At 42.2% G+C, this 72,089-nt stretch overlaps 2 protein-coding genes across 2 annotated transcripts; one reads left to right on the top strand and one right to left on the bottom strand.

Moving 5' to 3' along the window:
* Nucleotides 1-40,135: 40,135 nt before the first annotated feature.
* Nucleotides 40,136-45,887, top strand: LOC119045246 (melanoma-associated antigen 10-like). Its single transcript, XM_037139898.2, has 6 exons — nt 40,136-40,182; nt 42,863-42,934; nt 43,326-43,447; nt 44,125-44,202; nt 44,280-44,562; nt 44,740-45,887. Exons 5-6 carry the CDS (start codon nt 44,347-44,349, stop codon nt 45,607-45,609), a joined length of 1,086 nt encoding a protein of 361 aa, XP_036995793.2. The 5' UTR covers nt 40,136-40,182; nt 42,863-42,934; nt 43,326-43,447; nt 44,125-44,202; nt 44,280-44,346; the 3' UTR covers nt 45,610-45,887.
* A 10,306-nt stretch (nt 45,888-56,193) lies between these two features.
* LOC128626927 (melanoma-associated antigen 9-like) lies at nt 56,194-58,448 on the bottom strand. The gene is given in 5 exon segments (XM_053662325.1): nt 56,194-56,361; nt 56,363-57,058; nt 57,179-57,533; nt 57,611-57,688; nt 58,365-58,448. Coding segments are annotated over 3 exon segments (1,152 nt in total). The 5' UTR covers nt 57,467-57,533; nt 57,611-57,688; nt 58,365-58,448.
* Between the last annotated feature and the right edge of the window lie 13,641 nt (nt 58,449-72,089).

Genomic DNA, 72,089 nt, shown 5'->3' with positions numbered 1-72,089 from the left:
ATCGCTGTATGAATGAGACATTTTATGTCAAGCTCCAGCCAGTAGCCGAAAACATTTTCAATGCAATGTTAACAATTTGAGAAATATTGGACTAATTTTATAAATTAATCCTGTAGCTTCAAAAAGCTCAACTCCATAATCATTCTCCTTCGGAAACACTACATTCCATCTTATTTTTGTAAGCACCTTATATGGAAATATGGTGTTCCTGTTAAGCAAACTGCTTTAGGAGGTGATAAGTGGAGTTATTAAATAATTAGCATGCAGATAGAGGAAAGCTATATGCCTTGCAGATCTAAAATTGTTATTGGGAGAAAAGTGATATTAATATTTTTAAACTATATCAGAAATTGCAGATGCTAAGCATATTCATGATAATGGTACAATTCAGTCATAGATTAGATATGGACATGGTGCTAGCATTTTAGTGTGAGAATAATTTTGGTAATATATATGTGATCAACCTATGAGAATTTAGAAAGGCCAGATAAGGCCTGAACTATACCCTGGCTACAGCAACATAACAAAGTCAATCTAGGAAGAGGATTTAGAATTATAGATTATTCATGACCTAAGAGAAGACATAGTGACATACAGAAGACTCTTACTAATAAAAATAGAGATGATGATACACCCACTCACTAAATGCCCAGAGTGTACCAAGTATGACATTGTACCTGAAAAAGTCAAGTGCTTCTGTCTATGCACTATGAAAGAAATATTAGAATGTCACTAAAGATAGATAAAGCATAAGCCAGTGACTCTTATTTTAATAAAAGGAATGGTAGGCAGAGACCATGGAAATTAATGACCAAATAAGTTGGTGACTAAATTTGCCCCTTTGCTATAACCACAGACAAACTCCATCTCTCTATCCAAAAAAGAGGAAACCTTGGATATTTGAGATAACAGCCAAATCATCCTTTGCTTACATTCTCCTCCAGAATAGCCAGGAAGGAGGAAACATGAAAATATGACAATACGCTGAAATTTTAGAGATGAAGACATTAATTACCCCAGTGTTCTATCAGTAGAAGAGAGCTACATGAAAGTGAGTTATGACTGTGATATGACTTTGTAACTTCCAATGTACTTTCGGAATCCTGCTCTGACTTGAGCCAAATGTTTTCACATGTCTACTCTTTCCTTTAATACTGAAAACGTTAATCATTCCCACGGGAAACAGACATTCCAAAAGAGCTAGTGGATGGATCTGGGGATCAAACTCAGGTGCTCAGGTTCCTAGTGTAGAAACACAGCTATCAGAATGGTCCATGGTTCTTCTGTCTCTTTTCTCACTGAGAAGTTCCCCATTTGCTGAAGGTGGAATCCACATCATGGTAATATTCTACCCAAAATGTAGATGCTGGCTTGAAGCACCATTTTTTCATGTTCCTAAAACCAGTCATTTTCACCATTTAATTACTCTTTTGCCCTCATTCCAAGTAGTCCAAATCCTTTTTAGCTTTTCCTTTCAAGAACAATCACCCAATAATCTTGATTAAAATGCCTGCTCGAAAGTCCGGCATCCAGTTAGCCAATGCAACAAATACAAACTAGTTGACTTATGAGGTGATATGTGGTTCCTAATGTTTCCTTCCTGAGCATATAGAGTTGCTCGAGGCAGAAACCAATGTGAATTAAAATGCCTCTGAGTAAAGGAGATCCTTGACTTTATCGACCATATGCCATATCAACTAAAACTGCAACTTTAGTGATAACAACTATTAATCATATCATTTTAGTAATTTGACTGCACCTAATTCTTCACCTTAAAATTTGCTACTGTGTGATTTTCCAGGTTCCATATTCTATGTTTGACTAACCATGAAATACTTGCTATATGCAAATAGGAAAAGGAGTGAATTATTATCTCAAGGCTTTTTGGTATGCCATTGAAGTTTGGAAATATGGTGATTAACATGAAAGATGATTTCTCAAGTCGTTGAAAGTATCAGGTATATAGAAATGTATCTCCTAGCCCTATTAAGAATGATAGACAGGAAAACATAAGGATTTCCCTTGGTTGGTTGACATTCAGAAATAGCCTGGGGATGAAAAAGTGACTGACAAGTAGGCTGAAAGGGGAATTCTTTTTTCTCCTCCACTGAGACAGAAAGCTGACTTGTTGAAAGTTTATGTTAGCAAATTAAACATTTATAACAACAAATCTGAGTCACTGGCCCCTCCTCCTCATCCTCCTTAGTATTCATACAAAACAACTCTATAGATGACAGCATGGAGAAAAGGGATGAAAACTTGGGCACAGCTTTATCAGATCTTCTGGGGGAAAGTAAGAAAACGAACAAAAGAGAAAATAAGTCTGAATGATGTCTTGTGGTTTAAGCTACAAAGCTATATGACAAACACTCCAAAATGTCTGTGTCATATTCTGAAGGGCCATTCAAATGGTCCTTGTACTCAAAGCAAAGGTTCTGGTTTTTGTCTCCACGGTGAGTCAATTAGGTTTCACTCCCCTCTGGCATTTCTAACTGTACCTCTGACCCCAGCTTGAGCCTCTTGCAAAGGTGTGCCTGTGGTGAAAGAGGCTGAGTAATACCGGAAAGGAAACATTCACCGGGAGAAGAGGAATCAGCAGCACGACTTACTGACCTTTGAACCAAATTACTGTTGCGGAGCAGAGTTTACAGAAATTTGGTAGACACAAGTAATATACTATTAATCTCACACATAAGCTGGAGGAGATAACATACATTTGTAACATAGAACCTCAAAAAGACTTTTGGCACAGAAGGACTTCAGAGAAGAAAATATAAGGGCATACCAGCCTTGTCCAGAAAGTCCACATTGAGAACGATGACACTGAATTGCATTTAACTGGGAAGAGGATAGCAGGATTAATGGGCTGAGGACTAATTCTGTGTCATGCACTGGGTTAGGTCCACTGTATACTTAATCTCACTGAATTCTTACATAGGAGAGGTTCTATCCCACCCCACCCCCACCATGTCACAAACCAGAAAACAGTCTCAGGAAGATTAAGTGACTTTCCCAACATTAGACTGCTAAGAACTGTCTTCAGGAGGATGTCATAGTCATGACTTACAGGGTTTTGCATAGTTGGCCCCTACTTGCCTCTGCAGCCTCATTTCAAACCACTCACCTGATAATTCAACACATTCCAACTGTAAATGAATCAATCTCTTTCAGAATGTTCACATTTTGGGGTTTCCTCTGTTTATATAAATCTGATTTTGTCACCTGCAAAATTTGATGCATCTTGCAGAATTTTTTAAAAGTGACTTCTTTAAAGAGGCATTCTCTGACCGCTGATATAAATCCATTTCCTGATTAGAATGACTTATAGACGTATTATTCATAGCATTTGTCTTCATTTATATCTAAATAATTACACATGTGTTGTATTAGTCAGAGTTCCCCAGACCGGCAGGCTGAAAGTACCAGTAAGAGTTCCCGTTGGAGTCTTGAGTCTGAATTATGCAGGGTGAATAAACAGAGAGGGGTGCTATGTTGCACTCTTCAGGATCGTTCCTTCTCAGGGAAACAGCAACCTCTCCTCTCTGAAGGCCTTCAACACATTGAATGAGTCCCACCCACACTATTGAGGGAAACCTGACTAACTTCAAGTGTATTGAGTTAAAATTTAATTATGTCCTTATAAAACTTTCATAACAACATCTAGATCAGTGAGCAAACAACGGCATGCCATAGCCTAGCCAAGTTTGCATGTACAATTAACAATCACACATGTCTACTGAAGAAATGTTTCCTAGACTATAAACAATGAGAATAGTCTTTTTTCAAAGCATTATCCACAATACATAGAACAGCATCTGCATATGATAGATGCTTAAAAATTATTTACTGCTGAATGAAAGAAATATCTACCAGGTCTTAATGACTGTTTGATGTAGCAATGGCAGAAAATGAAAAATAGAAAACAGCAACTGACTACAGGAAACCTTCTTTTATTCATGCCAATTTCAATGACAAGTATACTCACATAAATGTTATAGTGCAGGGATAGAGCTATCCAGATAAAAGAATGATCACAATCAGCAAATGGCTGTCTAGAAACCAGTAGAGACAGATCCAATCCTGCCCTAGGAAACCTGGAAGAGTTCAAAGAAAGTGCCTCTAACATAGCTAAAGGGAAAGTCCTTCCCAGTGGTAGAGAAGGAATGTGAGGCTCTGAGTAGGATGGAAAAATAAGTAGATAGGAGAATAATGAGTGTAGTTGCCATGGACCCATGAGGTGGTGGGGGGTGAGAAGCAACCGCCCTTCCTTGTAATCCCACAGCAACACTAGGTGCCCTTCCAGTGTACTTATAAACCACCATTGATAATTCTACTTGAACAGGGTTTAGCTCTAATTTCTAAAGGAATGGAGTCAGTGGCTGAAGGCTGAATGTTTACCTGATATCTCTTTGACTTACGGTGGGTCATATGTTCTCAGTAGAAGAGACATTCCAAGTGTTCAGAAGTTGCAGAGTACCCAGAGCTCAGTGGCACTAAATTAGACACCATCATTTCACCACACGCACGAGCATGAAGAGAATCTGTTTCACTATTTGTTGTTTTGAAGGTTTCAAATATTTCACCACAGAAAGAGTGTGTTCATCACATGTCTTCCTGCTCTGGATACATCATGATAAGATGCAGAACTTTTTACTTAACTGCAAGGCCTTTGACACTCACCAAACCTCCAACTCCTTGTCATTCATACACACGACAACCAAATCATTGTACTAATTATGGCATTTGGGTCTGCAACTTAAACATATTGCCCACCTACCCATTAGAACTTACATTGACTGGTTTCATAATGTTTCACACCCCCGTTTACCTCACTCACCTAGACTTTCCTCCCTACACTGCTCTCTATATTCCTTAGTTTGACTCAATCCTATACCTATCCCTTCATAAACTTTTTGGAACTTGTTTCCCATTCAATCTATTCTCCTATGTCTCCAACTCCTCTCCAGAACCACTCCCTCCACCTTCTCACCGTATCTGAGTCCTGCCTTAAACTTGAAGACATGCAGCTGACAAAGATGAATATTTTTCTCTCCTAATCCTTGATTCCTAGAGTCAGGGGCAGCCTTATTCCCCATCTCTGCTTCAAAATTATTTCTCCTCTTTTCTTCAAAATCCCAAGCTCCTTTAAAGCCCATGCCAACAAATAAAACCACATGCTACCCATCCTAGTTGCTGCCAACTATGGACCCTCAATGTCCTTCATCTATTAAAGGCCTTGGCTATGGTTCTCTAACATCATTTCCATTTCTTTTTTATTATTTTTTAAGATCATATGTATTTATTTTGAGAGATGGGGAGGGAGGGAGAAAGAGAAGGGAAGAAAAATCAATGTGTGGTTGCCTCTCATATACCTGCTACTGGGGACCGGGCCTACAATCCAGGCATGTGCCCTGACTGGGAATTGTACCAGCAGCCCTTTGATTTTCAGACCAGCACTCAATCCACTGAGCCACAGAGGCCAGGACTCATTTCCATTTCTTTTCCAGCCATATTTAGTGATATCAATAACCATATACATAGAATATTTAATACTCTAGAACCACAATTTCTTAACTTCCTCCAGTCCTCTCTCCCTCCACCTCACCTCACTCATTCCCACATTCAGGTATTCAAGTTTAGCATTACAAATAACTGTGCCACTTCTGAAATCTTGATTTCAAACTCTCATCCTTCCTCCTGTACCCCCACTCCAATAAATTTTCTATCAACTTTAAATCTCCAATCTACTGACCCCATCACATTACCAAGTCCCATCACTGTTTTCATGCCCCGACTCCTTTACCTAAATTAAATCCCATTATCCAGTATTATAATCACTTTCTTTTTTATACCCTAGCCCTTTATCCCTCTGAGAGAAGAATAAAATCCCAACCCTGGTTGAACCCAAATACATAATTTTTTCACAGGTAAATCATAGCAGCTGAATATTGCTTGGGAAATCTTCTTTAAATTCACTGTCATAAACCTTATATGGGCACTCAACAGTGCCTGGCTGTCCTAAATTTTCATAACAAATTTGATTTCACTATATTCATTTTGTATCTTTCCTTCTTTTTTCAAACCTGCCACAGTCTCATTCATATACTCTTAGCAGAAAGACTCACTTTATTATTCTTTGAGAAATTAGAAGGAATTGACTTGAATTCCCTAATCTTCTTCTTAAGATAACCAATGATCTCCATGTTTCCAAATACAATGAATGGACCTTTCTTAGTTCCTGTCTTAAACCCTATTTCTTGAAACACTGATCTCTCAGCACTCAGGACATTACACTCTTCTGATTTTCTTCACACCCACTGGCCATCCATTCTCAGCCTCCTTTGCTATATCATTCCCTTATTCTTAGCCTTTCATTGATGAAGGTTCCCAATTTTCAAGGGTACTCTTTGCTAAATATATTTGATCCCTAAAAAATATTACCTAGGCATTTGACTTTAACTATCATCTATATACCAAATTTATAGCCTCAGCTCTCACCTTTTCTATGAACTTCAGATTATTGTATTATCAATATTTATCTATTAGAATTCAAGCTTAATATGACCAAAGATCCTGGTTTTCCACTACATTACCGATGTTTGGTCAGTCCTCATTCTTTCATGTCCCAGTAAATGTCACTACACCCACCCAGTTGGTCAAACCAAAAATCAAGAAGTCATCCTTAATTCTTTACATTCTCTAATTATTCATATCCAATTCAATAAGATTTGTTAACCTACTTTCAAACTATATCCCCAAATTCATGAATGTCTCTATTCATCCTTACTGCTAACAGGATAATCCAAGTCGCTGTTATATCCCACCAGCTGGCTAATTGGTTTCTGCTTTTACTCTCGCCCCTCATACCTAAAAATTTAATATCCAGACAGCAATTAACTACCAAATATAAGTAAAATTATGTTATTCTCCTATTTTAAAATGCATCAATAGCTTCCTATCACACTCAGAATACAATTTCCAGCCCTTCTCATGAGTTACATAGCCTCTGAGGATCTGGCCCCTTCCAATTTTCCAATTGCATCTTCTAATTCTCTTCTTCTTACTTTAACTATATTGGCCATCTTCCTGTTCCTCAAAGAAGCAAAGTTTTCTCTCATTTCAGCATCTATGCTTTCTGATTCCTCTGCCTAGAGTGCTCTTTTCTCAGCTCTTCATGTGACTGGCCTCTTTCTCACCATTCAACCTCAGGACAAATGTCATGTCTTCAGAGAGGTCTTTCTTGAGAATTCTTTTCACAGTGGTCACCCCTCTCCCCAACACATCAACCTATCCATTTATGTTATATCTAACAATGTGTAATTATATTTTTGTTCTTTTATTGGGTTACTTTCTTATAATTCATCTAGAATACAAGGTCTCTTTCATGCTGTGGGTATATGGAGCACCCGTACTACAAGGTCTAGTGCATTGTAAGGAGTACACTCCAACAAGAGACAACTCGACTGGAGGAACAGACGATTCCAACTTTTCTCCTCTTTATTGGGTGGGTAGCTATAGCCTAGAGGTATGTGCCACCCAAATTTCATATTATCCTCTGCTTAACTATTAAAAAAACAAGTCTAATAATGAAAATAACTTGAAAGGATATTTTGTTGCTACTCATATCTAGAACCATAAACTTCAATTTCATTAACAAAATATTTGTTCAGTGCCCACTCTGGTTCTAAGCCATGACTTCAATCTATATGACAGGGCTCCTTTCCTCAAGAAGCACACAGCTTGGTGGGGGAGGATGTAGATAAGCTGTGCAACATAAGTATCTGTACTATAACTGTTTTATATAGCAAGGAGTAGTGCCATCCTAAAGGTGCAAAAGGAGGTCAAAACACAAAAGAGGTAGAATATGTGAAGGATTTTGCCAAAAAGAGACACACGTGGACTATTATTTGAAGCCAACATCACTGGAGCAAAGAAATCAACTATACAAAAGAGTATATCTGGATATTTCTTGCGTGAAAATAGAACACACTAACTGTGGCATTTTTTATTCTTGTTAGCAAGATCAAGTACAACCCTAGGGTCCCTGAACTCTGTGTTTATAAACCTCATGCATCAGAAGCACTTCTGTATCCTTCAACTTTTGATGCACTCAGAACCATAGGGTGGCAGGGTGGGTGAATATCTTATTGTAAATCATTTATCTGTTTAACTATCAAAGAATCGTCCACGCACAGTGCTGCATTGAAAGGGTCAAGGTGTCACAACATGCACAACTTCCTGATGTGCAATTGATTATATAAAATCAAGATGACATTTTGTCAGAAATTCCTATTCCAACTCTGTACACCAGTAGGACAATATATAAAACTACCACACAATGTAGACTGGGCCCAGCACTTACAGAAGAGGCCAGGACTTCCCCAACTCATAAATCACGAACTCTAAATAGATCAGTGACTCTTAGAGAATTGAATAAGGGCTTATAAGGCCATGTAAGCTTAGGCAAAACATTCTATTGTCTGAATTCCAGTTTTGCACACATGTAAAAGAAGTTAGTAATATCTACATCTGTGAGTTATCCTAAGCACCAAAATGAGATAATAGATGTCACGCAATATCACCTTATATATTTAGAAGTGCAATACCAATTCCATGTCACACTGCCTTCTCAAATATTTGCCAGTTTCTTCTCTTCCATTCAGTGCACAGACTTAACTATTGATTCTTGCTTTACTGAAGAATATGAATTGAATTTCCATCGGTTCCATCATCAACAATGGAATCTCCTCCAAGACAAGTTTCAGTCCCTCTGAATAATCAGCTTCTTATTACTCAATAAATAACTTCTAGAAACCCTACCAATGTATTCTTGAAAATTAATCCCAGAACCCTAAATAAAATATTAACTTTTTACTTAAAAGTAAAAGTAAGACCTAGTCAGTGCAATTAGGCAAGAAGAAGAAATAAAATATATACACATTAAAAAGAAATAATTAACACTACCTCTATTCATAGATTACATGATTGTCTACACAGAAAATCCCAATGAATCTTAAAAAATAATTCTTGACCCAAGAGAGTTTAGCAAAGTTGCAGGATATGAGGGGGCTGCAAGGACAATATAGAAAATTCATTTGCATTACTATATACCAGGAATCAAAACTGAAGATTAAAATTTGAAATTTAAAAATGTTATTTGCAGGAAGAGAAGGAAGATGGTGGCGAGGTAAGAGGTAGCAGATTTTACTTCCCCCTACACACAGGAGAAAAACCTGGGTGATCTATGGAGGAGCAGAGCAGACAGCCAACAGTACCCCAGCATATATGAAGATAGGAGACCAAAAACTGTAGTGGACACTGAAAAACAAGACAGTAAGGAGAATGCTTCAGGACAGTAAGGTCCCAGGGACCAGCGCAGGAACCAGGGTGGCTGCAGCCCCAGATCCGGAGCCCCCCCCCGGGGGTCTGCCACAGGGTTCTTGGGAGATACCCAGTCAATGGCTCCCTCCCGGGCCAAACAAGGTTTGATCAGCACCAGGAGAAACCTGGTTGCTTGAAGTCACAGAGAGGGGAATAAGGACTAAGTGATAAACACACAGGAGCTGTGAGCACCCACAGAGTCTGTAGCCGCTGGTTGGGGAGAGTTGACAGTTGGGCTGAAATGGGCCTTGAAATGAATACTCCCACGCTAGTTGGAGAATTGGGCTGTGTGAGAGGCCAGGCCTCTGTAGGATTGAGTAGGAGGAATTTCTCAAAAAGAAAAAGTGAAAAAAGAGACACTGTTGGGGGAATTCTCCCACAGCAGCTGCTCCAGCCTCCTCCCCACCCAGCTGGGCAGCGCTCCAGAGGTGGCACATAAGGCCCTGCACACCCCCATAGCACTGGGAAGAGAACACACCCAAACTTGAGGGACCAGAGGCAGCCTGGCCTAGCGCACACGCCCATAACCCGGGGAGAGTGCACTCTGTGGAAAGCCCCAAGCCCACATCCCTAACCACGGGAAACCTAGGCTCTGAGGAAGGCCTGGATTAAAGACCCAAAGCCCAGGAGAGAAGCACTCTGCTAGTCCTGGGGTGAGTGCACGCCTGAGGCTGACTGAGTGAGGATCAGGAAGGGAGAAAAACAAAACCAATTGCTCCTCAGCCTGCTGCAGCCAGCAAGACCAGCAAAACCGGTTTCTTTGAAACCACCAAGAGGCTTTTTTAAAAGTAATTTTTTATGTTTATTATTATTTTTATCTTTCAATTCCTTTTTCCTCGCTTTACTTCTTTCTTATTTCATTCCCTCTTTCTTTCCTTCCAATTTTATTTCTCCTTTCTTCCTTCTTCTTCTTTTTTTTTAATACCCACAAGTGAGACAAAAAAAACCCCTGAAACTGTGAAAAGACCAGACAGAGTTGGTCCCAAAGAGAGGTCACCCTGTCAGCTGAAACAGTGAGACAAATTTCACTTTGCTGTTACAGAGAAGCTGCAGATTATTGCATATTTGTACTATTATTTTTTCATTATTCTTACATCTTTTATTTTAATCGTATTTTTGTATTCCTCTCCTTTCTGTATAGTCTTCTTTGCTTGGCTGGTTATATTGTTATCATTTGACAGGTTTCCCCTGTTCTCTCTTTCATAATGTATGGCAAACTTACTGGCCTTCACTTCACTTGTGTTGCATTAGCACACTACTCAAGGTCCCATACTCACTATTCTTGCTATCCAGATCACATAGATTCTGCCACGTGATTATTGCTCCATTATTATTGGAAATAATACCTGTGCCACACAATTGTAAATACTACACAACACCCCTCCTGGATCTTAGCCCACTTCACAGTTTCCTGAACTCTATTACTGTAGTGGTTAACTCTATTCTCTCACACACTACACCTATTTACTATCCTTTACTCTCACCTTACCTCAGAATCTGACCTCCCACAACCTCACTGCTTTCTAGATCCAACTCACAAGCTTTCCCTCCCCAACAAGCATCTTATCTTCTTTCCACCCTTTCCAAAAAGTGGCTAGTTGGGTGGAATATCACGGTTAACACTATACATAGCCAAAGGGTCTGCTATCTATTCTCTACTGGCTGCTACTGTAAATATCATAGAATACACTCTTGCTGTCTTAAACCACTTTGCCTTCCCCCTCCAACTTATCATAAAAAAGAGTAAGTGGAAGGTGTGAACACCAGGATACCCATTGGAAGAGGAAACCCAATAACAAAGGAACCACCAACAGATAACAACAGAAGAAGGTGAAGGAGGGAGTGGAAGCCACACTAACCTCAATCCAGGACCTATCTGGAAATACATCTAAACAGTAGAGAAATTACCCAGGGCAGACAACTCAACAAGAGCAAGGGAGAATCTTCAAAACCTTGTACACATGGAAGAACCAGCTTCAACACAACCTGCCCACACCAGCACAACAAAATATAAGAGGTGGTGGATAGCGTGACCCTCAGTTAACCAGCTGGGGGGATGGACCCACAAAAGAAACACCCCACAACAATCAAAACCCAAACACAAACACAGAGCCAACTTAAACAACAGCCCAAGACCAGTGAGCTTGGGAGATCAAGGAGACAGCACCACTGAATCTCACAGGTACTATACCATGGAAGTTCACACCATAAACCCAGGGAGTCAGAACAGATGAATTTAAGAAGCTGAGGCTAACAAGAAAAGTCTCACAAACAATGGAAAGACAAAGAAACAATACCCAAATGAAAGGAGGAAGCCTTAGAAAGAATGATAAATGAAATAGAGGCAACTCAACTATCAAATATTGAGTTTGAAGCAATGGTTAATAGGAAGCTTACCAGAAACTACAAAGAAACTACAATGAACTCACTCCAAACTATATCAACATGAAAAAAGAAATAGAAACTATCAATAAGGGCCAAAAGGAAATGAAGAATACAATTTCTGAAACTGAAGAACACAGTGGAAAGAATCAAAAGCAGGATCAATGAAGCAGAAGACCAAATCAGCAAGCTGGAGGACAAAGCAGAAAAAAACATCCAGAAAGAGTAAGAAAAGGAAAAGAGGCTCAGAAAGAATAAAGAGGGATTAAGAGAAATGCAAGACAATATGAAATGTAATAATATCTATATAATAGGGATACCAGAAGGAGGAGGAAGAGAAGAAGAGCAAGGGATAGAAAGCTTATTTTAAAAACTTCCCTAATTTGATGGGAGAAAAAGTCATGCAAGTCCAGGAAACATAGAAAGGCCCAATCAAGAGGAACCCAAAGAGATCCATTTCAACAAACATCATAATTAAAATGGCAAAATTCCAAGACAAAGAGGGAATCTTAAAGGCAGCAAGGGAGAAAAAGGAAGTAACACAAAAGGGAGCCCCAATAAAGTTAGCAGCTGAATTCTCAACGGAAATGCTCCAAGCCAGAAGAGAATGGCAAGAAATATTCCAAGTAATGAGAACCAGAGGCCTGCAACCAAGGCTATTTTGCCCAGCAAGGCTCTCAATCAAGATAGAAGGCCAAATAAGGAGCTTCCCAGACAAAAGGAGTCTAAAAGAATACACCTCCTCCAAACCAGCTCTGCAAGAGATGCTAAATGAACTGCTTTAAGGAAAGGAAGGAAAAGAGAGAGAAAGAAAGAAAGAGAGAGAGAGAGAGGAACACAAGTATGAAAATGGCAATGAATAAGTACCTATCAATAATAACCTTAAAGATAAATGGATTAAATTCTCCAATCAAAAGACATAGAATAGCTGAATGGATAAGAAAGCATGACCCACACATATGCTGCCTACAAGATATGCAACTCAGGACAAAAGACCTACACAGATTGAAAGTGAAGGGCTGGAAACAAATTTTCCAAGCAAACGGACAAGAAAAAAAAGCTGGGATAGCAATATTCATATCAGACAAAATAGACTTCAAAAAAAGGGCCATAAAGAGAGACCCAGAAGGTCACTTTATAATGCTCAAGGGAAGAATCCACCAAGAAGATATACACACAGCAAATATATATGTACCCAATGTAGGAGCACCCAAATACATAAAGAAAATCTCAGAGGACTTCAAGAAAGATATCGACAGCAACACCACTATAGGAAAGGTTTTAACACCCCACTGTCAAAAATGGACACATCTTCCAAATAAAATATCAACAAAGATATTGTGGCATTGAACAATGCCCTAGATCAAATGAATTCAACTGATACATATACAGCCCTTCATTCCAAAGAAGCTAAATACACATTCTTTTCAAATGCACATGGAATATTTTCAAAGATAGACCACATGATAGGTCACAAAACAAGCCCTACCAATTTCAAGAAAATTAAAAGCATCCCAAGCATTTTATCTGATCACAAGGAACTGAAACTGGAAACCAACCCCAAAGGAAAAAATCCAAAACACTCAAAATCATGGAGATTGAATGGTATGCTATGAAACAACAAATGGGTCAAGAATGAAATTAGGGAAGAAATAAAAAAGTTTCTGGAAATGAGTGAAAATGAACTCATGACAACCCCAAACTTGTGGGACACGGCAAAGGGAGTCCTTAGAGAAAAGTTCATAGCAATACAGGCCTACTTAAAAAAAAAACCGTACTTGAAAAATAACTATATAAATTTTTTTAAAAAGATAGAAACATTTAAAACAAACAACCTAACCCTACACCTACAAGAACTCGAGGAACAACAACAAAAACAGCCCAGAGTTAGTAGAAGGAAATAACCAAGATCAGAGCAGAATTAAATGACATAGAGATGAAAAGCACAATTCTAAGGATCAGTGAATCCAGGAGCTCGTTCTTTGAAAACATAAACAAAATCAACAAGCCTTTAAGCAGGCTTATCAAGAAAAAAAGAGGACACAAATAAACACAATCAGAAATGAAAGAGGAGAGATTACAACTGACACCACAGAAATACAAAACATTGTAAGAAACTACTATGAAGAACTGTATGCCAAGAAATTTGAAAACCCAGGTGAAATGGACAAATTTCTAGAAAAATATAACCTTCCAAAACTCAATGAAGAAGAAGCAGAAAGCCTGAACAGACCAATAACAGCAGATGAAATTGAAGCAGTAATCAAAAATCTTCCATCACACAAAAGCCCTGGACCAGATGGTCTCACAGGAGAATCCTACAAAGCATTTAAGGAAGAGCTAACCCCTATCCTTCACAGACTATTCAAAAAAATCAAAAATGATGGAAGACTCCCAAACTCTCTTTATGAAGCCAGCATCATCCTAATCCCAAAACCAGATAAAGACACAACAAAGAAAAAAAACTTCAGGCCGACATTGCTGATGAACATAGACACTAAAATCCTCAAAAAAATATTGGTAAACTGCATCCAACAATACATTAAAAAGATCATACACCATGACCAAATGAAATTCATTCCAGGGATGCAAGGATGCTTCAATATTCGCAAATCAGTAAATATAATACATCATATAAACAAAAGCAAAGACAAAAATTACATAATCATATCAATAGATGCAGAAAAAGCATTCAATAAGGTACAGCACCCATTTATGATAAAAATACTCAGCAAAGTGGGAATAGAGGGAACATTCCTCAACATAATAAAGGCCATATAAGAGTGACCTACAGCCAACATCATACTCAATGAGCAAAAACTAAAAGCTTTCCCACTAAGATCAGGAACAAGTCAAGGATGTCCACTTTCACCACTTCTATTCAATATACTATTGGAAGATTTAGCCACAGCAATCAGACAAGAAAAGGAAATAAAAGGCATCCAAATAGGAAAGGAAGAAACAAAAGTGTTATTGTTTGGAGATGACATGATAGTGTACATGGAAAATCCTATAGACTCCACCCAAAAACTGCTTGACCTAATAAATGAGTTTGGCAAAACAGCAGATACAAAGTCAATATCCAGAAATCAAAGGCATTTTTGTATACAAACAATGAATCAGTAGAAGCAGAAATCAAGAAAAAATCCCACTCGATATAGCAAAAAGAAAAATAAAATATCTGGGAATAAACCTAACCAAGGAGGTAAAAGACCTGTGTGCAGAAAACTACACAGCACTGAAGAAAGAAATCATGGAAGACACAAACAAATGGCAACATATACCGTGTTCATGGATTGGAAGAATTAACATCATCAAAATGTCCATACTACCCAAAGCAATATACAGATTCAATGCAATACCTATTAAGGTATCAATGGCATATTTCACAGACATAGAACAAACACTTCAAAAATTTATATGGAATCATAAACGAGCCCGAATAGCAGCTGCTCTTTTGAGAAAGAAGAACAAAGTAGGAGGGATCACAATACCTGATATCAAACTATATTACAAAGCCACTGTAATCAAAACAGCCTGGTACTGGCATAAAAACAGGCACATAGACCAATGGAACAGAACAGAGAGCCCAGAAATCAACCCAACCCTCTACAGTCAATTAATATTTGACAAAGGGGGCAGTAACATAAAATGGAGTAAGGATAGCCTCTTCAACAAATGGTGTTGAGAGAACTGGACAGCTACGTGCAAAAAAATGAAACTTGAGCACCAACTTACACCATACACCAAAATAAATTCAAGGTGGATAAAAGACTTAAATATAAGCCGTGACAGCATTAAAGTCCTAGAGGAGAACATTGGCAAGAAAATCTCAGATATTCCATGCAGCAACATTTTTACGGATATGTCCCCTAGAGCAATGAATATAAAGGAAAGAATAAACAAATGGGATCTCATCAAAATAAAAAGCTTCTGCATGGCTAAAGAAAACAGTATTAAATTAAAAAGACAACCAACTGTATGGGAAAACATATTTGCCAATGATACCTCAGACAAAGGTTTAATCTCCAAAATATACAAAGAACTTGCATGACTCCACTCTAGGAAGACATTGAACCCAATTAAAAAATGGGAAAAGGACTTGAACAGACACTTCTCCAAAGAGGACATACAGAATATCCAGAGACACATGAAGAGATGCTCAATATCGTTAGCTATCAGAGAGATGCAAATTAAAACCACAATGAGATACCACTTTACACCAGTCAGGATGGCTATAATAGACAAAGCAACAAACAACAAATGTTGGAGAGGTTGTGGGGAAAAGGGGACCTTAGTTCACTGTTGGTGGGATTGCAGACTGGTACAACCATTATGGAAAACAGTATGGAATTTTCTCAGAAAAATAAAAATTGACCTGCCTTTTGACCCAGCAATTCCACTGCTAGGATTATACCCCAAGAATCCTAAAACATCAATATCAAAGAACCTATGCACCACAATGTTCATAGCAGCACAATTTACAATAGCCAAGAGTTGGAAGCAACCTAGGTGCCCATCAGTAAACAAATGGATCAAAAAATTGTGGTACATATACACCATGGAATTCTATGCAGCAGAGAGAAAGAAGGAGCTACTACCCTTTGCAACAACATGGATGGAACTGGAAAGCATTATGCTGAGTGAAATAGGCCAGGCATTGAAGGACAAATACCATATGATCTCACCTTTGACAGGAAGCTAAAGAATAAAACAAACAAGCAAACAGAATAAAAACAAAGACACTGAAATAGAGGACAAGTGGGCAGCGACCAGAGGGGAGAGGGAAGGGAACTTAAGCGGAAAAAGGGAGAGGGATTTTGAGGAACAAGTATGAAAGACACAGGGATGAGGACTGGGGAGGGAGGGAATGGGAGGAAGGAGGGAGAACGGGCGGGGGGGGTGGGGTGGGATGGGAGAAATAGACAAAAAAAATGTACTTGAACTACAGTAAATGTATAAAATATAAAAAATAAATTTAAAAAAAAAGAACTCACAGGACTCCACTCTAAGAAGACAAGCAACCCAATTTTAAAAAATGGGCTAAGGACTTAAACAGACACTTCTCCAAGGAGGACATACAGAGGACCCAGAGACACATGAAAAGATGCTCAGTGTTGCTAGCTATCAGAGAGATGCAAATTAAAACCACAATGAGATACCACTTCACACTGGTCAGAATGGCTATCATAAACAAAGTAACAACAACAAGTGCTGGTGAGGTTGTGGAGAAAAGGGAACCCTAGTGCACTGTTGGTGGGATTTCAAACTGGTACAACCACTATGGAAAACAGTATGGAATTTCCTCAGAAAACTAAAAATGGAACTGACCCAGCAATTCCACTGCTAGGATTATATCCTAAGGACCCTGAAACACCAGTCCAAAAGAACCTATGCACCCCAATGTTCATAGCAGCACAATTTACAATAGCCAAGTACTGGAAGCAACCTAAGTGCCCACCAGCAAACGAGTGGATCAAAAAACTATGGTATATTTACACAATGGAATACTTCGCAGTAGAAAGAAAGAAGGAGCTCCTACCCTTTGCAACAGCATGGATGGAACCAGAGAGCATTATACTAAGTGAAATAAGCCAGGCATTGAAAGACAAATATCATTGATCTCACCTACAAGTAGAACCTGATCAACAACAACAAAAAAAACAAGCAAGCAAAATATAACCAGAGACACTGAAATAAGGAACAAATTGACAGTAACCACAGTAGATGGGGGGAAATAGGTAAAAGGCCATCAAAGAACAGGTATAAAAGACACATGGACAAAGCTAAAGGGGGTAGGTTCGAGGGTGGGAGGTAGGGATGGGTGGGGTGTGGGGGAGTGGTGAGGGAAAGTTGGGACAACTGTACTTGAATGACAATAATAAATAAATATAGAAAGAAAGAAGAAAAAGCTCAAATACATAATCTAACTTTATACTTAAAGAAACTTGATAAAGAACAATGAACAAAGTCAAAAGTGAGTAAAAGAAAGGAAATAGTAAAGATCAGAGCAGTAATAAATGACATAGAGTCTAAAAAACAATACAAAAGATCAATGGATCCCAAAGTTGGTTCTTTGAAAAAACAAGATTGAAAAACCTTTAACCAGACTCATCAAGAAAAAAGAGAGCCTGTAGTATCGTTGGCAAATATATATTTCCCATACAGTTGGCTGTCTTGCTAATTTAATACTGTTTTCTTTAGCCAAGCAGAAGCTTTTTATTTTGATGAGATCCCATTTGTTTATTCTTTCCTTTATATTCCTTGCTCTAGGGGACATATCAGTAAATATGCTGCTGTGTGAAATATCTGAGATTTTCCTGCCTATGTTCTCCTCTAGGACTTTAATGTACCACAATGTTCATAGCAGCACAATTTACAATAGCCAAGAGTTGGAAGCAACCTAAGTGCCCATCAGTAAACGAATGGATCAAAAATTTGTGGTGCATATACACAATGGAATTCTATGCAGCAGAGAGAAAGAAAGAGCTCCTACCCTTTGCAACAACATGGATGGAAATGGAAAGCATTATGCTGAGTGAAATAGGCCAGGTGTTGAAAGACAAATACCATATGATCTCACCTTTAACAGGAAGCTAAACAACAAAACAAACAAGCAAGCAGAATAAAAACAAAAAACACTGAAATAGAGAATAGTGGGAAAGTGACCAGAGGGGAGAGGGGAGGGAATTTAAGGGGAAAAAAAGGGGAGGGATTTGGAGGAACAAGTATGAAGGACACAAGGACGAGAACTAAGTGGGATGGAAATGGGAGGGAGGTGGGGAGCACAGGGCGGGTTGGGCTGGGATGGGAGAAATAGAAAACTGTACTTGAAAAATAAGTAAATAAAATTTTTTTAAATAAAAATAAATAAAATAAATACAAATTTTAAAAAGACCAAACAGGAAAAAAAAAAAAAAGAAAAAAGAGAGCCCTAACCAATGTAGCTCAGTTAGTTGGTCATTGTCCTGCAAAGCAAAAGGTGGTCAGTTTGACTTCTGATCATAGCATATGCCTGCGTAGCAGGTTCAATCCCCGGTCAGGGCATGTACAAGAGGCAACCAATTGATATTTCTCTCTCGCATCAATATTCCTTTACCTGTCTTCCTTCCTCCCTTTCCCTCTCTCTAAAAATAAGTAAATTAAGTCTTACAAAAAAAACCAGAAAGGACCCAAAGAAATAAAATGAAATACCAAAGGATCATGATTCGATTCCAAGCCAGGGCACATGCCTGGGTTGCAGACTAGTTCCCAGTGGGAGACACATGAGAGGCAATCATACATTGATGTTTTCTCTCTCTCTCTCTCTCTCTCTCTCTCTCTCTCTCTCTCTCTTTCTCTCTCACCTTCCCTTCCGCTCTAGAAATAAATAAATAAAATCTTTAAAAAAAAGAAATAAATGAAATAAAGAAAGAAAATGAAAAAGAAGAAGTAACAATGGGCATCAAAGACATACAAAAGATTATAAAAATATATTATTAGAAACTATAAGCCAATGAACTGTACAACCTGAATGAAATGAATAAATTTCTAGAAACATACAATATTCCTAGAAACATACAATATTCCAACACTAAAAGGACAAAGAATCAGAGAATCTGAATAGACAGATTACAACTAGTAAAATTGAAGCAGTAATAAAAAAAAGAAACTCCCAACAAACAAAAGCCCTAGACCAGATAGCTTCACAGGTAAATTTTACCAAACATTTAGAGAAGATTGAACACCTCTCCTTCCCTAACCATTCCAAAAAAATCACCAGGAGGGAAGACTTCCAAGCTCTTTTTATGAGGCCATGTTTAACCTAGTTCCAAAACCAGATAAAGACACTACAAGGAAAGAAAAACATAAGCCAATATAACTGATGAACACAGACACTAAAATCCTCAACATAATATTACGAAATCAAATACAGCAACACACCAAAAAGATCATACACCATGAAGTGGGATTTATTCCAGGAATGCAAGGTTGGTACGATACCCACAAATCAATAAATGTGATACACCTCAAAAACAAAATGAAGGATAAAAACCACAAGATCATAATAATGATGTCAAAAAAGCATTTGACAAAATCCAGCACCCATTTATGATAAAAATGCTAAGCAAACTGGGAATAAAGGAACACCCATCAATGTAATAAAGGCCATCTATGAAAAACCCACAGTCAATAGCAGACTCAATGGACAAACTACAAGTATTCCACCTAAGATTGGGAATGAGACAGGGACATCCACTTTTACCACTCTTATTCAACACAGTACTGGAAGTCCTAGTCATAATAATCAGAAAAGAAGAAATGAAAGGCATCCAAATTGGAAAGGGAGACATAAAATGATCATTTGCTGATGATATGATACTGTGTATAGAGAACCCTAAAGATTCCACCAAAACCTTACTAGAATTGATAAATGAATTCAGTAAAGTAACAGGATACAAAATTAATATCCACAATTCAGTTTCATTTTACATGCTAATAATGAACTACCAGAAAGGGAAATTAAGAAAACAATTTCACTCACAATTGCTTCAAAAAGAATTAAATACTAAGGAATAAATTTAAGCAATAACGTAAAAGACTTGTGCTCAGAAAATTATAAGGCAATGAAGAAAGAAACTGAATAAGATACAAATAAGTGGAAGTATATACTGAGTTCATGGATAGTTATAATTAATACCATTAAAATGCCCATACTACCAAAAGCAACATACAGATTCAATGCAATTTATTCAATGAACTATATATTTCACAGAACTAGAATAAATATTCCAAAAATTTATATAAACCCACAAAAGCCATCTAATACCAACAACAACCTTGAGCAAGAACAACAAAGTTAGAGGAATCATCTTACCTCATACCAAACTATACTACAAGGCCATGGTTATCAAAACAGCATGGTACTGGCATATAAACAAAGAAATAGATCAATGGACCAGAACAGAGAGCCCAGAAATAAACCCACACCTTTATAGTCAATTAACATTTGACAAAAGTAGGAAAAACATACAATGGGCTAGAGATAGTTTACTTAATAAATGTTGCTGGGAAAATTAAACAATTACATGCAAAAGTAAAATTAGACCACCTTATTATGCCACACATAAAACTAAACTCAAAATAGATTAAAGATTTAAAGGATAGACTCAAAACCATACAAATCCTAGACAAAACAATGGGCAGTGAAATCTTGGACATTTCTCACAGAAACATTTTTTCTGCTATATCTACTCAGGCAAGGGAAATGAAAGAAAAAATAAACAAATGGGACTACAGCAAAGGAAACCATGAACAAAATGAAAAGACAGTTCACTGGATAAGAAAACATATTCACTGATACATCTAATAAGGGGTTAATATTCAAAATTTATGAACTTTTAAATTCAACACCAAAAAACAATCTAATTTTAAAAAATGGGCAAAGAACCCAGCAATTCCACTGCTAGGATTATATCCCAAGAATCCTAAAACATCAATATCAAAGAACCCTATGCACCACAATGTTCATAGCAGCACAATTTACAATAGCCAAGAGCTGGAAGCAACCTAGGTGTCCGTCAGTAAATGAATGGATCAAAAAATTGTGGTACATATGCACAATGGAATTCTATGCAGCAGAGAGAAAGAAGGAGCTACTACCCTTTGCAACAACATGGATGGAACTGGAAAGCATTATGCTGAGTGAAATAGGCCAGGCATTGAAAGACAAATACCGTATGATCTCACCTTTAACAGGAAGCTAAACAACTAAACGAACAAGCAAACAGAATAAAAACAAAGACACTGAAATAGAGAACAAGTGGGCAGTGACCAGAGGGGAGAGGGAAGGAAATTTAAGGGGGAAAAAGGGGAGGGATTTTGAGGAGCAAGTGTGAAAGACACAGGGATGAGGACTAGGGGGGAAGAAGTGGGAGGGAGGTGGGGAGACGGGGCGGGGGGTATGGGATGGGAGAAATAGACAAAAAACTGTACTTGAAAAATAACTAAATAAAATTTTTTTAAATGGGCAAAGAATCTGAATAGACACTTCTCCAAAGAGGACATACAGTTGGTCAACAGACATATGAAAAGATGTTCAACATCACTAATCATCAGGGAAATGCAAATTAAAATCACAATGAGATATCACCTCACACCTGTCAGAATGGCTATCATCAATAAATCAGCAAACAACAAGTGTTGACAAGGTTGTGGAGAAAAGGAAATCCTCATGTACTGTTGGTGGAAATTCAGACTGGTGCAGCCACTGTGGAAAACAGTATGGAGTTTCCTCAAAAAATTAAAAAGGGAACTGCCTTATGACTCATCCATTCCAGTTTTAGGAATTTATCCAAAGAAACACAAAATACTAATTCAAAAGAATATACACAGTGTTATTTACAATAGCCAAGATCTGGATATATCCCAAGTGTCCATTGGTAGATGAGTGAAGAAAACACCATATACTACACCATATAAAAATACAATTCAAAATGAAACACAGAATTAAATGTAAACCTTAAAACTATGACACTTCTAGCATAAAGCATGAAAAAAATCTTTGTGATTCTAGGTTAGACAACAATTTTTTAGATATGATACCAAAACACCAAATCCTTTAAAAAATAAATCGGTAGATTGGGCTTCAACAAGAAAAAAACTGATTTTCTCAAAAACATTGTTAACAGAATGAAAAGATAAGCCAAACCTGGGAGAAAATATGGAAAATCACATATTCAGTCAATGACTTCTAATATATATAGAGAACTCTCAAAACTCAGCAATAGGAAAACAAACATTCCAATAAAATTAGGTTAAAGAATGGAACAGACACATCAACAAATAAGATATGTGAATGTCCAATAAGCATATGAAAAGATGCTCAATATAGTAATTTAGAAAATGCAGATTATAGTCATAGTGATATACCATTACAGACATACTAAGTGGCTGAAATTTAAAAGGCTGACCAAAGTGAGGGTTGGCAAGTATACTTAAATCTTTCCACTCTTCTATTTCCATTGTCACTCTAGTTCAGACTCACGAACTCTTTCCTTTACTAATAAAATACTTTCTTGACAGGTCTCCCTATTTTTACTACTGCCATCCTCCAACTGTTCACACTACCAACAGCTTGCTATAGTCAGAATATTTGTGCCTCTACCCCAAATTCATATGTTGAAATCCTAATATCCAACGTGATAGTATTAGAAGGTGGGGCCTCTGGGAAATGATTAGGTCATGAGAACAGAGCCTCTACAAATAAGAGTAATGTCCTTATAAATGAGACCCATGAAAGCTCTCTTGCCCTTTTTGGCCCTATGAGGATGTGAGTAGATGTCTGTGACTCAGAAGAGGACCCTCACCTGACCATTCTAACACCATAACCTTGGACTTCCAGCCTCCAGAACTGTGAGACATAAATTTCTGTTGTTTATAGGCCACCCAGTTTGTGGTATTTTGTTCTGGCAGCCTGACTGGACTACGAAAATTGGTACTATAAATGGGCTTGCTGCTGTAACAAATATATAAAAACAAGAGCTGGCTTTGGAGCTGGGTAATGAGCACAGGCAAGAGTTTGGAGGTGAATGCTTTAAAAAAGTCTACATTACAATGATTATACTGCTAAAGGGGATTTTCATGAAGTCTCAGGAGAAGAAGAGTGCTATAGAAAAAGCCTTCATCTTAACTTGTGCCTTTCTTCCTCTATGCTCCACCCACAAACTTCTCTCTTCTTGCTTTTCAAAAACTGTATTTCAAACTTCCTTCCCCTTATATATTTTATGCATCCCATCACACAAAACCATGCTATCTTTCCAAAGTACATTATTTTATTCAGACCTCTGTACCCTTTACAGATCTATTATTCTGTCTCTTTGTCTCTTCCCCAGGCCAACTTGAACTATTTCTCATGATTCGGCAATAGCGTCATTTCTTCTATGACTCAGTCCTGCGAGCATCATGTTTTCTGTGCTCCAATAACACGTCACATTTTGTCAGTCTGTAACAACTCTCTTGGTGTATTTTTTAAAGATTTTATTTATTTATTTTCAGAGAGGGGGCACGAGAAGGAAAAAGAGAGAGAGAGAAACATCATTATATGGTTTCCCACACACCCCCAACCAGGGATCTGGCCCACAACCCAGTGCCCTGACAGGGAATGGAACTGGTGACCCTCCAGTTCGCAGGCCAGCACTCAATCAACTAAGCCCCACCAGCCAGGGCCTCTTGGTGTATTAAAAGAACTAATTTATATATCCGTCTCTTCTGCTATACTGTGAGTTCTTTAATGCTATGAATTATGCCTTTTTACATTTAGTACCCCCCATAGCACTTAATTCATGGTAGGTAAATGTTGGGCAAAGATGAAATATTTTTAAACATAATTTAATGTACATCTATTCTAAAGCATTCTTTCCTTTTATTATGCCCAGGCTATCCTTAGTGTGGAAATGATATGCCATCTAAAGAGATACTTGCCTGAAGTACAAGCTTTATTATTAGTAGTAGTAGCATCATCATCACCACCATCTGTAAATAGGAAGAAAGGATCCTAAGTGTCCTCTGGGGACATTCCCCGTGTGTTGGTATCAAGCGAGATGGTCCTTTTTAAAAATTGCAAATATAATTAAAATAAATGGGCTCTCAGATCTGAAGAAGAGAATCCTGACTTTGGACTCTATTTCCACAGGAGGTGAAGGGCAAAATTGTGATAGTTTCAAGGTGAAGTCTTTGGATTTGGGGTTTTCCTCTATGTTCTTTTAGTCTAAATCACTTTTATTTTTGGTGCTCACTAGCATCATCACAGGCAAATTCACACAGGTGAAAATGAGGGATTTAAACCATCCTTTTCCTTATTTAGGGGTGTTTGTGGAGTCCTGGCCTTCAGTTTCTCTTGCTGTTTCAAATGCCTCAGCCATTTCAAAAATGTCTGAACATTTATGTGGAGTAAGTTACATAAGAAGGGAGGCTAGGTGCCAGAAATCCAAGAAATTTCTTTCACAGCATGATGTTGTGAAATATTTGTAATTTCACTGTAGCCCTGTAGTGATTCTTGTTTTCTCAGGGATGCTTCTGGTTTTGTTTTGTTTTGTTTTTTGTCATAGTCATATGTTACCTTCAAACAACTACCTTAATAGTCCTCCAAGGATATTCACCTTCCTCTCCCTAACATGTTTGTAGAGTTGTTTGCAGCTCTGTGATTTGTGTTGTTAACATAAATCTGGCCTCTGGAGCATCGTGTTTTAGATTTTCTTGCTGTGATGGATGGTTCTCCCAGAAGTTTATATTATTAACTTAATTGTTCCAGATGCTCCTCTCAGACCCACAGGGAGCTTCCTTTTTACTGGGCATGGTTACAAGTATAGTCCGACTTTATCAATTAGGCAATAATTCTGTGATTCATGTCCAAATTTACCATTCCTCACTTGCCATTTGAAGCACACATGAGAATTATACTTCAGATATGGTAAAAAACTGGGACTAGGGTCAGAGTTAAGAATGAAATAAACTCTGGTTCAATGTCAGAATATTCATCCTAATAGTCAAACTAGACTAAGATCTAGCTTGCTTTCTCAAAAATAATGACGGCTTGATCATTTTCATGTGGGATAGATCTAGAGCTGGCACTGCAGTCACAAGTGGATCCTAAGGGACTGGATTGGGAGCTACATTTACATAGCAATTTATAAAAGATGTTGAAAACATCATTTGTCCATATCCATTAATTGAGTGAAAGTGATGGATATTGGGGATGGGGGAAGTTAAAGTGGGGGAGCTAAAGGCTGCCAAGCCACTGCTGCTGCTGCTGCTGCTGCTGCTGCTGCTGCTCAGGGGATAGTGCATTCTCCATAATGGAAAATGTTTAACTTCTTGGTGAAATTACTAAGAGAATTCTTGCTTAGAGTAGACTGTATTCTTCTGTGTTTCCATGAATTGACATTTTTTAAAGCAACTTGATCTCTGTCACTTCATGATATAAATTGTAGATGTGATTCTTAAGTAATTTTCTATTTCAAGGAGAGATACATGTGGAGTTTTACATTCTGCCAATTGTGAATACATACACACACAAAACCCAGATTAGTTAGAAAGGGTGGGTAGTGCTGATCCTATTTTATATAAGGAAAAATGGAAGGTCAGGTGGCCTAACATTACACATTTCAATATTTAGCACAGGTAATATTTTATAGAAAGGTGAAGCAGAGTTTATGTGGCCTAAGTTTTCACATGTAACATGCTAGTAAACCCAAATAAGATACTGACCCCCCTTTTCCCCATTTTTCTTCCACCAGACAACTTTATTACCTGTATAAAGCTGACTTTATAGGTTCATAGGTAGAGTTCAAGCACTTTAATTCTTTAAACCAAGGGTGGCCAACCTGCAGCCCAATGGCCACATGTGGCCCAAGATGGCTATGAATGTGGCCCAACACAAAATCATAAATTTACTTAAAATATTGAGATTCTTTTTGTTTTCCTTAGTGTTTGTGTATTTAACATGTGGCCCAAGACAAGTCTTCTTCTTCCAGTGTGACCCAGAGATGCCATAAGTTTGGACACCCCTGATCTAAACAATGCCTAAAGTTAAAAGCAATTTCTATTTTTACTTTTGTTATTTTATCTGTTACTGGTTTATTCATCAGTTTCATACACATACATGTGCCCATAAACACACATAACACACTCACCCCCAACCTTCTTGTATCAAAAGTTCACAGTTACCATAAGTTGGAAAAGAAACTAAAGAATGACCAGCAAAGCAAAAGGCAGGCTCAATCTTACGTAAGTATACCAGGTCTGCTTTTTAAAGAAGTGTGAAGACTGGGTCTAAGGTTCCACCCTCTCAGAGAATACAGCCAACCACCGAGGCCATTCCACCTCTCTGCCAACTTCCGCAAGTTAAACATTCAGCATATAAAATATCTTGTGGATTTTTCAGATTCTTGCAGAAATGTCAAATATATATTAAAGTAGGGAGAATAGTGTAATGAAAAGCATGTGCTCATCACCCAGCTTCAACCATTATTACTTCAGGTTTTTTATTAATTCATCCATACTCTCCTATATTAGGTTTCTATTGCTGCATAACAAATTATCAACACTTTTAGAGGCATCAAGGAACCTTCATTTATTACCTCACAGAAAGTAAGGCATCTGGACATAGTATAAATGAATTATCTGCTCATGGTCTCCTCAAGCTGCAAAGTATTTCCTGGAGCTACAGTTTTATGTGGGCTTTGTGACTGCTGGCACAATTCAATTCCTTGTGGTTGTAGTACTGAAGTCACCATTTTCTTGTTGGCAACCAGGAACCATTCTCACATCCTATGGACCATTCTCAAGTCTGTAGCAGGTGGCCCTCTCCATAGGTAGTTAACAACATGGTTGTTTGCTTCTTCAAGGGCAGCAGGAAGGAATCTACTGTTTCTTATCTCTTTTCACCGCTACCCTTATTACATCAGGCCTAAGTAGGAAAGTGTCTCATGCTATTAACTCAAAGTCAGCTAACTAGGTATCTTCATTACATCTGAAAAAAGTCGTATGTCATAAAGCATAATATGATCATGGGAGCAGTACCTTATCATATTCTTAGTTCTCACTTGTATTCAAGAGGATGTAGTTTAATTAGATATTGCATGTCACGAGGGGGTGGGAAGCATGGGGTCCATGACAGAATTTTGTTCACCTTACTCATCCATATTATTTTGAAACAAATCCCTGACAAAATATCATTTAATAAACATTTGTGTACATCTCTAGAAATAAAGATATTTTAACATAATCACTATGCCATCATCACACTAACAATAGGATAAAAATAAATTATTGATATAATCTGATATCTAGTCCATGTTCATATTTTTTCTATTATTGTATATTTTTAAAGTTCATTTGCCCTGGCTGGTGTAGCTCAGTGGATTGAGCGCGGGACTGCGAACCAGACAATTGCAGTTCGATTCCCAGTCAGGGCACATGCCAGGGTTGCAGGCAGGTTCCCTGCAGGCCAGTTCCCAGCGGGGGACGCACAAAAGGCAACCATACATTGATGTTTCTCTCCCTCTCTCCTTCCCTTCCCCTCTAAAGATAAATAAATAAAATCTTTAAAAAAAATGAATAAAGTTCATTTGTTCATATCAGGATCCTAATGAGATTCAAGTATTAAAGTGGTGTGATATGTCTCTTAAATCACTTTAACTATACAGGCTCCTCCATCTTTTTTCCTTTGCACCTCATTTGGTAAAGCAACAAGGTCATTTGTCATAAAGTTCTAGACTGTATTTTTGTTTTTACTACTAAAGTTCTTATTTTGAGATAATTCTAGATTCACATGTAGTTATAAGAAATAATACAGAGAGATTACATTTACATTTTCAGTTTCTCCAACAGTATCACCTTGAAAAACTGTATTATAATATATAGTCAAGATACAAAATATTCACATCATCACAAAAATGAGCACATTGCCCTTTTATAGCTACATCAATTTTCCTCCTACCCCATTCCTCCTTAATCCCTATCAACCATTAACCCTCCTCAATCCCTATCAACCATTAATCAACCATTTCAATTTATTCAAATCTGTCATTTCAAGAATGATATGCAAATGGAACCATACAGTATGTAACTATTAGGTTTTTAAGTTTTTACTGAGTTTATTGGAGTGACATTGGTTAATAAAATTATATACATTTCAAATGTGCAATTCCATAATAGTATATACCTATTTGAAATGGGCTGTTTCGTTCAGCAACATTCTTTAAAGACCCATCCAAGTTGTTGTATTTATCAATAGTTCATTCTTTTTCATTTTTCAGTAGTCTCATAGGCTAGATATACCACAGTCTGTTGAACCAATCTATGAATTCTAGATTGTTTCCTGTTTTGGGCTTTTATTAATAAAGCTGGCATAAACATTTACCCACTCTTTTATATGAAAGTTTTCATTTCTCTGGGATAACTGCCCAGAAGTGCAATAGCTTGTTCATGTGTTAAGTGCAAGTTTGCCCAATTTCTAATTGGATATTTGTTTTTGCTGTTAAGTTTTGAGTTATTTATATATTTTAGATATGAGTTCTTTATCAGAGTGTAGTTATTGGAGTATATGGTAATATTATATTTAACTTTCTGAGGAAGTACTAAACAGTTTTCCAAAGTGATACATCATTTTCCCACAAAGCAATGTATGAAAGTTCCAATTTTTCTGCATTCTTATGAACAGTATTATCTGTCATTTATTTTGGTTATAGCCATCCTAGTGGGTATGAAGTGATACTTCATTGTGGTTTTGATTTGGATACTGATAGCTCATGATGTTGGGCATGTTTTCATTTGCTTATTGGCCATTTGTATATCTTCTTTAGAGAAATGACATGTTAAATTCTTTCCCCATTCTTCATTTGGTTTTCTTGACTTTTGAAGTTTAAGCTTTAAGTGTTCCTTACATATTCAGGATACAAGTCCCTTATCACATATGTGACTTGGAAGTACTTTCTCCCATTGTGTGGGTTGTTTTTATTGCCTGATTGATGGTATCTTTTTTAGTGTATACTTTAAAATTTTTGATAAAGTATAATTTATCAATTTTTTTGCTTATGTTTTTGGTGTCATATTCAAGAAACCATTGCCTGATCCAAGGTCACAAAGATTTACCTCTGTGTTTTCTTATGAGCTTTATAGTTTCAGTTTTTACATTAAGATTTAATCCACTTTGGGATAATATTTGTACACAGTATAAAGTAGGGGTAAAATTTCATTCTTTTTAAAATCATTTTTATTGATATTCAAGTATAGTTGCCTTCATTCTCCCTCTATCACTTTTCTCCATGCCACCTCCCCCACTTTCCACCCTCAATCTCACCCCCCTTTGGCTTTGTCCATATGGGCCCTTTATACTTGTTCTTTTGAGTGCAAATATCCAGTTATCCAAGCACCACTTTTTGAAAAGACTATTCTTTCCTCATCTTGTTTCTTATCTTAAGGGGAAAGTATTCAGTCTTTCACTATTAATTATGACATTAGCTATAGTATTTCATATGTGACATTTATAATGTGGAATACCTTCGTCAGATCAGGCCACCATAACAACATATCATAGACTAATAGCTTCAACAAGATAAACTTATTTTCCCACAGCTCTGGAGGTTGGATGTCTGAGATCAGGGTGCTAGTATGGTTGATCTCTGGTGATATCACTCTTCTTGGCTTATGGATGGTGGCCATCTCATTATATGTTCACAAGGCCTTTGCTTGGTGCATGTGCATGAACAGAAAAAGAGAGAGAGACAGACAGAGAGAGAGCCCTTTTCAGGACATTAACCCTATCATATTAGGGCCATACACTAATGACTTCATTTAACCTCAATAGCCTCCTTATGCACCCTATCTCCAAATACAAATTGGGGCTTAGGGCTTCAACATATAAACTTGAGGGTGGAGAACACAACAAACCTTTTTGTAGTTTGTTGAGGGATTTTTATCATGAACATGTGATGGATTTTATCAACTGCTTTTCCTGAATATACTAAGATTATGTGTTTTCCATATTTTATTTAATAATTGTTAGTGTATAAAGTTCATTGAATTTCATATATTAAAATAACTTTGTATTCCTATACGTGGTAATAAAACTTTTAAATACTACTGAATTTGCTTTGCTGGTATTTTGTTAGAGGTTTGGTATTCTGGTACCTTTAAGGAAAATCAATTGTCCATAAATGTGAGGGTTTATTTCTGGACCTAGTGTTCTATTCCACTGATCTATACACCTATCCTTATGCCAGTCCTACACTGTATTGATTACCATAGCATTGGTATGAATTTTGCAATTAGTATGAGTTCTCCAACTTTGTTCTTTTTCAATATTGCCTGGCTATCTTGGTTCCCTTGCATTTACACATAAATTTTAGGGCCATTTTGTCGATTTCTACAAAAAGTCCAACAGGAATGTTGATAAGGATTGTATGAAATTTTTAAACCAATTTCTGGAGTATTGTCATACTAACAATATCAAGTTTTCCAAGTCATAAACATGAAACATCTTTTTATTTATTTAGATCTTATTTAATACATTTCCAGCTATGTGCTGTAGTTTTCCATGTTCAAGATTAGACTTCTTCTGTTAAATTTCTATTTAACACAATATTTTAGTCCCTAAATATTTTATTCTTGTCGATGCTGTTATGAATCAAATTGTTTTCTTGACTTCAGTTTTGAACTGCTTATTTTTTAAGATTTTATTTATTTATTTTTAGAGAGAGGAGAAGGGAGGGAGAAAGAGAGAGAAACATTAATGTATGGTTGCCACTCATGCAGCCCTGACTGGGGACCTGGCCCACAACCCAGGCATATGCCCTGACTGGGAATCAAACCAGCAACCCCTTAGTTTGCAGGCTGGCACGCAATCAACTGATCCACACCAGCCAGGGCTGAATGGTTTATTAATAATTCATAGATATACAATTAGTTTTTATATGTTAAACTAGTATCCTACAAACTTGTTGATCTTGTTTATTAGTTCTAGTATAGTTTTAGAAGATTTCTTACTGATTTTTCTATATCTATAATGATGTCATCTGTGAATAAAAAGTTTTACTTCTTTGCAAATTAGATATCTTCAATTAATAATTATTAGTCCTTTAAATAAATAGTATTAAGATAATTAGACAATAATATGCAAAAAAAGACCCCACAGTTTACATAAAAATTAACTTAAAATGGATCACAGATCCAATGTTAAAAAGGAAATTAAACTTTTAACAGAAAACAGAACAATTTCATGACCTGAAATTAGGCAAAGAAATCTTAAACATAACATCAAAATCAAGACTCATAATGGAAAAAAAATAATTTGGCTTCTTCAAAATTAAAATTTTTGCTCTGAGGAAGTCACTTTTTAAGAAAATAAAAATCAAGCTACTGTCTGGAATAAAATATTTTCAAATCTTATATCCAACAAAGGACTTGTACCAAGAATATATGAAGAGGTCTCAAAACTCAAAAATGGAAAATTAACAATGCAATTATAAAAATGGGCAAAAGACATCAATTGACATTTCACCAAAGTGAACACATAGATGGCAAATAAGCAAATAAAAATTTGTTCTACATTATTAGCCATTAGAAAAATGCAAATTAAAAGTACAATGTCATATCACAATGTATATTTGAGAATAACGAAATTTTAAATATATATGTGCATCATTAACTGGTGATAATGCCTGTAGTTCACAGGGAGGCCAAGGGAAGACTCAACCCAGTGGCAGTGTCCAGGTTCTTGTTTCTGTGCAAGAAACAATTCGAGATTAAGAGAGAAAGATTCAGTGAAGTACAGAGGTTTTATTAAAGCAAAAATACACACTCAGATAAGAGAGTGCAGGTAGACTCGAGAAGTGAGTCATGCTGAAGGGTTTTCAGGGCTTTGCTTATATTTTGAGCTAGTGGTGAGGAATTCCTTAAGGAGTGGATCTGGGTGGAGTGGAGGCAGAGCAGGTGAGGCAGTGCCTTCATGAAGAGAGGGGGATTTTTTGTCTTTATTTGGTCCTCTCAAGGAACTGTCATGGTATTGGTTCATGATGGGTGTTGTTTTATCTGCAATGATAATGATATTATAATGGTATTATAATTGGCTATTGTTCACATGCAGTCTTCCATATAAATATTGGATCCAATCATGTCACAGAGAATATGGTTAATATATAAACATAATTTACCTTTATAAAATATAAGTTAACACTATTTCTGGAGGTAAGGCTTAAAAAACAGGATAGATTGTTACTTGTGTATTATTGTACTTGAAGGTGTGAGGGAAATTGGATGACTACACATCATCTACAAATTGGATTTCAAATGGGTTTTCTTTCTAGTTACAAAAGAGGTAAATAAGCACACCAGAGGCTACAGAATCTAGCAAAAGTATGATCAACATTGAAAGCAAGCCAGGTAGAGAATGTGTGCTTAATTTTGGTAGTCCAAATCACATTTTAAAATATTTATGTTACATAATTATGTAGGTATTTTTCATGTGTTCAGAAGTGTTGGAAAATATTGAAACCATTGATAAGAAAATAAAGATACCACTTAGAAATCCACTAGCAAGAGGAAAACATTCTTGCTATTTTCTGTACATTCTCCCAGTTGTTTGTAAGTGCTGTCTGTCTATATGAACATATGTATGTGTCAGGCAGTCTTTCAACATTGGTTTTAATTTGAATAAGTTTTAATTGTCAGGATATTTATCACATTAGATGTTTTAGGTTTTAAATTTATATTGGGTTGGCCAAAATGTCCCTGTGTTTTTTTCCGTAAGACATTTTTCATTTTCACCAATAGCTTTACTGATTTGGATATTTTCATTATGCCAGCTATCTCCCATATGATAGAACATTGATTGTTCTCAATTAATGTCTCAATTCAATCGCTATCAACTTGAACTGGCCTACCCGACCACGGAGCATTGTCCAGCGAGAAATCTCGAGCATGAAACTTCACAAACCACTTTTGACATATTTGATTAGTCACAGCATGTTCTCCATACACAACACAAATCTTTTTTCGTGTTTCAGTTGCATTTTTGCCTTTCTTGAAATAATGAAGCATAATATGCTGAAAATGTTGCATATTTTCTTCCATCTTTGCTATTAAAATGGCTATACAAAAATTCATTAATTATGGTAAGTTTTTTAAATGTATGCTGATGTGACAAGCTGTTAGAACACAATCTAAGAAAATTGCTTCAAATGAAGTTAGACAACTAAACACTACTACAGCCAAAAAAACAAATGAATGTTTTGGCCAAGCCAATATTATACAATTTCGGTTCTTACCCAAGATGGAATAACAGAAACCAAATTTTTACTCCTATCTGAAAGACCTAAAAGATGACAAAATAGATGAAACAATGATTTTCCACTTATTGGATATTTGGAAACAAAGGACAATGATCTCTGAGATGTAAACAAATGAATCAGACAACTGTTGCAACTAACTGACTGGAGAGAGACCGCATGACACAGTGTATAGAGCAGGTGCCTGGCAGTCACCATCAGTTGATTAGATGAAGCTAGGAGTCCATGGATGCCAGAGTTTGTAGGACACAAAACCAGAAAGGAAAAAGAGGTACAAAGAGAAAACTCCAGAGCTTACACAGGGCTAGAAATAGTTCCTGTTTCCATCAGAGGGGAAAACTAATGATTCATTTTTTAGAATACTCAAAGGATTCTGCCTTAGGTATGAGAAAATATTAGCCCTAGAATAAACACTGCTCTGATCTTTCCTAACAAAGTTTAAAAACAAGACCTGTGTTGTAGGTTGAATTTTGTCAACCAAAAAGATACATTCAAATACTAACCTCCATTATCTGTGAATGTGACCTCATTTGGAAATAGAGGTGTTGCAGATGTAACTAATCAAGTTAAGATGAGGTCATACTGACTGATGTCCTTCTAAGAAAAGAAGACAAGAGACACAAAGGGAGAATACCATGTGAATATGGAGGCAGAAATTGTAGTGATGCATCTATAAGCCAAACAAATACCAAGGAGTGCTGGTCATCAACAAAGCTAGGAGAAAGGCATGGAACAGATTTTCCCTCAGAGCCCTCATAGGAAACCCACCCTGCTGACACCTTGATTTTAGCCTTTTAGCCTTCAAAACTTTAAGACAACAAATCCGTTGTTTTAAGCCACCCAGTTTGCAGTAGTTTGTTATGGCAGCCCTAAGAAAGTACTACAACCCAAAGGACCATGCTATTTCCAAGTAACTTAACTGTATCCCAGAACAAAGCTCAAGGATAATTGTTTACAGAAATATAAAAATACTCAGCACTCAATAAGGTCAAACTCACATTGTCTAGTATACAGTTGAAATTCCAGGCATGCAAAGAAGCAGAAAAGTAAGGTCCATAATGAGGATAAAACACTATTCACCAAAACTACCTAGAAATGACATAATTTATATTACTAATAGGTAAGGATATTAAAATAATTATTATAGCTTAATTCCATATTTTCAAGAAATAAGAATGTTTAGGCTTGTTAAATACATGGAAGATATTAAGAACACCCTCAAATGAACATTGAGAGCTGAAAACTAAAATGTCTGAGGTGAAAAAATACACTGGTTTGGATAAAGGCAGACAAAATGATTAGTGAACTTGAACAGTAATAGAAACTTTTTGATGACAAATACAAGAGAAAAAAAACTAATGAATAAAGCACTATTAAGCTCTGAGACAACTGCAAGAGGCCTAATATACATACATTTGGATATACCAAAAGAGAAAAGTAGGGGGATAGAAAAAAATACTTGAAGAAGTGAATGAAAAAATATCAAATTTGATGAAAACCATAATGTCACAGATCCAAGAAACTAAAGAAATGCCAAAAACAGGAAAAACATAGGGTGAAATCCTTTCACAATGTATACATATATCGGGTCATCATGATACATTAAATATCTTACAATTTTATCTCTCAATTATACCTTACTGAAGATGAAAAATTATGCCAATGTACATAATAATAAAATTACTTAAAACCATTGCTAGAGAAAAATCATAAAAATAGCTAGAGTAGAAAAAGAAAACACTTTTTACCTACATAGGAACAAAGATAAGCATGACAGTAGTTTTTTGTGAAAATAAAGATAACCCAAACACAAAATATCAAACATGACATGATTTCATTCATATGAACTATCCAGAATAAGAAAATTCATGGAAACAGCACATTAGTGGTTTCCATGAGCTGAGGAATGAGAGAATGGGATGTGACTGCTTAATGACTATGAGGTTTTTGTTTGGGATCATGAAGAAGTTGTCAGACTAGATAGTGATGATGATTTCACATTAAAAGACACTGCATTGTAAACTTTCAAATTGTTAAAATGATCAATTCTATGCTATGTGAGTTTTATAAGAATAACAAAAAAAAGAAAGCCAGAAAAAGTGAAATAATATCTTTAAAGTACTTAAGAAAAAACTGCCTGTCTAGATGTCTATACATGGTCAAAATATATTTCAAAAGCAAAGGTGAACTAAAGACATTTTTTTGAATTAGAAAACCTGAAATAATTTATCACCAACACATAGACACTATGACAAATGTTAAAGGAAGTCCTCCAAGAAAAAGAAAAAAAAAAAGAAGAGAAACCAAATAGAAATATGGACCTACAGAAACAGTAAAGGACATCTACATGAAAATTTTAGCTACTTGATATAATATAATTGCAAATGCCCAGGAAAATATAAAATATGTTTTCCCTATTCTATAAATGTATTTCACAGATAATTGAGAGTTTAAGGAAAAAGGAATAGCAATGTATGGAGTGGTTTATCACATAGGTAAAATGAAAATGGATGACAACTACAAACTAATGGCTAAGAAGGAAAAATTAGATCTCAGAATAGTCAAACATTCAAAAAAAACAAAAGCACAAATTTCTGCTCCTATTTCCTTGCAGATATCTGAGGTTGCACCCTCAAACTACAGGTGCTACCAGCCCTACAGTAATGTCAGGAGAGTGGAAAAGATGATGTTTATTCAGACAGCATGTCTTTGGGCTCCTGATAATCACCTGAAACACACAAGTTGGTAAGAACTAATTTGTAAAATAATATTACTTTAGCGGAACTGAAAACTAGACTGAAAATTGAATACTATCACAATGATTCACCCATACGAAGTGAAGAAAGTCTTTCATTAAATAGATAGCTAGCTACATAGATAATAGGCAAATATATGTTTATATGAATATATTCATACATTTTCCATATACACTTAGTAGAGATACGCAATGTGCAAAGTATTTCTCACTATGATTGGGGCTTATAAAAAAGAAAATCATTGAATTGGACAATGCAATTTTAGATAACTTCAAAAGAGGCAGGACATCCCAAAATCAAGCTGTTCAGCCACTTCTGCAAAGAAAGTAATAATTTTTAAAGATTTTATTTATTTATTTTTAGAGAGGGGGAAGGGAAAGAGAAAGAGAGGGAGAGAAGCCTCAATGTGAGGTTGCCTCTCACGTGGCCCCCCCTCGGGATCTGGCCCACAACCCAGGCATGTGCCCTGACCGGGAACCAAACCAGCGACCATTTGATTCACAGCCCACACTCAATCCACTGAGCTACACCAACCAGTGCTTAGAAAGTAATCATTTTAAGAATGAAACATTTCAATTGCCTAAGTCAGGCTGAGGAAGAGACCCTCTGTAAACTTCAGTTTCTTCTCTGTCATAAGTGCTAAGGTTCCCCAAACCAATACCTAGTCTGGAACCCAAAACCATTCTCTGTAATAGTTACACATCAGCTAATGGTATGAACTGGAAGGGAGGAATGAATTCCCATACAGTATTTAAATGAGATACCAGGATACAAGTTGAGGAGTCTCACAAGGAGAAGACTGAAGAATCCATACACTCCAGAAGTGGGTACCCCACAGGATATTGCTTCATTTTTGATGTCCATCCTAGAAGACTCCAACAGGGGTCTCAGACTGAAAAATTCCCTTCTTCCCACCTTCAGGGTTTCAGGAAGGTAGAGACCTTGATCTTAGAACATCAGACATAGCTTATCAGAAAGAGGAGTCTATACAAACCCAATGGAAACATGAGGGCCTGAAGAGAATTTGAAAACATGAAGAAATAAACCCAAGACCTGAACGTATTATACTCAGTCACATGCTGAACGATAAGGGTTTAGGATTTCAGAATATAAATATTGCGGTACATAATTCGGTCCAATACACAAAGTAGAGTATTGCATTACATCAAAGGGTACAGGAAAAAGAGTAAAAATAAAGTCAATACAAGTTCATGAGTATTCCTGTATGAAACTGATAAGATTGCAAGGGTAATCTGATTTCCTAAAATCTATAGCAAATAAAAGTTTCCATGAAAGTCAGGGGAAAGACAGAGATGTGTGTCATCACCTCTACTGTTCAAATTACTGGAACACAAAGACAGCGCTGCGATGTCAAAAAAAAAAAAAAGGAGAAGAGCTAAGAATATTGAAAAGAAAGAGATATTGATTGGGGATAAAATGATCACTGTGTAGAAGATACTAAGGAACAAGCACGTGGAATAGTCAAATAAATAAGAAACCTAAAATGATAGTCCAACTCCATTATAGCACAAGCAACAGCCTTGCCGCCATAAAAGCAATCACTAATTAGTGCATGTTTTGGAGAGTGTCCCATTCACAGCAACATCGAAATCCAAAATTTTCCTGAACAGAATCTCCAAACAAATGGATGAGATCTTCATAGAGGCAACTAGAAAATTTACTGATAGATTCAGGTAAAAGATGTCCCAAGTAAACAGGTGAATCATACTCATCGATAGAATACACATCACCATAAAGACGTGAATTCTCATTTACACACTCAGGTGCCTCACCGGTAGCTGCCAAGATGACAACTGAGCTGCGGCTGCTGTCATCTGCTCCCAAAACCAAGCCTGGGAAACCATGGAAGAAAGAATAAAAAAAAAAAACAAAACAAAATAAAAATCTAAACAACATGTGAGAAACCCCAGGGGGAGAATGAGGACTGTGTTGAACTGTTACTTCAGACTGGAGTGAGGGAGTTCTGGGCCTAGGAGAAGCTGGGGAGAGTTTGTCACTTGTAATAGAAGGCAGAGGGCACAATAGGAAGAGGCAAGGGTTTGGAACTTCTGCTTCTGCTCCACTACAGAAATCCAAGGCGATGCCTAACATCACAAATGCCGGTGGCCCTGGGTAATGGCAGGACAATGGGAAAGATGGGAGTGATGGTGGCAGTATGACTGGGCCCTGCTAAAAATCACCTAAAACCACTCTACGGCTGGTCTTCTTTAAAAAAATACATTATTATGGCAGAGTTAAGGAAGGAACTACACATAGATTAATATTGCCGTGAATCACACCCATTTTGCATATACACTTGGTAGACATGTACAATGTCCACAATCTATCTCACAATGTATTCCCTTCTGCAAGGAAGCGGGGTTATAGAAAAGAAAATCACTGTCCTGGACAATGCACTGATTAGATAAGCTCCAAAGAGGCAGGAGACCCCCAAATCAAAGCCGTCCAGCCTCGTCCATGTGGAAGATACATTTTGTAGAATGAAATGTATGCAATAGAAAAATCCTTCCTTCCTAGACAGAGGGGAGCCCACAGAAAGCTGCCCATGGTGTCAGCGGGAGGGGGGCGGGGCAGAACAGTCAGGCAGAAGCGATCCCTCCCCTGTGTCCTCAGTCCAGAGGGGGAGTCTCCGTGAACCAGAGCCATGGACTGAGGGGTGCACCATCAGGTCTGCCAAAGGGAGGACATGGCAGCCCCGTCAGGAGTAAACGTAATAAATACCTTGGACTGGTCTGGAAGTACGCCTACATTCTCAGACAGAATGGGGTTAGAGGGGGCGAGGGCAGGAGTACATTGACCTGCCCTGTGCCAACCCTGGGTCGCGCTGGCACATACTGGCGCCCTGATGCTCACTCACCGGTTCCTGCACCTTGATGTCCTCGGGGTGGGGAGGAGCTGGATACCGGGCTCAGGAACACAGGTATGCAGAGGGAAGCTGCCCAGGGGGAGACTGACTGGAGCCAAGGTGAAGACTCTGAGCTAGGACCGAGTAGTTTTTCCATGCACACACAGTGGGGGGTGATGGTCCCGCCGTGTCCGCGCAGTGGCCCAAGAAGACCCCAGGCAGTATTCCTGTGGGTGGCGTCCAGGGACTTTCCTCTCAGAAGCAGGAGAGACGTGAGGTTTACTATGTCTAAGGGGTGCCGAGTGAGGCTTGTATACAAGAGAGAAGAAAAGTCCTGGGCTCTGGCAGGTGTCAAGGTGAGGACCTGAGCAAGACAGGGAGACCTGCCACCACTGAGGGTGGGGACCAAGCTCGGTCTTGCCTGCGGCCTCAGGCCCGGGATGACCCCCACACAGGTGTTCAGACACGGCATTTCCTGCCTTAGGTCTTTGAGAGCCAGAGGGACAAGTGGCTTCTCCTGAAGGGGTCCGACTCAGGTCAGCCCTTTCAGAAGGACCTCAAGGGACGTGTGAGCGGGGCTCCCAAAGGTAGAGGAGTCTTGCACTTGCCTCCCGCCCCTCTCGTGAACCCCGAGAAAGCCAGGCCAGGTGCCCGGATGTTCTGTTTCTGGAATTCCTTCACGGAGTCTGAGGGGTGGCGCTTTTGATGGACAGACGGGGCGGGTCCTGGGCCTGGCCAATCATCAAGGCGAGGACCCTGAGGAATGCACGGGAGCACCGCCCACTGCACATATAAGAGCTCGGGCTGCTGAACACCCCTGCAGACGTCCGGGAGGTGCCCCAGGCAGGTTCCTGGCATTTGGCGTGTCTGGTCTTTCCAGCTCAGAAGACCGAGGGACGTGGCGTTTTCTCGGAAGGGTGCGGAGTGAGGAAACCAGAGAGAAAAGTCCTGGGCTCCGGCAGGTGCCAAGGTGAGAACCTGAGGGAAGACGGGGAGACCTGCCACTATAGAGGGTTGGGGGACAAGCTCGGTCCCACCTGCGGCACCAGTCGCGGGAAAACCCACACGCGGGTGTTGGGCTATGGCATTGCCCGGCTTACGTTTTTGAGAGTCAGAGGGACAAGAGGCTTCTTCTGAAGGGGTCCCGCTCAGGTCAGGACCTTAAGGAGGACACCAAGGGAGGTGTGGGGGGGTGGGACCCCATACATAGAAGAATCTCTCGCACCGCCCCTCCCCCCGCTACCCTTACTGTGAACCCCGGGAAAGAAAGCTAGACAGTCCCTGAATATTCCTTCATGGAGTCTGAGGGTTGGTGCTTCACGGGGGCAGATGGAGGTGCCTTGGGCCTGGCCAGTCATCAAGGCCAGGGCCCCCCCCCCAAAACATGGAGGCACCACCCGCTGCACATATAGGGACTCCAGCTCCTCGCGGTTCCCGCAGGGGTTCCTGGGGCGCCCCCACAGGGCGGAGGAGTTTGGAGTATCTGGCCCTCTCGCCTCATAGGCCTGAGGGATGCGAGGTTTTCTTTGAGGTGTGGACTTGGGGTCAAAAGAGGGAGAAATTAGGGCTAGGCTCTGCCTAGAGTAAAGGTGAGGGCCGTGAGGAAGAAGAGGGACACCTCTGAAGGCAGAGGGTAGGGGGGCCAAGCTCCATCCCGCCGGGACCCTCAGTCCTGGGCGGCCTCAAACCTAGGTGGTCAGATAAGGTGGTTCGGGCTCTGTTGTCTCAGGACCCTGAGGCAGATGAGGTTTCGTCTGCCTGCCAGGTGTCCAGTCACCAGTGGGAGGAGTCCCAGGCTGTTCCTAGTATCGCCTAAGGGAGGAAAACCTTCCACCCAGCCTACGGGTCTGTAGGGTGGGGGGTGGAGGAGAAAGCCCTGAGGTGCACTTGCTATTACTTCTGAGAGACCACAGGCAGGGTTCCTGACTAGGGTGGGTCCCATCCCTCCTTCCATGCTGGGAATCTCAGGGACCCTCGACTTTCGGTTGTAGGACTCGGGTCAGAAGACGGGTACCCTGCCTCTGCTACTTCCCTCTGTGAAAGGACTGACGGGGGGAACTCGGCACAGACCGGGTGCCCCAACCTCTGCCTCCTGGCACCTTCATACCCTGCCACTGCCCTCCCTTTGTGGTTAGCTCTGATAGCCAAAGACTTACAATTTGGGGGTCTGGGGGAACATGACACTTTTTCTGAGGAGCGTAGTCTCAGGTCAGTAGGGGGAAGAGGCCTAGGCTCTGCCAGGCTCCAAGGTGAGAAAGAACCTTGAGCGAGGAGTGACAGGACCTGCCAATCCAGCTTGCCGTGGCCCCACAGAAGAGTGCCCCTCCCATGAGCACTGAAAAGACCTGGAAGGGACCTGAGGAAAGAGGCCCCTTTTGATCCCAGACTGACGTCCTTTTTCTGACATCTCAGGGAAATGGAGGCCCTCGGCTGAGGGACCCACCTCAGTCAGCAGAAGGGAGGAGATGCAGGCCCTGTCAGAAATCAATACCGATATGAATAATTTCAGCGTGGATGATGAGAGCCTTCGGGCTCTGTAAAAACCCCACTCTGCTCCCTGTCAGCCATGGGAGGACTCAGGCAGTGGGGGTGCCATGTGGTGCTTTCTCACTTCCTCTAGGAAGTAGTGGGGCTTGCCTCTGGGAAGCGAGGCCTTCATCTGAGGAGGCATGGAATGCACTGTGGCAGGACAGAAGACGGCCCCCACTGCCCCACTGCCCCACTGCCCTATGGGATTGAGCCCTAGGACACGCTGAGCAGAAGTGGCGGGATGTGGCCTCTCTTTACTGCTCTCTGCTGGGTGTGAAGGAGCACGGGCAGCTTGGCACGGGGAGGGGTCCAAGGCCATAGTGGGGTGGGGAGTCAGTTGAGGCACCGAGAGGTCTCCCTGCAGTGAGTGTCCAGCTATCCTCTGCCCTTCCTCTCCACGTGGGAAGACAAGGGACATGGTCACTCAGTATGGGCCTGTGTCACTATTTTACCCTGTTGTTGGGGTTGGTGGTGGTGGCGGGGTCTCGGGAAGGTGAAAATCTTGTTCTCACGAGTGTGGCCTGAGTTCGGCAGAGGGAGGCGCATCACACCCTGCGAGGTGTCAAAATGAGGACTCTGATGCCCGAGGATGTGCCGGACCGGCCACCCCACAGAGAGGGGGCCTCACAGCAACTCAACCCTGCCATCAGCTCTGAGAGACCACACAGCAAGGTTGTCAAATATGTTGCTTTCTGACTCCCGCTTTGGGAGTCAGAGAGAGCCGAGGCCTTTTCTGAGATGTGTGACCTCAGGTTAACAGAGGGCGCGGCCTCAGGCTCTGCCCGGCATCAAGGTAGGGACCCTTGGTGAGGCCTGAAGGCTGCTGTCCCCCAAAAGAAGGACCTCTCAGCCCTGGGAGGATCAGAGCAGGCATGGCCGGAAGTGAGGAACTCTCACATCTGCTCTAAGCTCTACCAGGAAGTCAAGGGGATAAAGTCCTTCCAGGAAGTGAGGCCTTGGTCAGAGGGGGGAGCTTCGGGTCAGTGGAGGGCAGGGCAGACCTGGCCGGGAACAGGCATGAGGACACATTTTGAGGGAGGATTGAGTGTATGCCCCATGCCAGAACAGACGCCAGGCAGCGGTGTCTGCTTTTATTGTCTTTTTACTTTGGAGTGTCCCAGGAAGGGGAAGGCCTTGGTGTGAGCTGGTGACAGCAGCGGAGGGAAGAGTCCCAGCATCTGTGAGGAGTCAAGGTAAGGTAAGGACCTTGAAGGAGGACTGAGGGTGCCTGGCCCCCAACTCAGACAGAAGGGGCCTCACAGAATCCCACCCTGTCCCCAGTAGGCACCCTGGGAGGATCCGGGCAGGAGTGCAGAGATGGGGCGCGCCCTCACTTTCTGCATGGTGTGGGTGGAGGTGTTTCTGGGAGGGGAAGCCTGGGTCTGAGAGGCTGATTTCAAGTCAGCAGAGGAGAGGGGCCGAGGCCCTGCCAGGAGCCAAGAGGAAACAGCTCGAGTGAGGAAAGAGGGAGCCCCCATCCCAGCACAGGTGGGGTTCAGCTCCTGCCGTCAGCCCTGGGAGACCACACGCAGGAGCGGAGCGGCTGGATGTGATGTGTCTTTCCTTTTGTCTTCCTGGATTCAGGGAGGACAGGGCCTTTGTCTGAGTACAAAGGCAGGTCAGCTGCGCCGGCCACATCAGGTCTGAAGAGGGGGAGTCACACCTCTAGCGGGAGTCCAGGAAAGGACCCTTGGTGAGGAACAAAGGTACTTCCCACCCTAGAAAGAAGAGACCGTGCAGAGCCCGGCTGTCCTCTGTTCTCAGCTCTAGGAAGACCTAGGCAGGGGCGGGGGGCGAGGAGACGCTCTGACTCTCTCCATGGGTGAGGGAGGTATGTCAGAAAAGCGAGGGTACGTCCTCAACTCACGAGTGAGGGGGCCTGTCAGGACCTCTCAGGAGGAAAGACAAATACTGGGGTTTGGGGAGGAGTGGGGATAGCCCCACCACAGAACTGCTGGGGTCCAGCCCTTGCCGTCAGCACTGGAAGGACCTGGCAGGGGTGGAAACCTACGGTACCTCGTCACTTTTGCCCAAGGTGCTCAGGGAGGTAAGGACTTGTCCTGAAGGGCCTGGACTCAGTACACAAGAGAGGGGCCCCAGGCCCCAGTGGGCATCTGAGGTAAGGGGTAAGGCAAGCCCTCCGATTGGGGAGAGGGGTCCAGGAGCCATGAGGAGGCGGCCTTGGTGTGAGGCAGGGGTGCCCAGGTCGGCAGAGCAGAGGAGGCCCAAGCAGAGCTAGGAGTCAGTGTGAGGTGCATGGCTTGAGTGTCTGCCAAGGACCCCACCCACAGTTCCAGACCCTGCCTGCTCACGGTCAGCCCGGGAAGCCTTGGGCCAGCCTGGCCAGCTGCCCCTTCGAGAGCTTTCTGGTATCTTCCCACAGGTTCCTAGGAGACAAACCGTCCGGGAAGACAGGAGCCCTCCCTGTGAGGCCTTAGAGCACCCCTTAACAAGGAGACCTGTAAGTGAGCCTTCCTCAGAGCTGCCAAGGGCACACTTCTCTGCTGAGGCCGCTGACCCTCTCCCTCTCTCCCCCAGGCTCGTGGGATCTCACCTCCCAAACTCCTGCTCACACTTGCGCCTGCGGCTCCCAACAAGACTCAACATGTCTCGCTTTTCAAAGCATCCACGCCTCACAGCTGAGCCCAGCTCTGTGGCCCAAAGTGAGATGCAGCTTTCCGTACCTAGGGAGGAGGAGGAGGAGGAATCCTCTTGCTCTTTCAGCTTCTCCTACCTCTCCAGCTCCTCCTCTACTCCTTCCTCTCCTGTAATGCCAGGTACTGGAGAGGAGGAGGAGGAGGAGAAGGAGGAGGAGGAAAAGGTGGCAGAGAGAGAGATGGAGATAGAGAGGGAGGAGGAGGAGGAAGAGGAGGAGGAGGAGGAAGAGGAGGAGGAAGAAGAGGAAAAGGTGGCAGAGAGAGAGATGGAGATAGAGAGGGGGGAGGAGGAGGACGAGGAGGAGGAAGAGGACGAGGAGGAGGAAGAGGACGAGGAGGAGGACGAGGAGGAGGAAGAGGAGGAGGAAGAAGAGCAGGAGCAGCCTGCTGCCCAGACACCAGGTCCTCCCCTGAGTCCTCAGAGATATGCGGCGCAGAGCATGTCCGATGGAGCCTCCGGTGGCCCAGAGAGTGAGGAGACAAGCTCCCCGCAGGCCTCTGCAGACCCCGATTCTATGGACATAGATCCACTAGAAGAGAAGGTGGCCAATTTGGTGCATTTCATGGTCTTTAAGTATCGACTGAGGAGGTCTGTTACAAGGGAAGAATTGCTGAAAGTTGTTAAGAGAAGGGACAGGGCTCAATTCCCTGTGATCTTTCAGAAGGCTTGTAAGTGCTTGGAGGTGATCTCTGGTGTTGATGTGAAGGAAGTGGACCCTGCCACCCACTCCTATGTCCTTGTCAACTCACTGGATCTCACCTATGACGAGATGCTCGGTGACCTCCAGAGCATGCCTAAAAACGGCCTCCTGATAATCATCCTGGGTCTGATCTTTTTAGACGGCAACTGCGCCCTTGAGCAAAACATCTGGGAGTTCCTGAGTATGCTGGGAGTGTATCCTGGGAGGAAGCACTTCATTTATGGAGAGCCTAGGAAGCTCATCACCGAAGTTTGGGTGCGGGAAAATTACCTGCTGTACCAGCAGGTGCCTGACAGTGACCCTCCACGCTACACGTTCATGTGGGGTCCCAGGGCCCATGCTGAGACCAGCAAGCTGCAAGTTCTAGAATTTTTGGCCAAGATCAAAGGGACTGACCCCACTTCCTTCTCATGCTGGTATGAGGAGGCTTTAAGAGATGACAGAGAGAAAGCCGAGGCCAGAGCTGCCCCCAGGGGTCGTGCGGCTGCCCCCTGCAAGGCACGGAAGTAGTCTGTAGCCTCTCCTTCCCCAGCTGAAGAACGAGCCCGAATCCTCACTGTGTGTCTGGAAAGGGCGCTCACAGTTCCAAGGAGAGGAGGGCCAGAGTGAGGGCCAGGCTGGGGAGAAGACAGTGCACAGCAGCTCTGTCTTCCTATGCTGCATAGGGGACCTGGAGGCTTACCTTGTTTTTCCCCCCTTTTGGTGTGTTTCAAGTGCTGTTGCTTGTAGTGAGGAGTTCACGAGCTTTGGGATCTAAGTTGATGAAGCAAATTCGCGTCGCATGCATCGCTGTTTATCGGGTGGGGGAATGTGTTTTGATGTTTTGAAATATCAAAATATTGGGGGGACCTTTCATCTTATTTTATGCTCTGGAAGAAAAAATAAGGTGACACTGGTGTAGGAATTTCCCTGGAAACGTGAAAGAATCCCTCAGCAAAACAGAGAAAAAACATGTAACGGGTGTTTAGCTTTTTGCATTTCTTAACCATTTTCGTTTCTTGTGTAAAATTAAAAGAGCTGTACCTGGGTTTGCTTGGCTTATTCAAGGAAGTAGAACTAATCTTAGCAGATGTTAATAAATAAATTTTAGAAAAGTCCACTGACTCATTTATTTGCCAAAGAGTAATGGTGTATGTTCTCTGTGGAGAGCACTGTGCTGACAGTGAAGGTACCAGGACGTGCAAGGCACACCAGCGCCAAAACAATGGTAGGGAATGGTTCCAGTGCAAGCTGGGGAACAAGGGCAAACAGGGAGTGAGGAGGTGAGACTCCCGATGCGAGCAGTCAAGTGAAAATGCACTGAGCCCAGGCAGGCTGGGGCTTTGGGAAAGTGCAATTCCTTCTGCAGGAGTTAATTACAAGTTAAGCTTGTGGGTGGTGGCAGGGGCCAAGCTCTCAGAGGGGTGCTTTTTGAAGTAAGAGGAAAGCCTGGAAGAGAAAACTGCTTAGTTACTTTTGGATGGCGGATAAGCCAGACAGAAATTGCCACCTGGGGTGGGTACGGGAGGGGTCCTGGCCTCTCGTCCCAGTGCAGCTAACACAGCGCATGCATGAGCCAGGTGCTCCAACACAGCCACTGCAATGACTTCTCGAGGCTAGTGTGATAGACCCCTGAGGTGGTCCCCAGAAGCCACTACTAGGCTGGCACTCTTCCCTGGCCTGGGAGAGCCAGAGCTTGCTCCATTAAAGTGACAGTAAAGGTAGGTTATCTTGACTGTCATTAGGCCAGTCAGTAAAGCCATGTCTAGATTTAGGTGGCAGTGAACTGAATGAAAATAGCATTTTGCATGGATGAGTACTTGGGAGGGAAGGAAGGAGCCAGCCTTGGACTTAAATACTGGGAACTCTGAGTGATAGCAGCTGGGGGAGGAGTAACCCATACCCAAGTTAATATATCCTCTAAGAGGAAAAAAATAGCCAGCTTTATTTGTGAAGCTGCATCTTGGCCTGATTTGACATTCTGCCTCCCGTTGTGTTGCATGTTATCTGAGAACATCCCGGATGAAAACAAAGTCCCACAAAAGGGGGTAGTAGGGTCTGGGGACAAAGTCACATTAGATATCCCTGCCCGTCATGAAAGAATCGATGTCAGGTGCTGTGCCAGATGCTTTCCTCCCTTTGCATGCATTCCAGCAGTCCTTCTTGCAAGACGGGGCCTAGCAAACCCATTCGACAGGTGATGAACCTAAGGCTCCTGGCGCTCAGTAATTTCCCCAAGATTTTACTGCTAGTGAGTGACAGGACTGAGACAGGAACCCTGGTCTGAATTCACCTAGGGCCTGCATTGTTCCCACTCCTAGCCTGAGGCAGGTCTTCTGTCCCCCTACTCCTTGTCTCTCCTCAGTACTGCATAAAGTCTCTCAGGGGGAGAAAAGAAGGACCACATGGCAAGGTACCAGTGGCGGGCCTAAAGAGGGAAGGGGAAATGAGAGTGAAACAGAATCTGGGGATTGTCTGAGCTGTATTCTGGCTCCTCCAGCTCTGAGCCCTGGTGTAGCTGACTCTGCCCAGGTGCTGGCATCTGCCTCCAGTGCCAGCGGTGGTTGCAGGAGTCGCAGCAGCCTCTCCCCGACCTTGCCCAGCATGGCCTTGTTTTGTACTGATCTCAGCCTGCCAATAACCAATGTTGTGGCCGGCCCAGCCTTTGTGGTTCTTATTGTGACTGCAAGACGTCCCTAGGCAATAATCAGCAGGAAGCTTTGAGAAGAGTCAAGTTTATTCCTTCCAAGACCTGGACGTTACATGGCCCAACTGGGGCAACACAGGGAGTTAGGGTGGGGGTGAGAGAGAACAGAGGGGAGAGGGCAGGCAGGGAGAGCTCCTGGGGTTCTGCTTTTTGGGGGGTTGAGTGTGGGTGCCTAGGGTTGCATGGGTTCACTCTTTATCAGAGCAAGGATCTAAAGCACAGGAATGAGAGGGGGAAAACCAAGTACCTGAAATGGTCAGTTACTGAAATCAACCAAGATTTGTGAAACAATGTAGCCTCGGTTGGGGTGAAGGGTGCAGCGGCCTGGCTCTTTATGTCTAGTGCAGGGCCTGGCAGTGTGTTTATTAGAGATGGTTGAGATGGTCATGTTCGAAGTGGTTGCTTTTTGGCAACGGGTGCCTGGATGATGAAATCTTAATGCAGGTACTTGTAGTGTAGACAAAGTTAATAAATTATATGTTCAGATGTACACTACAGTCCTCCTGCCCATCTCTGGAATGTGGCCTATTGAGTAGGTTTTCATTATGTCTTTCTTCTGAATGCTGTGTCCAGCTCCTAAGTGGACAACTCAGAACCACCTGCATTCCCCCTGTACAGAACATTCCTACTGACTGCAAAATCTCCCAGGCTGTTACATCAGTCATTCTGGAGCCCTGGTGGAAACAGGCCCTCATGTTAAAAGTTTGATTTGGACAGTGTTTTTTGGATTGATCTATAGTGACTTGAATCCTGATTCCCAAAAATATGTCCAAGTTCTAATTTCCAGTATCTGCATATGTATTCTGAGTTGGAAATAGTCTTTGCAGATGTAAGTACATTAGGAATCTCTAAATGAGGTTATCTTACATTTAGAATGGGCCATGCACACAGAAAGGAAATGGAGATTTAACACACAGAGACATAAGTAGGGAATGTGAAGAATGAAGGCAGTTTGGAGTTCTCCATTTACAAGTCCAGGAATTCCAAGGATCACTGGTAATCACCAGTAGCCAGGAGAGAGTCATGTGATGAAATTATCCCTCATGGAGGATTCCAGAAGGAATTCCATAGGGAACCAACCTATTGACAACTTTATTTTCAGATTGTTAGCCTCTAGAACTATGAGAGAATTTATTTCTATTGTTTTTAGTGAGCCAGGTTGTGGTAATTTGTTATGGCATTCCCAGGAAGCGACTACATGGTCGTTCTCCAGGTATATTTAACAAAGTTTCTAAGTGTTTTTTCATTATTTTTTTCAGATTTTCATTATTTACTTTTAGAGAGAGGGATAAGGAGGGAGAAGAGGGAGAGAATATCAATGTGTGGTTGCCTCTCGCACACACCTCACTGGGAACCTGAAACACAACCCAGGCATGTGCCCTGACTGGGAATGAAACTGGTGACCCTTTGGTTCACAGCCTGGCACTCAATCCACTGAGCCACACCAGCCAGGGCTGTGTCTTTTGAATGGGCTTGTGAGTAGAGTGACTCGGGACATAATCTATTGGTTATTGGGGTATAACTCTTAAGTTAGATTATTTCTGAAACCACTCTGACATTTATACTAGGATTTTAACAGGATGGCTATTTGAAATTGGCCACTAAACACATACACAAATGAATGACTTTACTGACACATTTAAAAACAGAAGCTTCCCTCATAAAGGGTAGATTCAGAAAGACCGTGGAAATCTCTGTGTGATCAAACATCTACAAAGGCTGAATGCTTACAATCTTTGGAGTCCTTCCAGAGGGTGAAGCACTTAGCAGGCATACTAGTTCTGATTTAAGAAGAAAACTCAAATCATTATTACAGAGTTCCTGTTTGTGCCCCCTCAGAAATTCCTGTGTTAAAACCATAACATCCAATGGGGTAGTATCAGAAGGTGGGGCCTTTGGGAAGTTATTAGGTGTTTATGAGTTTATGAAGTTATTAGGTTTTGATGAGGTTATGATGACATTAATGTCCTTGGCTATGTGATGATTAAATGAGAAGATGGCTGTCTGCAAACCAGAAGAAAGGCCTCACCAGACACTGAGTATGCTAGAACCCTGATCTTAGATTTTGCAACCCCCAGAACTATGAGAAATAAATTTTGTGTTGTTTAAACCACAAGATATCTTGTTATAGCAGCCTCAGGTGACTAAAACAACTATCCTTCCATTGCCCTTTGTAAACCTGCTCCACAGGAAAAGACACCTGTAGAGGTCTTCAGGAATGTTAAGTGAAAGGTAGAAGACAATCATAAATTAATATTTTGAACATGCACCATTTGAACATGCACAAGAGAAAATCCTCAGTCTTTTGAGATTACAAAGGTCATTGCAAAGAGCAGTGCAGTGCTATTGAGTGAAAAAGGGTGTGTTCTCCCTGCTAGTATATATAGGATCCTTTGAAAACTAGACGTGGTCCTTTATTTGAAAGTGTGTATCACATTATAGGCTCTTGAAAAAGTTGGTGAATTTCAAGTAAAAATTGATTTTCTCAAATACTCCCTTAAGAAATGAAGAGGCCGTGGCTGGTGTGGTTGAGTTGTTTGAGTGCTGGCTTTTGAATCAAAGGGTCACCAGTTCTAATCCTAATCAGGACACATGCCTGGGTTGTGGGCCAGGTCTCCAGTAGGGGGTAGGTGAGAGGCAACCATACATTGATGTTTCCCTCTCTTTCTCCCTCCCTTCCCCTCTCTCTAAAAATAAATAAATAAAATATTTTAAAAAGAGAAATGAAGAGGGCTGTTGTCATAACAGATTATAATAGTTGCTTTTTATTGAGCACCTACTATATGATAGCGTATGGGAGAGACTACAAGTGTTCATTCACATCTTGTATTTCCCTCCTTCGTGGTACATCCATTTGTAGTTAGGCAGGAGCCAGTATGCAATTTCCATGCTTCTTTTGCCACTCAACAGCAAACATGGAGCCCCGTGTTGAGAGAGTAGAGCTACCAGGTAGAAGCAAACAGGATCCCTGAATTGCCTGAGAGCACAAAGTCTCTGCTAACAAAAATCAGAATGCACATGAACAACAGAAACAAAAAATGTGTTGTGTAGAGTCACTCATGTTTCAAGTTTTGTCTATTGCATCAGCTAGCAGTTACTTTAACTGATTAACACATACCTATTTCTGGTTTTGAGATTATTTAATTATTGTACTTACAAAGGTAGTAGTACATATATTCTTGTTAAAAATTCTAAAAGTGCAAATCAATCACAATGCTCCCCTTTATCAAGTTCCTCCAAAATTCATCCTTCATCTCAGAGGTAATTACAATGAACAATCTGGTCTGCATTATTTTAAATTTATTCTGGGACTTATAGGTATGTGTATTAAAATATATACTGTTTTTATTTTAACATACTCAGTAATGATGTATATATTAACTTTTCACCAGGGAGAGACCTGAGTCAGGAGGCTCTTCTCCCCTGAGCTTGTTTCTCAGTTCTTGTTTTGCTTGCAAGAAAAGGAAGAATTGAAGTGACAGGCAACATGTAGAGTGGAAAGGAAATAGCAAGTTTATTTATGAAACACACATGGGCACAAAGCTGTAAGCAGGCACCCAACTAGTCTAAATGCCCCACGTATAGAGGAAAAAAGTTGTAAGCTTTCCGATACACTTGAGCGAAGGGTACAAGTGGGCACTCAGCTAATCTGAGTGTGCTAACTATTGGGATTCAGGTGCTATATACCTTAGCTGGCTTTTCGGTTCCCCCTCCTTCTTTCACTTCCAAACCTTGGAAATAACTTACAGCTACAAAGGCTTTCTTTCTTGGTGAAATTACTGCAGAGGCTCCCTTTCCCAGCACAGTCTCAAGGACTCCCCTCCCCCTGCACTATCCCTGCTTGTGATGTTCAGAACACCTGGCAATCTTATCAGACCAGGCTGAGGATGGCTGAGTTACTCTAATTAGTGACACAGGACTTCCTTTGGTGTCCAGCCTTCTGTTTTCTTTGGTAGAATGTAATGACAGGGGCTCTGCTTTATTTTCCCTGTGGCCACTCATTTCTAGCTGCTACCTACAGTAACAGGTAATGATGCACATATTAAATTTACATTTACCTTGTTACTTAAAATGTGAAAGTAAGGTCTTTCCATGACAGTACTTACTCCCTAGAATTCTAAAGTACATATGCGCCCTGGCTGGTGTGGCTTAGTGCATTGAGTGCCAGCCTACAAACCAAAGGGGTGCTGGTTTGATTCCCAGGTCAGGGCACATGCCCGGGTTGCAGGCCAGATTCCCAGCTGGGGGTGCATGAGAGGCAACCACACACTGATGTTTCTCTGCCTCTCTTTCTCCTTCCCTTCCCCTCTGTCTAAAAATAAATAAATAAAACTGCAAAAAAAAAAATAAAGTACCTATGTACCATAATGGATTAGGCACTTCTCCTGCTTATGGACACATAAGTTTCCTATTGGCTGCTATGATTAAAAGAACTGAAATCAACATCTTTGAACATGAATTCTTTGGGAAATGTATGTTTTCTAATAAGAAAGACATAAAATAAAAGTTGGGTTAATGTGCAAAGGATATGAATATTTAAACTTTTATAAATATTGCCAAATTTTTATTCCAATATATTTTCTTACAAATTAATGTAATATAAAGATGCTACACTTCCACAAACATTATTTTACCAATATTTTAAATTTTGGTAAAATGTTGAGTGTAAAGATGTTACAGCAAAGCTATTTTATGTCTCCCATTTTCTCAGTAGCTTAAACAGAAAATTAACTTAATCCTTCACCAATATTAAGCTGGATGTATTCAGTGATGTCCTTAGTAAAAGGATTCCTCTGGGCATGATTTAAAATTCTGAAATTTCATCACGAAATTTTCCTGTTACTTTGAGATGCAAGGATTCTGTCAGAATAACTAGGAGCCAGGGGAAATGACCAAATAGAACACCCTAAGTCTGTGAGGGGCACAGGGAGCCGCCTAGGGAGAGCCATTGTCAGAGCCCATGAGAAAGACAAAGAGCAAAAGCAACTCCAGAGAGCCCTAGGCAAGTTAGCAGTCAGTGCTATGAGCATAGAGTTCAGTGCAGGGAGAAGGGTCCAGAAGGAGAGATGGGGGAGAGTATATATGGATGGTACTAGACAAATTGTATAAATTGGCTTGTGAAATATTGAAATCCTCATTAGCAGCTGGATGTCTGAATAAATACATCATTGGGACACGTGGACCAGCAGCAAGCCAGAAAACACTCCCTGCCTTACAGCCACCAATATATCATGTCAGGAGGCACATAGCTCTCTTGCATCATTTCGTTGAGCAATACTCTTGAGTAACTTAGTAGTGCAGGACATCCTTGCCAACGTCGCAGGGCTGGAAGCTATCTGGCCCTAAACACCATAGTAACTGTGCAGATACAGGTCTGGGAGTTCACATGCCTTGAGGGTGATGCAGACTATGTCCATATTTCAGGCAGCCTCCCATGATTTCTGAGGTGAACACACATTATAAAAAGAAAAAAAACAGCTCTCCTGTGGCTATGGATGCTAGCTTATGTTACACCAGATACTATCAAACACTGAAAAGCCCTGGATTAGATAAAGAGCCATGTGAAGGGCCTGTTTCCACCAGGGCTCCAGAATGACTGATGTAACAGCCTGGGAGATTTTGCAGTCAGTAGGAATGTTCTGTACAGGGGGAATGCAGGTGGTTCTGAGTTGTCCACTTAGGAGCTGGACACAGCATTCAGAAGAAAGACATAATGAAAACCTACTCAATAGGCCACATTCCAGAGATGGGCAGGAGGACTGTAGTGTACATCTGAACATATAATTTATTAACTTTGTCTACACTACAAGTACCTGCATTAAGATTTCATCATCCAGGCACCCGTTGCCAAAAAGCAACCACTTCGAACATGACCATCTCAACCATCTCTAATAAACACACTGCCAGGCCCTGCACTAGACATAAAGAGAGCCAGGCCGCTGCACCCTTCACCCCAACCGAGGCTACATTGTTTCACAAATCTTGGTTGATTTCAGTAACTGACCATTTCAGGTACTTGGTTTTCCCCCTCTCATTCCTGTGCTTTAGATCCTTGCTCTGATAAAGAGTGAACCCATGCAACCCTAGGCACCCACACTCAACCCCCCAAAAAGCAGAACCCCAGGAGCTCTCCCTGCCTGCCCTCTCCCCTCTGTTCGCTCTCACCCCCACCCTAACTCCCTGTGTTGCCCCAGTTGGGCCATGTAACGTCCAGGTCTTGGAAGGAATAAACTTGACTCTTCTCAAAGCTTCTGCTGATTATTGCCTAGGGACGTCTTGCAGTCACAATAAGAACCACAAAGGCTGGGCCGGCCACAACATTGGTTATTAGCAGGCTGAGATCAGTACAAAACAAGGCCACGCAGGGCAAGGTCGGGGAGAGGCTGCTGCGACTCCTGCAACCACCGCTGGCACTGGAGGCAGATGCCAGCACCTGGGCAGAGTCAGCTACACCAGGGCTCAGAGCTGGAGGAGCCAGAATACAGCTCAGACAATCCCCAGATTCTGTTTCACTCTCATTTCCCCTTCCCTCTTTAGGCCCGCCACTGGTACCTTGCCATGTGGTCCTTCTTTTTCTCCCCTGAGAGACTTTATGCAGTACTGAGGAGAGACAAGGAGTAGGGGGACAGAAGACCTGCCTCTCAGGCTAGGAGTGGGAACAATGCAGGCCCTAGGTGAATTCAGACCAGGGTTCCTGTCTCAGTCCTGTCACTCACTAGCAGTAAAATCTTGGGGAAATTACTGAGCGCCAGGAGCCTTAGGTTCATCACCTGCCGAATGGGTTTGCTAGGCCCCGTCTTGCAAGAAGGACTGCTGGAATGCATGCAAAGGGAGGAAAGCATCTGGCACAGCACCTGACATCGATTCTTTCATGACGGGCAGGGATATCTAATGTGACTTTGTCCCCAGACCCTACTACCCCCTTTTGTGGGACTTTGTTTTCATCCGGGATGTTCTCAGATAACATGCAACACAACGGGAGGCAGAATGTCAAATCAGGCCAAGATGCAGCTTCACAAATAAAGCTGGCTATTTTTTTCCTCTTAGAGGATATATTAACTTGGGTATGGGTTACTCCTCCCCAGCTGCTATCACTCAGAGTTCCCAGTATTTAAGTCCAAGGCTGGCTCCTTCCTTCCCTCCCAAGTACTCATCCATGCAAAATGCTATTTTCATTCAGTTCACTGCCACCTAAATCTAGACATGGCTTTACTGACTGGCCTAATGACAGTCAAGATAACCTACCTTTACTGTCACTTTAATGGAGCAAGCTCTGGCTCTCCCAGGCCAGGGAAGAGTGCCAGCCTAGTAGTGGCTTCTGGGGACCACCTCAGGGGTCTATCACACTAGCCTCGAGAAGTCATTGCAGTGGCTGTGTTGGAGCACCTGGCTCATGCATGCGCTGTGTTAGCTGCACTGGGACGAGAGGCCAGGACCCCTCCCGTACCCACCCCAGGTGGCAATTTCTGTCTGGCTTATCCGCCATCCAAAAGTAACTAAGCAGTTTTCTCTTCCAGGCTTTCCTCTTACTTCAAAAAGCACCCCCTCTGAGAGCTTGGCCCCTGCCACCACCCACAAGCTTAACTTGTAATTAACTCCTGCAGAAGGAATTGCACTTTCCCAAAGCCCCAGCCTGCCTGGGCTCAGTGCATTTTCACTTGACTGCTCGCATCGGGAGTCTCACCTCCTCACTCCCTGTTTGCCCTTGTTCCCCAGCTTGCACTGGAACCATTCCCTACCATGGTTTTGGCGCTGGTGTGCCTTGCACGTCCTGGTACCTTCACTGTCAGCACAGTGCTCTCCACAGAGAACATACACCATTACTCTTTGGCAAATAAATGAGTCAGTGGACTTTTCTAAAATTTATTTATTAACATCTGCTAAGATTAGTTCTACTTCCTTGAATAAGCCAAGCAAACCCAGGTACAGCTCTTTTAATTTTACACAAGAAACGAAAATGGTTAAGAAATGCAAAAGCTAAACACCCGTTACATGTTTTTTCTCTGTTTTGCTGAGGGATTCTTTCACGTTTCCAGGGAAATTCCTACACCAGTGTCACCTTATTTTTTCTTCCAGAGCATAAAATAAGATGAAAGGTCCCCCCAATATTTTGATATTTCAAAACATCAAAACACATTCCCCCACCCGATAAACAGCGATGCATGCGACGCGAATTTGCTTCATCAACTTAGATCCCAAAGCTCGTGAACTCCCTCACTACAAGCAACAGCACTTGAAACACACCAAAAGGGGGAAAAACAAGGTAAGCCTCCAGGTCCCCTATGCAGCATAGGAAGACAGAGCTGCTGTGCACTGTCTTCTCCCCAGCCTGGCCCTCACTCTGGCCCTCCTCTCCTTGGAACTGTGGCGCCCTTTCCAGACACACAGTGAGGATTCGGGCTCGTTCTTCAGCTGGGGAAGGAGAGGCTACAGACTACTTCCGTGCCTTGCAGGGGGCAGCCGCACGACCCCCGGGGGGCAGCTCTGGCCTCGGCTTTCTCTCTGTCATCTCTTAAAGCCTCCTCATACCAGCATGAGAAGGAAGTGGGGTCAGTCCCTTTGATCTTGGCCAAAAAATTCTAGAACTTGCAGCTTGCTGGTCTCAGCATGGGCCCTGGGACCCCACATGAACGTGTAGCGTGGAGGGTCACTGTCAGGCACCTGCTGGTACAGCAGGTAATTTTCCCGCACCCAAACTTCGGTGATGAGCTTCCTAGGCTCTCCATAAATGAAGTGCTTCCTCCCAGGATACACTCCCAGCATACTCAGGAACTCCCAGATGTTTTGCTCAAGGGCGCAGTTGCCGTCTAAAAAGATCAGACCCAGGATGATTATCAGGAGGCCGTTTTTAGGCATGCTCTGGAGGTCACCGAGCATCTCATCATAGGTGAGATCCAGTGAGTTGACAAGGACATAGGAGTGGGTGGCAGGGTCCACTTCCTTCACATCAACACCAGAGATCACCTCCAAGCACTTACAAGCCTTCTGAAAGATCACAGGGAATTGAGCCCTGTCCCTTCTCTTAACAACTTTCAGCAATTCTTCCCTTGTAACAGACCTCCTCAGTCGATACTTAAAGACCATGAAATGCACCAAATTGGCCACCTTCTCTTCTAGTGGATCTATGTCCATAGAATCGGGGTCTGCAGAGGCCTGCGGGGAGCTTGTCTCCTCACTCTCTGGGCCACCGGAGGCTCCATCGGACATGCTCTGCGCCGCATATCTCTGAGGACTCAGGGGAGGACCTGGTGTCTGGGCAGCAGGCTGCTCCTGCTCTTCTTCCTCTTCCTCTTCCTCCTCCTCGTCCTCTTCCTCCTCCTCCTCCTCTTCCTCCTCTTCCTCCTCCTCGTCCTCCTCCTCCCCCCTCTCTATCTCCATCTCTCTCTCTGCCACCTTTTCCTCTTCTTCCTCCTCCTCTTCCTCCTCCTCTTCCTCCTCCTCCTCCCTCTCTATCTCCATCTCTCTCTCTGCCACCTTTTCCTCCTCCTCCTCCTCCTCCTCTCCAGTACCTGGCATTACAGGAGAGGAAGGAGTAGAGGAGGAGCTGGAGAGGTAGGAGAAGCTGAAAGAGCAAGAGGATTCCTCCTCCTCCTCCTCCCTAGGTACGGAAAGCTGCATCTCACTTTGGGCCACAGAGCTGGGCTCAGCTGTGAGGCGTGGATGCTTTGAAAAGCGAGACATGTTGAGTCTTGTTGGGAGCCGCAGGCGCAAGTGTGAGCAGGAGTTTGGGAGGTGAGATCCCACGAGCCTGGGGGAGAGAGGGAGAGGGTCAGCGGCCTCAGCAGAGAAGTGTGCCCTTGGCAGCTCTGAGGAAGGCTCACTTACAGGTCTCCTTGTTAAGGGGTGCTCTAAGGCCTCACAGGGAGGGCTCCTGTCTTCCCGGACGGTTTGTCTCCTAGGAACCTGTGGGAAGATACCAGAAAGCTCTCGAAGGGGCAGCTGGCCAGGCTGGCCCAAGGCTTCCCGGGCTGACCGTGAGCAGGCAGGGTCTGGAACTGTGGGTGGGGTCCTTGGCAGACACTCAAGCCATGCACCTCACACTGACTCCTAGCTCTGCTTGGGCCTCCTCTGCTCTGCCGACCTGGGCACCCCTGCCTCACACCAAGGCCGCCTCCTCATGGCTCCTGGACCCCTCTCCCCAATCGGAGGGCTTGCCTTACCCCTTACCTCAGATGCCCACTGGGGCCTGGGGCCCCTCTCTTGTGTACTGAGTCCAGGCCCTTCAGGACAAGTCCTTACCTCCCTGAGCACCTTGGGCAAAAGTGACGAGGTACCGTAGGTTTCCACCCCCTGCCAGGTCCTTCCAGTGCTGACGGCAAGGGCTGGACCCCAGCAGTTCTGTGGTGGGGCTATCCCCACTCCTCCCCAAACCCCAGTATTTGTCTTTCCTCCTGAGAGGTCCTGACAGGCCCCCTCACTCGTGAGTTGAGGACGTACCCTCGCTTTTCTGACATACCTCCCTCACCCATGGAGAGAGTCAGAGCGTCTCCTCGCCCCCGCCCTGCCTAGGTCTTCCTAGAGCTGAGAACAGAGGACAGCCGGGCTCTGCACGGTCTCTTCTTTCTAGGGTGGGAAGTACCTTTGTTCCTCACCAAGGGTCCTTTCCTGGACTCCCGCTAGAGGTGTGACTCCCCCTCTTCAGACCTGATGTGGCCGGCGCAGCTGACCTGCCTTTGTACTCAGACAAAGGCCCTGTCCTCCCTGAATCCAGGAAGACAAAAGGAAAGACACATCACATCCAGCCGCTCCGCTCCTGCGTGTGGTCTCCCAGGGCTGACGGCAGGAGCTGAAGCCCACCTGTGCTGGGATGGGGGCTCCCTCTTTCCTCACTCGAGCTGTTTCCTCTTGGCTCCTGGCAGGGCCTCGGCCCGTCTCCTCTGCTGACTTGAAATCAGCCTCTCAGACCCAGGCTTCCCCTCCCAGAAACACCTCCACCCACACCATGCAGAAAGTGAGGGCGCGCCCCATCTCTGCACTCCTGCCCGGATCCTCCCAGGGTGCCTACTGGGGACAGGGTGGGATTCTGTGAGGCCCCTTCTGTCTGAGTTGGGGGCCAGGCACCCTCAGTCCTCCTTCAAGGTCCTTACCTTACCTTGACTCCTCACGATGCTGGGACTCTTCCCTCCGCTGCTGTCACCAGCTCACACCAAGGCCTTCCCCTTCCTGGGACACTCCAAAGTAAAAAGACAATAAAAGCAGACACCGCTGCCTGGCGTCTGTTCTGGCATGGGGCATACACTCAATCCTCCCTCAAAATGTGTCCTCATGCCTGTTCCCGGCCAGGTCTGCCCTGCCCTCCACTGACCCGAAGCTCCCCCTCTGACCAAGGCCTCACTTCCTGGAAGGACTTTATCCCCTTGACTCCTGGTAGAGCTTAGAGCAGATGTGAGAGTTCCTCACCTCCGGCCATGCCTGCTCTGATCCTCCCAGGGCTGAGAGGTCCTTCTTTTGGGGGACAGCAGCCTTCAGGCCTCACCAAGGGTCCCTACCTTGATGCCGGGCAGAGCCGGAGGCCGCGCCCTCTGTTAACCTGAGGTCACACATCTCAGAAAAGGCCTCGGCTCTCTCTGACTCCCAAAGCGGGAGTCAGAAAGCAACATATTTGACAACCTTGCTGTGTGGTCTCTCAGAGCTGATGGCAGGGTTGAGTTGCTGTGAGGCCCCCTCTCTGTGGGGTGGCCGGTCCGGCACATCCTCGGGCATCAGAGTCCTCATTTTGACACCTCGCAGGGTGTGATGCGCCTCCCTCTGCCGAACTCAGGCCACACTCGTGAGAACAGATTTTCACCTTCCCGAGACCCCGCCACCACCACCAACCCCAACAACAGGGTAAAATAGTGACACAGGCCCATACTGAGTGACCATGTCCCTTGTCTTCCCACGTGGACAGGAAGGGCAGAGGATAGCTGGACACTCACTGCAGGGAGACCTCTCGGTGCCTCAACTGACTCCCCACCCCACTATGGCCTTGGACCCCTCCCCATGCCAAGCTGCCCGTGCTCCTTCACACCCAGCAGAGAGAAGTAAAGAGAGGCCACATCCCGCCACTTCTGCTCAGCGTGTCCTAGGGCTCAATCCCATAGGGCAGTGGGGCAGTGGGGCAGTGGGGGCCGTCTTCTGTCCTGCCACAGTGCATTCCATGCCTCCTCAGATGAAGGCCTCGCTTCCCAGAGGCAAGCCCCACTACTTCCTAGAGGAAGTGAGAAAGCACCACATGGCACCCCCACTGCCTGAGTCCTCCCATGGCTGACAGGGAGCAGAGTGGGGTTTTTACAGAGCCCGAAGGCTCTCATCATCCACGCTGAAATTATTCATATCGGTATTGATTTCTGACAGGGGCCTGCATCTCCTCCCTTCTGCTGACTGAGGTGGGTCCCTCAGCCGAGGGCCTCCATTTCCCTGAGATGTCAGAAAAAGGACGTCAGTCTGGGATCAAAAGGGGCCTCTTTCCTCAGGTCCCTTCCAGGTCTTTTCAGTGCTCATGGGAGGGGCACTCTTCTGTGGGGCCACGGCAAGCTGGATTGGCAGGTCCTGTCACTCCTCACTCAAGGTTCTTTCTCACCTTGGAGCCTGGCAGAGCCTAGGCCTCTTCCCCCTACTGACCTGAGACTCCGCTCCTCAGAAAAAGTGTCATGTTCCCCCAGACCCCCAAATTGTAAGTCTTTGGCTATCAGAGCTAACCACAAAGGGAGGGCAGTGGCAGGGTATGAAGGTGCCAGGAGGCAGAGGTTGGGGCACCCGGTCTGTGCCGAGTTCCCCCGTCAGTCCTTTCACAGAGGGAAGTAGCAGAGGCAGGGTACCCGTCTTCTGACCCGAGTCCTACAACCGAAAGTCGAGGGTCCCTGAGATTCCCAGCATGGAAGGAGGGATGGGACCCACCCTAGTCAGGAACCCTGCCTGTGGTCTCTCAGAAGTAATAGCAAGTGCACCTCAGGGCTTTCTCCTCCACCCCCCACCCTACAGACCCGTAGGCTGGGTGGAAGGTTTTCCTCCCTTAGGCGATACTAGGAACAGCCTGGGACTCCTCCCACTGGTGACTGGACACCTGGCAGGCAGACGAAACCTCATCTGCCTCAGGGTCCTGAGACAACAGAGCCGAACCACCTTATCTGACCACCTAGGTTTGAGGCCGCCCAGGACTGAGGGTCCCGGCGGGATGGAGCTTGGCCCCCTACCCTCTGCCTTCAGAGGTGTCCCTCTTCTTCCTCACGGCCCTCACCTTTACTCTAGGCAGAGCCTAGCCCTAATTTCTCCCTCTTTTGACCCCAAGTCCACACCTCAAAGAAAACCTCGCATCCCTCAGGCCTATGAGGCGAGAGGGCCAGATACTCCAAACTCCTCCGCCCTGTGGGGGCGCCCCAGGAACCCCTGCGGGAACCACGAGGAGCTGGAGTCCCTATATGTGCAGCGGGTGGTGCCTCCATGTTTTGGGGGGGGGGCCCTGGCCTTGATGACTGGCGAGGCCCAAGGCACCTCCATCTGCCCCCGTGAAGCACCAACCCTCAGACTCCATGAAGGAATATTCAGGGACTGTCTAGCTTTCTTTCCCGGGGTTCACAGTAAGGGTAGCGGGGGGAGGGGCGGTGCGAGAGATTCTTCTATGTATGGGGTCCCACCCCCCCACCTCCCCTTGGTGTCGTCCTTAAGGTCCTGACCTGAGCGGGACCCCTTCAGAAGAAGCCTCTTGTCCCTCTGACTCTCAAAAACGTAAGCCGGGCAATGCCATAGCCCAACACCCGCGTGTGGGTTTTCCCGCGACTGGTGCCGCAGGTGGGACCGAGCTTGTCCCCCAACCCTCTATAGTGGCAGGTCTCCCCGTCTTCCTCAGGTTCTCACCTTGGCACCTGCCGGAGCCCAGGACTTTTCTCTCTGGTTTCCTCACTCCGCACCCTTCCGAGAAAACGCCACGTCCCTCGGTCTTCTGAGCTGGAAAGACCAGACACGCCAAATGCCAGGAACCTGCCTGGGGCACCTCCCCGGACGTCTGCAGGGGTGTTCAGCAGCCCGAGCTCTTATATGTGCAGTGGGCGGTGCTCCCGTGCATTCCTCAGGGTCCTCGCCTTGATGATTGGCCAGGCCCAGGACCCGCCCCGTCTGTCCATCAAAAGCGCCACCCCTCAGACTCCGTGAAGGAATTCCAGAAACAGAACATCCGGGCACCTGGCCTGGCTTTCTCGGGGTTCACGAGAGGGGCGGGAGGCAAGTGCAAGGCTCCTCTACCTTTGGGAGCCCCGCTCACACGTCCCTTGAGGTCCTTCTGAAAGGGCTGACCTGAGTCGGACCCCTTCAGGAGAAGCCACTTGTCCCTCTGGCTCTCAAAGACCTAAGGCAGGAAATGCCGTGTCTGAACACCTGTGTGGGGGTCATCCCGGGCCTGAGGCCGCAGGCAAGACCGAGCTTGGTCCCCACCCTCAGTGGTGGCAGGTCTCCCTGTCTTGCTCAGGTCCTCACCTTGACACCTGCCAGAGCCCAGGACTTTTCTTCTCTCTTGTATACAAGCCTCACTCGGCACCCCTTAGACATAGTAAACCTCACGTCTCTCCTGCTTCTGAGAGGAAAGTCCCTGGACGCCACCCACAGGAATACTGCCTGGGGTCTTCTTGGGCCACTGCGCGGACACGGCGGGACCATCACCCCCCACTGTGTGTGCATGGAAAAACTACTCGGTCCTAGCTCAGAGTCTTCACCTTGGCTCCAGTCAGTCTCCCCCTGGGCAGCTTCCCTCTGCATACCTGTGTTCCTGAGCCCGGTATCCAGCTCCTCCCCACCCCGAGGACATCAAGGTGCAGGAACCGGTGAGTGAGCATCAGGGCGCCAGTATGTGCCAGCGCTACCCAGGGTTGGCACAGGGCAGGTCAATGTACTCCTGCCCTCGCCCCCTCTAACCCCACTCTGTCTGAGAATGTAGGCGTACTTCCAGACCAGTCCAAGGTATTTATTACGTTTACTCCTGACGGGGCTGCCATGTCCTCCCTTTGGCAGACCTGATGGTGCACCCCTCAGTCCATGGCCCTGGTTCACGGAGACTCCCCCTCTGGACTGAGGACACAGGGGAGGGATCGCTTCTGCCTGACTGTTCTGCCCCGCCCCCCTCCCGCTGACACCATGGGCAGCTTTCTGTGGGCTCCCCTCTGCCTAGGAAGGAAGGATTTTTCTATTGCATACATTTCATTCTACAAAATGTATCTTCCACATGGACGAGGCTGGACGGCTTTGATTTGGGGGTCTCCTGCCTCTTTGGAGCTTATCTAATCAGTGCATTGTCCAGGACAGTGATTTTCTTTTCTATAACCCCGCTTCCTTGCAGAAGGGAATACATTGTGAGATAGATTGTGGACATTGTACATGTCTACCAAGTGTATATGCAAAATGGGTGTGATTCATGGGAATACTAATCTATGTGTAGTTCCTTCCTTAATTCCGCCATAATAATGTATTTTTTTTTTTAAGGAAGACCAGCCGTAGAGTGGTTTTAGGTGATTTTTAGCAGCGCCCAGTCATACTGCCACCATCACTCCCATCTTTCCCATTGTCCTGCCATTACCCAGGGCCACCGGCATTTGTGATGTTAGGCATCGCCTTGGATTTCTGTAGTGGAGCAGAAGCAGAAGTTCCAAACCCTTGCCTCTTCCTATTGTGCCCTCTGCCTTCTATTAACAAGTGACAAACTCTCCCCAGCTTCTCCTAGGCCCAGAACTCCCTCACTCCAGTCTGAAGTAACAGTTCAGCACAGTCCTCATTCTCCCCCTGGGGTTTCTCACATGTTGTTTAGAATTTTATTTTGGTTTGTTTGTTTTTTTTTATTCTTTCTTCCATGGTTTCCTAGGCTTGGTTTTGGGAGCAGATGACAGCAGCCGCAGCTCAGTTGTCATCTTGGCAGCTACCGGTGAGGCACCTGAGTGTGTAAATGAGAATTCACATCTTTATGGTGATGTGTATTCTATCGATGAGTATGATTCACCTGTTTACTTGGGACATCTTTTACCTGAATCTATCAGTAAATTTTCTAGTTGCCTCTATGAAGATCTCATCCATTTGTTTGGAGATTCTGTTCAGGAAATTTTTGGATTTCGATGTTGCTGTGAATGGGACACTCTCCAAAACATGCACTAATTAGTGATTGCTTTTATGGCGGCAAGGCTGTTGCTTGTGCTATAAGGGAGTTGGACTATCTTTTTAGGTTTCCTATTTATTTGACTATTCCACGTGCTTGTTCCTTAGTATCTTCTACACAGTGATCATTTTATCCCCAATCAATATCTCTTTCTTTTCAATATTCTTAGCTCTTCTCCTTTTTTTTTTTTTGACATCGCAGCGCTGTCTTTGTGTTCCAGTAGTTTGAACAGTAGAGGTGATGGCACACATCTCTGTCTTTCCCCTGACTTTCATGGAAACTTTTAATTGCTATAGATTTTAGGAAATCAGATTACCCTTGCAATCTTATTAGTTTCATACAGGAATACTCATGAACTTGTATTGACTTTATTTTACCCTTATTTTTCTATACCTATCAATTTAATCTATTTTACTCCTTTTGTAGTATGAATTGCTTACCCAAATATTAATATGTTGAAGTCTTCAATCCCAAATGGCCAGGGAGTAATTCAGGGTATAACTGAATTTGTAGATGAGGCCTTTGAGGTGGTTATCAGTGTAAAATAAGGTCATAAGAATGAGCCTAATTGTGACTGTTGTCCTCCTAGGAATAGATTACAACATACATATAAAGGAAAGATCATGGGAAAACACAGGGAGACAACAGCTATCTGCAAGCCTAGGAAACAGGCTTCAGGGAAAACCAACTCTGCCAACCCATTGATCTCGGACTTCTAGCTTACAGCATTTTAAGGAAATTAATTTATGCTGTTTAAGCCACTCTGTGCTACTTTTTTATGGCAGCCCTAGCTAATATTCTTCTTTAATTTTTAATGTAGGGGATTACAATTGAAAGTATTTTTTAATGTTAGGTCATGTTTTCATTTTTCAGGCATAGTCTGTTTTTCTTTTTCATTTAATTCATTGCCATGTTAAATATGCTATTAATCTATTTAAGTCATTGACTGTTATGTAAGTGAGCCCAGCTCAAGTGTTAGTTTCACAGGGAGTCCTCATCTGGTCTTTTAATTCAGGAGAAGTAGTCTGAGAAAAATAGTTTAATCATTTTGTGTTCTTTAGGTGATATTAAATGAGATGTTGATCTAGTTCTCCCTGACCATTTGGTAGAATTGGATCTCAAATCTCCCTAATTCTACAGCATTTAAGGATGGCTTGAGCTTTGTATTATTCATTGAGAATTCTCTATTTATTGATGAATCTGTTTGTTTTTTATTAAAAGTTGTCCATTTCACTTAGAATATCAAGTTTAATTTACATGATATTTACAATAAATAGTTATTATTATAGAAATTCTAAAACATACACACTAGTAGAGAGAGTAATATAATGAACTCAATTACCTGTGATACTTAGTCTCAACAATCATCTATCCATGCATGGCCAATCTGAATTTGACTGTACCCCCACCTACCCACCCACCTCTGCTGCTGGAATAATGCTAATACCCAAGACATCCCATCATTTCTGCTCTAAATATTGCAGTATGCATTTTAAACAATCGGAAATGTGCTGGGTTCTAATCTCCTGTTGGTTCACCTGTTAACAGAACCCAAATGGTAGCAAAATGATGGCCAGCCTAGGAATTACAGCCTGCAGGATTCAACCTGTGCATATAACAGGACAGAGCAGAGGACAAGTAAGGGATGGATCCCAGGACAGATAAATCTAGGACAAGCACACCCTATTGACAGATTAAATGAGAAAAATCTTATCTAAGTTGATAAAGAAAAGTGTTCAATTACTATTCCATCCCCATCCCAAAACTTCGAAAGTCCAGGCCAGGTTAGGCACCCTTCTCCAGGTGCCCATACCCCTTCTGTGCTCTTCCTGTCATCACAGCATTAATTCCCAAGCTGTGATTGGTAGTTTACCTGCCTGTCTCCTTTATTTGACTATAAGGTCTATGAGTGCAAAGACCATGCCATGTCTCTCACTGTATCCACATTGTGTGCATATTGCTTGGATCAGAGTATGATCTATAAATATTTGTTATTGAATCACTTAATTTGTAAATGCTTTTGAATTGTTAAATCAAATATGCAATATTTTAACTTTATAAGTTTTCCTAAGCTGAATTATCACACAAAAGATCTAATTGCACAAATGTAAACACAGAATTGAGTATAGTAACTGCTTCCACCTAGTTAGCTTACAGTCTTACAAGTAGTTAGCATCAACCATTTATCTAACCTAGGAGCTGCATCGTTTTCAACATTTACCTGTCAGTGTTTTAGAGAAATGATCTTAGAAACCTATGAAGGCTGGAAAGTAAAGGACTCTTTGAATGTCTGTGTTGATAGCCTAAAGAAAAAGCTCTTGAAAAGTTAGTTTTCTTTTTGCCAAAAAATTACTCTAGTAATGGAATTTTCTCAAAAACCGTGAGTAGAAAATAGAACTATTAATCTCAATGATTGACAGAATACATTTCTCCTAGGATTTAATAGAAAAATAGACAAGGCCACTTAGCCTGTGCATCCTAAATGACCTTAGTGTTACATGGCTTTTTAGCTGGAAACTTATTCTCTCCACAGTATACTATTCCCAACATTTAGATCATCCAATCATAGGTTCACAGGATAGAAAAGAGACTTCAAAGGGCATCTAGTGTAGTCATCCATTTCAGTTTTAGACACACTAGTTGTTAGAAAGTTCTTTCTATAAAAACCTATAACTAGTCCCCATATAACTCTTTATTTGTTAGTTCTAATTCTGCTTTGTGGAATCACAAGTGTATCTACACAACCACCGAATAGCCCTTGAGATGTTTGAAAATAGCCAACAATTTCTCAAGTCTTTCTTATCCAAAGTAAAAATACTCATTTTGTTCAGGAGATTGTATCACAGAGTCTAGACATTTGCTGTCCATTACATTAACCACTAGTCACATGTGGCTATTTAAATAAAAAGTATATAAATTAAATATTCACTTCTTCAGTCATACTAGCTACATTTCAAGTTCTCAATAGCCACATGTGACTAGTAGCTAGTGTACTTGGAAAGCACTGATAGAGAACATTTCCATCATCATCACTGCAAAAAGTACTATTGTTTGGTGCTAGTTTAGACCTCTCATTATCTTGGTATCTTCCTTCTGGAAACACTATACATTTTAATTTTCCTCACAGATCATTGTATTACTACTCTGTTCAACCAAAGATGCAGAAACACCAAGATTCAAGTCTCCATATGTAAGTAGCCTTTTTTTTCAGTCGTATAAAAATTTGATTTCTAGTTCTAAGTCTATTTTCTTTGCAATGTCGCAGCAGTTTTCAAAACCAGAAACTCTAAACTTTTGAAAGAATTCTAATAACTCCTCAAAGCAGTCATTACAATGTCCATGTATGTGCTTTTATTTTATAATAATTTACTAACTAACACCTTTACTGCTTAAGTACACAAGCTCCTGTTGGACATTAAGCCAGTAAATAAATATTTGTGCATATGTTACAGGGACCAGCTCTGAGGAAATACAGGTAAGTTGACTTTTGAGCTTGAAAGCTAGAACTTCCTCCATGTGTTGTATAACTTCTCCCCCTGATCTGCAGCTGCTGCCATCACTATTACTGCTTCTGCTGCTGCTTGCCATCATCGCCGCCCCTAATCTGAGTCCGTATTTCAGCCCCACAACCCTGTTGGGGACCCCAGATTGCACTAGGCATTGCACCAGCCATGCCCATTGCTCAGCATGCACACTGCCTGCCACCCACTGAGTCTGTAGTGCTAAGCCCATGCCTAGCATGTCTCCATTGCAGATACACATATCTCATTTTCCCATCACACATCACTTACAGAAAACAAGATTAAAGATAAAATTATAAATTTCAAGATATCAACAACAAAGCATTAAACAAAGCACAGAACCCTTCTAAGAATGGGACTCCATGCATCTGCATAGATCACTAATCCATGAAGATAGACCTGTGATAAATTGAAATACAATTAAATACTCACTTCCTCAGTGAACATGAATAGGCTTGTCGGGAAACTATTTTAACAGTAGAAGTAAGAGGTCCTCAAAATATTAGCTAGGGTACTTGTGGTAGGATGAAAAAGAGCAAACAGATTAAAAAGGGTTTCTTTGACACTCCTTTTTTCTTTGTTACTGAATTTATTGGGGTGATATTGGTTAATAAAATTACATAGGTTACAATACATCATCTGTATGTTGCATTGTGTGTTCATCTCCCCAAATCAAGTCTCCTTCCATCGACATTTACCCCCTCTTTACCCTCTTCTACCTCTCTTCTGCCCTCCATTCCCTCCAGCAATCACCATACTGTTGTCCGTGTCCATGAGTCTGTCTCTTATTTTCTTGTTTAATCCCTTCAGCCTTCTCTTATAAGTAACAAACTCCAGTCTAACCTTTTACAAATGAGGAAAATTAATGGTTCAAATAATCAAACCAAAGGGTGTGTTTGGCTTCAGAGCTGTTGGATCTGAGACCTTAAATACCACCTGGCTGCCCTGTCTAATGTCCCTGTGCGCTCTCTCTCTCTCTCTCTCTCTCTCTCTCTCTCTCTCGTGCTACCACTGTGACCAAGATGCTATCTGAGAACAACTTGGTTTAATTGGGAGGAAGAAAAAACTTTCCTTCCAAGAATATACAGATGTTCCCTATTGGGAGAGACACGCTGAGACAATAAATCAAGCAATATAAACTACAGAGGCATAGTCTCTAAACAAATGTCAGAGATTTCCCAACATTTTATAAATATAGATGGAGGCTACAGAAGTCCGTACTTCGTTCTTCCTAAGTGGAAGATGGCAAATTTGTTTCTTGCTTTTCCTAGCCTCAGGCTAGTCTTCCGATATGAGGAAGGGGTATGTCAAGAATGATTCCCCAAGTCAGAATAACAATGGTTTGTAATTACGTTGAATTGTACACCCTTCATTTACTGCCATTAAATCTAATAATAAAGAGCTAACTACAGAGGTAAAAACATTATTCAAATAAAACATGAAAAACAACAATAGGAACTCCACACTCAGAAAAACGACACACACTATACTTTCAATAATTCTTTATACTTGCGGAATGTATTTGTAGACAGGGAAGGTGAAGGCTGGAACCAGAAACTCTGATCCTCCTGATACTTTTTAAAGAGATGGCAAGGCTGTGTTTTTTCACTGGAACCCACAGGATCCAGTAAATGGGAATCTGAAGAATTTTTTCATAGTGAGCACCTAATCCAAAATAGGATACTAGATGTAAACTTAAAAGAGTGTATAACTTTTTTTTTTCACTCAGTCGGAGAGTAAGCCAAAGGAGGCAGATTGGAGTGTGGTATGATAAGTTTAAAGAGTTAACAGAAAAAGGTGATTTCTTCAGTCTTGCCCTTTCAGTAATGCACTCCATTCTCAAGAGTAGAGCATTTTTCTTAAAGTGCCACTCTTACCAGCTCTAACCTTGACTCAAAAATCAAACTTATTAGTGTCGTGAGATAATCAAGCTTCAGGAAGCCACTATGCCAAACAAAACATGCTTCTCACCAGACCCCAAGTGCATATCACCCTTCAAGTTTCAACTCATGTTACTGCCTTCCTCTCCATTCTACACACTGTATTCCCTCTTTGCCCAGTGAAGTACTGGCAATACTTCACCCTTCTAGTGCTGATCAATTTTCCCAGGCTTGGCATGATTCATTTGTGAGTTTTTCATTCTCGACTCTACATGCCAGGATAAAGCACACAGATGGACACATAATATAAGTACTTAAGGGTAGAAATAAACTTCGATGGGGACACCAAAGATTGTTACCATCATTGGAGTACCCATGCCTCTCCTCACTACAGGAGTCACTGTGCTACAAGTCAGGATTGCACAGTGGTACCCACAGGTGACTGACTAGGACAAGGACAAAGCAACTTGGGGAAGACCACACACTAGCTTCATTCTGGCACTGGCTGTCATATTAGCAACAAAGAGATGATTTAAAGTTGCACCCATTGGTTGATGCAGCTTTTGAACACTTCATTTCTAATTTTCTGTCTATACTCAAATGTGACATTTTCTATTTCTCTTGGAGCATCTTGTGAAAAATCTGATCTTTCCTCTCCCAAGTTCAGTTTCTGTAGTACAGTTACTTAGTTAAATTCAATACATTTCACTAGCATGTACTCCTTTTGTCTCTTATTTATTTCTGATATTTTCTGGAAAATTACTTAAGTGATAAAACATTCTATTTCCAAGTATATCTTCAAGTAAAAGAGAAAGGAGTAGATTTACATACAGGTCATAAACCACACATCAGGAATATCTCCTAACAAACTCATATTTATAACAAGTAAGCAATTTTTGCCATACTTACAAGAAGAAATAAAATTTTCTGGAATCTGTAACACATCATATAGACAACAGAAATAAACTCCAGGCTGAGGCTATTTCCTCATAGCAAAAGGACAAAAACAAACCAAAAACCCCCTGGGACATCAAAGTAGTTATACCAGGACAGCATATTATTTTCAAATATGCCTTTAATATTACAACTATCAGAATAATAGAAAAATTCCTGAGGTAAATACTAAAGAGTTACCCTGTAGTCTAAACCACTCTTACACTTCCATGTTATTTTCATTATGTTTAAGATAACCCTTTAAATTATAAAAGTTTATTATAGAATATGTAAAAAATTAAAAATATATAAAGGAAATAAATATTCAACTATACTGTATGGCCCAGGAATAAGAATCTTTAAAATATTGTTACAGTTCTTCTCAAGTATTTTTGTATGCAAATATAGAACATGCCTTATTTAATGTAAGCAATCCTGAAAGTCAGTTAAAATAGGAATGAAAATTAGACTAGATATTTAAATAAATTTTTTAGAGCATATAATACATATCCTTTTCAGATGGGCTTCTTTCACTTAGTAGTATGTATTTAGGATTCCATCATGTCTTTTCATGGCTTGATAGCTTGTTTCTTTTGAACACTGAACAATAGCCCATTGTTTGGAAGTTACCGAACTTTACCATCCATTCACTTATTAACAGACACACCTTGGTTGATTTCACATCTTGACAATTACAAATAGCACTGTTATAAATATCCATATGCAGGTTTTTGTGTGAATACAAGTGTTCAGTTATTAAGGATAAATATCAAAGAGCATGATTTCTGGATCATATGATAAGAGACCCTCAGTATTGGTAGGGGTTAGATTCCAGGACAGCCCCCCTCCTTCACCGTGAATATCAAAATCCATGGATGCTCAAAGATTTTGCATATAACCTATGCACATGCTCCTATATAATTTAAACCATCTCTACATTACTTATAATAACTATACAGTGGAAAATTCTACTTAAATAACTGTGAGACTGTATTGTTTGTGGAATAATGACAAGAAAAGAAACTGTACATGTTCAGTATAGACACGAGCATCATAGGCCTAACTACATAGTACATGTAAGCAATGACATAATATTTTTTTCAAATAATTTTTTAAGATTTTATTTTTATTTATTTTAGAGAGATGGGTAAAGGAGGGAGAAAGAGAGAGAATGAAACATCAATGTGTGGTTGCCTCTAGCCTACCCCATACTGGGGACCTGGCCTGCAACCCAGGCATGTGCCCTGACTGGGAATCAAACTGGCAACCCTTTGCTTCACTGGCCTAAACTGAATTCACTGAGCTACACCAGCCAGGGCTTTTTCAAATAATTTTAATCTGCCATTGATTGAAGCTGCAGATGTGGAACCCATGGATACAGAGGGCTGACTGTATGTTTAGTTTACTAAAAAAAAAATCTGCAACCCTTCTATTTAAAAAAACATTTCATTTATTTATTTATGTATTTTTAGAGAGAGGAGAAGAGAGGGAGGGGAGAACAGGAGGAAGAGAAACATCAATGTATGAGAGAAACATTGATTGGTTGCCTCTTGCATGCCCCCAACCAGGGACCTGGCCTACAACCCAGGCATGTGCCCTGATGAAGAATCAAACAAGTGACCTTTCAGTTTGTGGGATGAAGCTCAACCCACTGAGCCACACCAGTCAGGGTGAAACTGAAAGTCTTTTGTTTTCTATTTTTAAATATTTTATTTGTTTATCTTCAGAGGGGAAGGGAAGGAGAGAAGGAGAGAAATATCAATGTATGGTTGCCTCTCGTGTGTCCCCTGCCGGGAACTGGCCTGCAACCCAGGCATGTGCCCTGACTGGGAATCAAACCACAATACTCTGGTTCA

Source organism: Artibeus jamaicensis, unplaced genomic scaffold, assembly GCF_021234435.1.
Source record: "Artibeus jamaicensis isolate MK-2021 breed Jamaican fruit bat unplaced genomic scaffold, CSHL_Jam_final contig_240, whole genome shotgun sequence".
Classification (NCBI taxonomy): domain Eukaryota; kingdom Metazoa; phylum Chordata; class Mammalia; order Chiroptera; family Phyllostomidae; genus Artibeus; species Artibeus jamaicensis.
The sequence above is the reverse complement of the archived record's forward strand: the minus strand, read 5'-3'. Positions and strand labels throughout refer to the sequence as shown.

Coding starts and splice junctions, on each gene's coding strand:
- LOC119045246 (XM_037139898.2), top strand. CDS start 44,347: ATGTCTCGCTTTTCAAAGCATCCACGCCTCACAGCTGAGCCCAGCTCT. Junction 44,563..44,739: donor AGAAGGAGGAGGAGGAAAAG/GTGGCAGAGAGA, acceptor GACGAGGAGGAG/GACGAGGAGGAGGAAGAGGA.